The following is a 70,447-nucleotide window of genomic DNA, read 5'->3' as shown; positions in this document are numbered from 1 at the left end:
TCAGAGGTTGAATGCATCCTGCTAAGGACCTGAGTTTGGTTCCCAGCACCCACCTCAGGTAACTCCCAGCTGTCTGACTCCAGTACCAGGGGACCTGAAGCACATAAGCTCATACAGACACAAGTTAATAAATATTCTTTTAAAAGCAGAAAAGAAAATCTTGTTTTTCTAAATTATGCATATGTACCAGCCCAGAGGAAGGTCAAGACTGCCATACTCCATTACATCACCACTGACTCTGGAAAAGAGGATTGTGGGTAATAGGTACTTGTCCTTCATTTTTTTCTGTTGAAGTTTTTTCAATAAACAAAAAATGTCATAATTTTTAAAATTATTTGCTTTTAAGTTCTACTTCTGTTGTGCTTTTTATCTAAATAAATCTGCATCTCTAACATTCCTCTATGGTTTGCCGCAAGCCTCTGAACTGTTGCCCGGCACTTTCTAGTGTCCTGAATCAAGAGTGATCCCAGCCCCTTCCTGCTCAGTTACATCAGAGGCCTCCTTTTAAGTCCAATCTCCCAGCAGCCTCTCTGCTAAGCTTGACTTCATGGATGCTTCTTCCGTGAACAGTGTTTTCATGCTCCCAGCCCCAGTCTCCTGCCTTAAATTTCCCTCGGCCTGCTGCTCATAGCCCAGGCGAAAATACCAAGAGGACCCAATCATAGTTCAGACTGAAAGCAAATGACCCTGGGTCATACATCACAACCCCATCTGGATCTTTCTCCAGATGAGGTAAGAAAAAGTCAGCACAGATTTCTCCAAAGTGTTCATGTTGTTTTAAAAATATATAATCCTAACAGTTCACATTGAAAAAGATTCTGAGAGAGGACTCTACTCTGGGGAGGAAGGATTTCTCTGACTGTAATCATACAGCATCAGAAAGGATTTCTCTTTTTATTGTGTGGTCAAAGGAGGAAAAGGATTTTAGAGGTTACATAGAAACCCCATCACACATTAGTATCTGTGATTCCCAAATAACAGATAACAAAAGGATGTAGGACTGCTATGTAAAAATCCACCCAGAGAGATAAAGGAAGTGTAGGTTTCTGAATAACACTCCAGACAATCTGGAGGAAGTTTTAGTATCTATTTCTTTTAAATTTCTCTAAATAACTCAGATGTTCTGCCAAGGTTAGAAACCCCTGACCTAACCTTGATCAATCAGCCATTACTCCTCCTTAACAAACAACCATAAAATTTCAGCATCCTGAGACAAGAATCTTTCCTCCTAAGTCTTAGAGGAGTTGGGCTAGGATCTGGGGCAGGCCTGGCTGGCTGGCTCTGCTTCAGCTGCAAATCCAGCAGGGCTGGAATGGAGCAGAGTACTTCTCAGAGTCAAAGATTGTGCAAGCAGTTCCCTCCTGCTGCTTGACCACATCTGATAACATCCCACCAGCTAAAGCCACTCCCAGACAGAAATCCAAAATCTAGATGACAGTGGATAAAAAGCACTTGCAGTATAAGCATGAGGACCTGGCTTCAGACACACACACACACAAATGAGTGTGGTAGTGTGTCCTTGTAGCCCCGGGGCTGGGGGTGGGTGGAGGCAGGAGGATCCCCAAGGCTGGCAGCCTGAAGGGCAAGCTCTAGGTTCAAAGAAAGACCCTGTCTCATAACTAAGGTGGAAGGCTGAGGAGGTGGCTCAGTGGGGAAGAGTTCTTGCTGGACAGGCGTGATGAGGACCTAAATTCAGATCCCCAGCACCAGATAAAAGCCAGGAGTGGTGATAGGTGTCTGTAACACCAGTGTTAAGGGCAGAGACAGGTACATTTCTGTAATCCCAGGCCAACCAGACTTGCCATGTAGTGGTTCAGTGAGAGATCCTGTCTCAAGGAAATAAGGCACAGAGTGACAGAGCTGGACTTACATCCTCTACCCTCCATGGGCACATGCCACAGACACACACACACACACACACACACACACACACACACACACCACTACCACCACCACCCACAAAACAATAATGATACTTACATCCTCTACCTTCTATGGGCACATGCCACAGACACACACACACACACACACACACACACACACACACACACACCACTACCACCACCACCCACAAAACAATAATGATACATCTTAATTTAAAAATAAAATAATAAGGGGGCTGGAGAGATGGCTCAGTGGTTAAGATCACTGGCTGCTCTTCCAGAGGACCCAGGTTCAAGTCCCAGCACCCACATGGCAGCTCCCAACTGTCTATAACTCCAGTTCCAGGGGATCTGATAGCTTCACACAAATGCACACACATACACACACACACACACACAAGTACGCAAAAGAAAGAAGTACAGAAGTGAGCCCAGATAAATGTGGAGTGGATATTTTTGAACCAATACCTATCAGGAATCCTATGATTGAATATCATTGTTATGTGTTTTAAACGAATGTTTTTAGCTCCACATAATAAACTCTAACTTAAAAAGATTGGGGGTGGGGGCTCAGGGTTTTTGTTTGTTGTTGTTGTTCAAGCCAGAGGCAGTGTCTTCTCCCTGGGTTGGTTTTTGTCCTCAGTAATGAGGCTTGACTCATGGAGAGCAGTCATTTCTTTAGGAAACCTTTGTAAGCACTCCTTGCAGGCTAGGCACCACAGCAGCCTCTGGGGGCAAGAGATAATCCTCCCTGCCCTTGCTGTGTGGGGGCGGGGAAACGTCTGAAAATTAACAGTTACAACACAATGTGATAAATACCAAATATGAACATGGTCAGGGTGAGGACGGAGAAAACGGCAAATCCTATTCCAGACGCCCAGCCCTGCCAAAATCCTGGCTTTGCTGGACCTCCTGCTGGCTGGTCTAGCTGTATAATGAAGTCCTGATAAACGTAATGAGACACCTTGGGGCTGACTAATTGGCCCTGGAAGGAGACAGCCACAATGCTTGAGCCAGAAACGGGGAAGGGTTATTTATGGAGGAGCATGGGAACAGCCTGAGATTGGCATCTAACCCAATTTGAGAGTCTAGACCCCACTTCCTAGAGAAAGGGGGGGGGGTATTTTAAAATGTGGAAAGAGAAAAAAATATTCATTTAGCAAATCAAGACCGAAAGTCTCCCAGTCCCTGGGAATCCATTGTCCCTGTCCTTAGGAAGTTTAGGGTCAAATATTGACCACACAGTTAATATAAAATATAAAAATAAAATTTCAGCATTACTAACAAATGCTATGAAGAAAGGAGAGTGGAGCAGCCAGCTGAAGAGGAAGGCTCCAGTTAAACAAAGGGTCTGTTAGAACATCAGCCAGTGTTGAGTAGACCTGAGCGAATAACTTCCTTGACTCAGGTATTTCCTGAGCACTGACTATGGTTTAGGCACTGCTCTGGGTGCAGAGAAACAGAGGTGAAAATCCAATCACTGCTTTTAGGGGCCCTTATAGTCACGTGGGAAACACCAGATACTAATAAAAATAGAAGACGAAACTGTTGGCTGAAGAAATGGTGGTAACTACAGCTCACTGAAGTGGACGCTACACCCCAGATAACGTCAGGCACCGTGTACCTTGTCACTGACCCTCCTACCACCTTGTCAGGGTTATGTTCATTTCATAGACAAGGAAGCAAAGTCCTAACGAGGTTAAGTACCTGAGACTACAACAGTAAGTCAGAGTCATCTCATTCCTTCTACCCCAAAGCCCCACCAGACTACTCACTGGGAGGAGGAGAGCATCATTGTCTGATACAAGATGGAGTAAAGATCGGCACTTTCAAGATGTCAACCAGACTCCTCACAATAACTAAGAGATGTGATCAACTTAGGTGCCCATCAGATGAACGGCTAAAGAAAACATACGTGTTCAAAACATGTATGTGTTGTTGTTACTATCAATATAATGGATATAATAATAGTATAGCCTTAAAAACAAACGGAATCCTTTACTTGCAACAAACAGTCGGAACTGGAAGACAGAATGGTAAGTGAAATAAGCCAGACACAGGAAAAGTGTCTCATGTGTTCTCCCATATTTGCATACTTAAACACATGAATCTATAAGTAGAATAGTGATAGAGATGGAGGAGGAAACAAGGGTCAGGGGAGGGTCAAAGAGGGTGATTGGCTATGACTAATACACTCTGTATTCTTGGAAATAGTAAATGAAGCTCCATTGATATGTAAAATTAATATAATTTTTTTAAAATAAGACTGCAGCTAGGAGCTGAATATGTAGCTCAGTGGTAGAGCACATGCCTAACATGCTCAAGGCCCTGAGCTGGAGGCCCAGAATCAATCTATTTTTAAATTTTAAACGATAGCCAGCAAAGGGTATGCACAAGCCCTCCTTGGCACACTACAAGTATGTTGAAAGATTTTGTTAGGATTCTTTGATTGCATGATGCCGAGAAACTTTTGAATACCCTGGTACGGACTCCAATGGAAAGTGCTATTATTGTTACCCACATCCCTCTAACGATCCTCAATTATGTAGATGGAGAACGGGAGCCAAGGAGGCATTTGCAGACACCTAGTCTAGCTCCACCTGAAGGAGATCAGCCTCCCCACTGTAACCCTGCTAGTCTGAAAGCCTTGTCGCCCAAACAGTCCCCATGTGTGGATAGAGGGAGGAGACATCCAGGTCTTCCCACAGGCCTTCTTGTCATTCAGTTGTTTAGTACCTCTCTAAATACAGAATTGAGGGTTTGTTTGTTTGTTTGTTTGTTTGTTTTTTATTTCTAGATCTTTCAGCAAACAAAATTTCAGGTGTGATTCAAACAGTTCTCCAATGGTTTCAGCTTATGAAGAACTTTGCCAAAAAAAATGATCTTTCTAGAAAAGACAATCATCAGTGGAAGTAGGAGTCTTAATGTGGTGATTAAGATTGTACACTGTGGATCCAAGCCATCTGAGTTTGTTCTTAGCTCTGCCAGTCCTCTACCCTGGGAAGGCTTAGCTAGCTGTTCCGAGGCAGTTCCATTCCTATCTACTTCATGGGGCTGTGCTAAGGATAAAATGAGTTGATATGTGCAAAGTGCCTAGAACCATGCTTTGTGCATCACACAGACTCAACAAATAATTGCTAGAAATGGAGTGGTATAGTAACTGCCTGATGCATGTTGGTAACTGTTAGTGGCAGTTACCATTAGCTGTTACCACTTAAGCTAAGAGCTCTGTGTGCATTACTTTATGTAGTACTACACAAAACCCAAGCAAGGCCCTGGTATCCTCCAGGCTATAGATGAGAAAACTGGGTTGGAAAGGGTAAATAATTCACCCGAGTTTACACAGTACAAAGCAGGGTGAGGACCTGGTCTGTCCTACCCTATAGCCGACACTCTGAATCAAACCCCAAAGAGTTAACAGTCAAGAGAGCTCTTCTGGGCTGGTCGCCTACTAGAGAAACGTGAGAGGGCAGTCTGGTGACCAGCAGAGGCAGCCAAGCTGTTAGGAGATGACAAATAGCCAGGTGGGTCAGAGAGAATGACAAGAGCTGGGTGGTGTGGGACACACGTCTAAGACCCAGTGACTGAGAGACAAAAGCTGGAGGAGAGAATTCCAAGCCAGCCTGGGCTACTTAGTGAATTCAAGGTCAACCCAGGATACATAGCATGACTACACACACACACACACACACACACACACACACACACACACACACACGAGAAGGGGGGTTAGGGAGGGAAGGAAAAAGACAGATACACAGAGTTTAATTTCTATCCAAAGTCTAGGAACAAATGGGAAGAGCATCCACTGAGCTCAGAATCTTGAAAGAGACATCAAGGAGCTTGGAACCAGAGTGAATCAAAGGCACCTAAATAACTGTTTTGCCACTGAATGTGTTTAAGTATGTCAGCTTGCCTCTGTATGTATACTTACGTATTGAGCATATGTCATTTGCCTGTGTGCATACATATGTAAGAAGTATATCAGCTTGCTTCTGTACATATGCATAAGTGCCAAGCATATGCCATTTTACTCTGTATGTACATATGTAAGGATTGAGTATATATAGGGCCGCCTCTGAGAAGAGTATGCATGCGTACTTGAGTGCCACAGTTGAGCTCCGTGCTCATACATGTACACGTGCACTTGTGCATCCATAAACATATAAACCTCATCTTGTACTGCACATGTGAGAGTGAATGCACTCAGGAGATTTAAAATTCTACTTAGCTCCTAGTTGAAAATTACTGCCTAAAATCTAATGGCCTAGGGAGTTGGCCGCAAGGTCAATGCAGTTGGACTTAACAGCCTGGATTCCCAATTAAGAGAGATGCAAGGGTGAAAAAGCAAGGAAACACTCTGGACTATTCCTCTCAGCACAGAAAACAGTGATAGGACATAGAGCGACTGTGGCAGTGACTTCAGCAATGATGAGAGCAGGATCAGGGCAGGGAGCATGGCGACAGTAGCTGCATTCATCATTAGAGCTGGCCCATTACATGTCAGGCAGGAAGACACCGAGAGGCAGACAAGACAGACACAGTCCCTGTCCTGTAGCCTGGAAGAGAGACGGACACAGTCCCTGTCCTGTAGCCTGGAAGAGAGACAGACACAGTCCCCGTCCTGTAGCCTGGAAGAGAGATGGACACAGTCCTCATCCTGTAGTCTAGAAGAGAGATGGACACAGTCCTCATCCTGTAGCCTGGAAGAGAGATGGACACAGTCCTCATCCTGTAGCCTGGAAGAGAGACAGACACAGTCCCCGTCCTGTGTAGTCTAGAAGAAAGATGGACACAGTCCCCATCCTGTGTAGTCTAGAAGAGAGATGGACACTGTCCTTGTCCTGTAGCCTGGGAGAGTCATCAAGCTTTAAATAGTCACAGGTGCAAAGGACTGAGAAACAAACCATCCGACCCCTTAGTTACCAGAGCTGGAGGCATGATGGAAACCTTCCCTAAAGTGACATTTCAACTGAGACTGAGAGACTAATGGAGAAATAGAGGGAGGGAGAGAAGAGAGATTATCCTATGAAGAAAATCCAAAACGTGGAAATTAAGTCTAGACTAAGGCAAATTCAAGAGACAGAGGGAAACAAATGTATTATCTCACCCACATGTTAAGTCAGAAAATGTTGAGCTCATAGAAATAGCAAGAAGAATGCTCATTATAGAGACTGGGGTGACTTGGGAGTGGGGCGTGCCGCTTGAGGATATACAATTATGGTTAGATAGGAAGAATAAACTCAAGAGGTCTGTCATATACTATGGTCACTATAGTTAATGATTCTCTCTGAGTCTCTATGTGTGTCTGTCCCCTTCTTTCTATCTGTGTCTTTGTCTCTGTCTCTTTGAGTGTCTGTCCTCATCTCTCTATCTCTGTCTCTGTCTGTCTCTGTCTTTGTCCTCTGTGTGTGTGTGTGAGTGTGTGCACGTGTGTGTGTGTGTGTGTGTGTGTGTGTGTGTGTTGTCTGTGTCTGTGTCCTCTACATGTGTGTGGTGCTAGGGATTGAACACTGGGCAGTGCCTCAGGTGTATCACTGTATTGTATTCTTGAAAAAAAAAAAACAGAAAGCATGCTAAATGTGCTTGTCCCTCAATGGCAATTTTATGCTAGTACATTTATTAATTAGCTAGATTTGACCAGTTCACAACACATGTTCTGTGAAACACGTTTTCAAACATCATAGCATACACAATAAACTCATGACTTTATCTGACCATTTAAAAGAAGGAACAAAAGGCAGATGCACTCCAAAGTCTAGAGGGTGAATGGCACAGAATGAAGCTGGAGACTCCAAAAAGAAGTGGCAGACCCTACAGGCCTTCTAAGTCAGTATAAGCATTTAGGCTTGATTTTAAGATTCTAAGCAAGCATCTGGGACTGATGGCTTATGCCTGTAATTCCAATATATGGGTGAATGAGAATGAGACAGGAGGACCATTGACGCCATCTTGGGCTATACAGTGATTAGGGCAGCTTGGATTTCATAGTGAAACCTTAACACAGACACGAGGGAGAGAGAGAGAGGAGAGAAAGAGAGAGAGAATCACCTGCTCACATTCATGTTTGGGAAAGATCACTTGGCTAAAGGAGTAAACTGTAAGCTGTGTGAATACCAGTGGAGGAGGAAAGGAACACAGCGGTGGGGTGCTTTCCTGGCACAGGTGAGGGCCTCCATTCAAGCGGCAGCATCTCATACATTTCAGCGACGCGATTAAAGCAATCCCTTGGTCTGCATGTGTGGAATGGATTAGGAAAAGAAATGCATGCAGAAAAACTGGAGGATGGCTCCTGCGCTGGCCCAGGCGAGTGGTGACAACAGCCTGGAGCAGGGAAGATGGGAGGAGTGAAAGAACTAAGCAGACATGGCAGATAAAAAGCAATAGAATTCGGTGACAGATTCTATGGAGGAGGAGCGGGAGGGGAACTGTCAAGTGATTGCTCAGTAGTATTTATAAAACAGCCAGCCCGGGAGGAGACGCAGGTTTGGAGAGGGGGTGGTGGGTTTAGCTCTAGGCATACATAGAATTTGAGGGACCAATGATGCAGAACTCAAGTAGCCATCAGACTTACAGGTCTTCAGGCACGAGAGATTTGCATTGGCCATGTGCAAAGGAATCATGAAAATGGATATAATGACTTAATATAAATGAAGAGGATCTGTGCTACTACTGAGAAACTCAAGCGGAGGGAACTGTACAGGAACTCTCAGAAAATTCAGAGAAGAATTAGAACAGTGTCATGGTGACCAAGGAACAAATGTGTGTCAAGAAGTAGGATGTAGCCACCTGGTCAAATTCTGCTGAGAGGTCAAGCAAATATGAATACTGAATAGTTTCCAACTGGTACAATCACTTGAAGTCACCAGCGAGCACAGCAAGAACCACTTGTATGGGTAGAATCTAGATTAGAGTTCAATGTCACATGAATAAGAAGTAAGAAATGGAGACAGAACATTTAGACAGTTTGACTGTGACAGGGAAAAAAACAAGCATGAGATGGCCGTGGGCAGAGGAAGAACTGTAAAATATCCAAATGATGATGATAGGGATTCATCAAGAGGAGAAGAGCAGGCATCCAGCAAAGCCAAAGGGATAATCAACTGTGTAAGATCCTTAGGAGGAAAGTGGAATTCAAGGTACATACGGACGCTTTCTTCTTTTTAACAAGTTGGAAGGTGGATAGAATGGGGGCTGACACGGTCTGTCTTATAGACAGGGTGTTTAGATGCCAGGGATATTTCTGACTTCTGTGCTTTCCTACAAGAAAGGGGACTAGGGCACAGTAGGGATAAAGGCTGCAGGCGAGAGGAGTGGTAGGTAACATAGCTTGAATCCCACGGTAATCTCCATCCACTCTCAGCCGCCATATCTCAGTCTTCATCAGTGTCTTCAGTGTGAGCAATTGAATTTCTCCATCTTATATAAAAATGTTACTTTTAAAAAACTCATCTATAACATGCATTTTATGTAACAGCTACCACTTCAAGACAAATATCCTGGCACCTCCCTTCCCACCAGATTGCTGCCCCACTCTCTGCTGCACAGAAATTCTGAGTCAGATTTGAAGAATGAGAAAACAGTGCAGTGGTCATTGCTGATAATGGGTGAGAACGCATATAACTTCCCGCAGCAGCATTCAGGGACCATCAGTAATGTCCAGAGAAGCAGCCTAGAGCAAGGAGATGGTGATTGGGAGTCTTCTTCTCTCAGGTGGGCATTTCTTAGCATAGTGTGGGGCAGAGGGAATCTACCCCTGTACTCCTCACCTTCAGCAAAGAAACATGAAGCAAACCAGGCATGGCAGCACGTGCCTGCAATCCCAGCACTTGGGAGATAAAGGCAGGAAATCAGGAGTTCAAGTCATTTTTCAGTTACATAGTGAATTTGAGTCCAGCTTGATCTACATGAGTCTCGACCATTAAAAAACAGGGGAATGAAGAAGAGAGAGAGAGAGAGAGAGAGAGAGAGAGAGAGAGAGAGAGAGAGAGAGAGAGAGAGAATAAGAGAGGTAGATCTTTTGTTTTCTGTATAGTCAATGGTACTAGGTCCCTTAATTTAGATTTTTATCAAATCCAGTACAGCTGTATTCTACATGAACGCTGAAAAATGATCAGGGTTGATTCAATGATCATTTTTTAATCCTCAGTGAAATAACTGCTTTGGGTAAGATATTTGTGAAAACATGCACAGGACTTGCAAAAGCCCAAGCAAGATAAAACCCCAGCATGGAGTTGTGGAGGCAGGTACATATCCCATACCTAGCTGAGGAGCTATTTGATAGTGTCTGTGAGAGGGAAAGTCAGTTTTCCCCAGTGAACCCCCCTCAAGAAGGTCGACCACACTCCAGGGCAGGTCCCTCTCAAGAGTAGTTGGCTCACATAAACAGAACTCAGTGGAAAGATAAAAGAAAAAGAAAACTCACAGCTGAGCAGTGGGAAGATGAGGGTAGATATGGAAAGAGTTTGGGAAAGGGGGTGGATTTGATAAAAATTCGCTGTATGAAACTCTCAAAGAATTGATAAAATATTATTTCAAAAGAGAACCTTCAAGAAGCTAAACCATTAGTCAAAAGGTTATGAGGAGAAAGGCTATTCAGAGTCTTAAAGTATCATCCAACAGGTAACATTAACCATGAGTTAATAGAATTCTACAATTGGTCTGGCAGACACCACCTTCACAGGGTGATCAAATTTAGTTACCAATGGTGGGACCATCTGCCAATGCACCTCTTGCAACGGTGCAGTGAGAAGGGCATGGCATTTATCTGTGTGGTCCTCTTGCCAAAGAATGTTGACCCAAATCTAATAAGGAGGATGTAATCAAGTAGACCCAGAATGTGGAGTGCTTTACAAAACCTGGACTGGAAAAGAAAACCATGTCATTAAAACGAAGAGAAAGAGAAAGGTTTGTTCCAGATTATAGAAAATAAAGAGGGTGATGATCAAAGGCACTCAGCCTTGATTGGACCAGAGGAAATAAACAGCAGCATAAAGCATTAGGATAGCTGGAGAAATTTGAATGTAAGTTACATATTAACTGATTTATCGATTTAATGTTAATCTTTCAAGGTGTGATAATGGGATTGTAGTCATGTGGGATAATGTTTTGTTTTGTTTTTCCCCCGAGACAGAGTTTCTCTGTGTAATAGCCCTAGGAGTCCTGGAACTCACTCTGTAGACCAGGCTGGCCTTGAACCCACAGAGATCCACCTGCCTCTGCCTCCCAAGAGCTAGGATTAAAGGCGTGCGCCACCACAGCCCAGCAGTACATGCTGAGTAGGTATTGCTGACATACTTTTGGGTAGTGTCATAGTGTCCAAAACACTCTAGCTACAGAGAATAGGAGAAGGAAGAGCGGGGGAGAGAAACAATTAAAAAGCAGTCTATTTCTTAATTACTCCACCAAAGATTTTCTTTTGGCTCTGACTTTGGATAGCTTTATGCTTATGAAGCATAAACCCCATAGCTTAGTGTGCTAAATTAGATTGAAATCTCCAAAGGCATCATGGCAAGAAAGCTACTCTGCAAAGTTTTTTAGACATAAAATGTCGTCGTTGAATTTGTATAGGACTGCACGTAAAGATTTGGTAAAGTGGGTAAATGAGCCACAAAAATAAGTAAATAGATAGATAGATAGATAGATAGATAGACAGATAGATAGATAGATAAATAAATAAATAAATACATAAATACATAAATAAATGCATAAATACATAAATACATAAATACATAAACACATAAATACATAAATAAATACATAAATAAATAAATAAATAAATAAATAAATAAATAAATAAATAAATAAATAAATAAATAAAAGACTGTTTCTTGGAATCGGAAAACTTTGGGGTCCAACACACTGAGATTGGAGATGTCCGTTTGCTCATCTGTCAAGTACACAGAGGCTATGAAAAGCCCTTCGAAACTGGGGTCGTGCAGCACGTGAAATGGTGGAGTCAGCACAGCACGGGGATGGCCTGTTAGCGGCAGTTCTCAAACATTACCTCAACAACATGAAAGCTTGTTAAACTTCTTGATTCTTCAGAGACCCTGATTCTGCAGACCTGGGGTGGAGCCCACATCTTGATTTTTTGAAGCCCCCCGCCCCCCGCCCCCAGATTCTAGAGTAGTGTGAGTGGTCTGAAACCCACGTGGAGAGCTAGCTTACAGGAAGTTACTCGTGCCTAAGTCCTTGCTACTCAGCCGTTGGTCCATTGTCCAGCATCATCACCTGGGAGTTTATTAGGAATGCAAAATCTGAGTCGCTCAATCAAAACACGCTTTTATAATAAGATGTCCAGGGGTTTCTCATGCACATTAATGCATAGAAAACACAGATCTATAGGCGAAGCTAATTGGCCACTTTTCTGACTTGGTCACTGTCCTTAGCTTGCCACCTTTGCTGCTGCTGACACCTTTCACCTCACTTGACTCTTTGCTCCTCTGTGCTTCTGACTCCTGTGTCATGGCAGATCTTTTAAAGGCAGGTTAATAAACAGAGCTAAGTAGTTGTAGTGCTTTTCCCCATACCATACACACAGCACACAAAGCATTCCGGCTTGAGCTGTATATCTAGTTGAGCTCTTCACTAGGTATGTGATTTTTTTTCCTTCTTTTCTTTTCTCTCTTTATTTCTATTTTCTTTCTTTTTTTTTTTAATTGTACTGAAGCATGATATTTGCCTTATGTTTATAGTTCAGCAACACAAAGTATAGTTCATTCACACCCATCAGCACTACCCATCACCAGAGCTTTTAATACATGACTTTGGACAAACCAGTCACTCTCTCCAAGCTTCATCTTCTTCTTTTTTTTTTTTTTTTTTTTTTTTGTGGTTTTTCGAGACAGGGTTTCTCTGTGTAGCTTTGCGCCTTTCCTGGAACTCGCTTTGGAGACCAGGCTGGCCTTGAACTCACAGAGATCCGCCTGGCTCTGCCTCCCGAGTGCTGGGATTAAAGGCCTGCGCCACCACAGCCCGGCCTTCTTTTTTTTTAAAATAACTTATTTAACTTTATTTTATGTGCATTGGTGTGAAGGTGTTAGATCCCCTGGAACTGGAGTTACAGACAGTTGTGAGCTGCCATATGGGTGCTGGGAATTGAACCCAGGTCCTCTGGAAGAGCAGCCAGTGCTCCTAGGCCCTGAGCCATCTCTCCAGCCCCCTTTATCTTCTTATCTACAAAATATGGATGAAATTATATATTCCAGCAGGGTATTGGAGGCATAAATGAAATCATATAGAACATGTCCATCACCTACAAAATGTGTTCCATAAATGCTAACATTCTTCTTTCTTTCCTATTTTATAGTAAATGTCATCTACCAAAGTCAACTAGTGGGAACTGTGTGTGAATATGTGTTTGTGTTTGCACATGTAGTGTGTGCATATGTGTATGTGTGTGCATATGTGTATGGTGTATTCATTCATGCATGTGCTTGTGTGTGTGTTTGCATGTGTGTATATACATATACCTTAGTTAGCTTTCTCTTACTGTGATAAAACACTATGACCAAAAGCAATTTAGAGTTGGGCGGTGGTGGCACACGCCTTTAATCCCAACACTCAGGAGGCAGAGGCAGGCAGATCTTTGTGAGTTCGAGGACAGCCTGGGCTACAGAGTGAGTTCCAGGAAAGGTGCAAAGCTACACAAAGAAACCCTGTCTCAAAAACAAACAAACAAACAAACCAAAAAGCAACTTAGAGAGGAAAGGGTTTATTTAGCTTCCATGTTGCAACTACGGTTCATCATGAACGAAAGTTGATGCAGGAACCCAAGGCAGAAACCTGGATACAGAAACTGAAGCAGGGGCTAAGGATGAATGCTGCTTCCTGGCCTGTTCCTCCTGGCTGGCTCACCTGGTCTCCTTTGCAACCCAAGACCACCTGCCCATCAACCATTAATTAAGAAAACGCCCCACAGGCTTGCCCACAGGCCCGCTGGTGGGGGTATTTCCTCAACTGAGGATACCCCTTCCCAGATGACCCTAGCTTTGGTTGACAAAAACTAAGTGGCACAGCAAGCGGGAGGGGTGCACATGCCCATGTGAGCAAGCATGTATGGAGGCAAGACGCTGACCCTGGGGGCATTCCTCTATTACATTCCACCTTGTTTAAAAGGGGTGTGTGTGTGTGTGTGTGTGTGTGTGTGTGTGTGTGTGTGTGTCAGAGAGTCTCACTGAACCTGGCATATACCAATTCAGCTAGACTGACTGATCAGTGAGCTCCAGGAACCTGCCCCCACCACTTTAGCACTGGTGAGGTAGTTTAAATGAGAAATGCAGCCCTCTCCCCGACAGCCCTGGCCATTTGAATGCTTGGTCACTAGTTAGTGGTGCTGTTTGGGGAGGTTGAGGGGGTGTGGCTTTATTGAAGGAAGTGTGTCTCTAGAGGCAGACTTTGAGAGCTTAAAGACATATACCATTTCTAGTTTGCTCTCTCTGCTTCCTGCTTGTGGTTCAAGATGTGAGACCTCAGTTTCTGCTCTAGCTACCATGCCTACTGCCTGCTGCCTCTACTCTGCCGTCATGGACTCTGACCCTCTGGAACTATAAGCCCAAATTAACTCTTCTATAAGTTGCCTTGTTCATGGTGTTTTATCACGGTAATAGAAAAATAATACAAGTGGGGTTACAAGTGTGTGCTGCCACACCCAGCTTTTTGGTGTGGATTCTAGAGATATACACTCAGTTCCTCATGCTTTTGTCGCAAACACTTTACCCAATGAATCATCTTCCTAGCCCTCAAGAATTGTTTTTAAATATACAACAATCTAAAATTCTTGGTCTATCATTGCCTAAGAACAAAATTTATAAATAGAAGAACTCTAAAAGTCTATAGAAGTAGGCCTTTAAAACAAATGTAGTTATTCAGATTTCATTGAGAAAATTACATTTGGTGAACTAACTTCTTTGTTCCTATTATACAGAAATATATTATGGAAAATAATATTTGTTTAACTATGTAAAGATGTGTTGCATTTATTTATTCTGCATTTGTTTAACTATGTAACATCTTTGGCACCCAATTGGTCTAATAAAAAGCTGAACAGCCAATAGCTAGTCAGAGGAGGGAGGGATAGGCAGGCTGGCAGGCAGAGAGAAAAGGGGAGCCAGGCAACCAGCTGGGGACCAGCCCACCATGGGCCAGCCAGCTGAGGACTAGCCAGCCAGACACAGAGGAAGCAGCAAAGCAGGATAGACAGTATGTAGATGAGGTAAATGAGCCTCGGGCAGTATGTAGATTAATAGAAATGGGTTAAGTTTAAAAAAAAAAAAAACTAACTAGAAACAAGCCTAAACTAAGACTGAGCATTAATAATTAATAAGTCATTGTGTCATGATTTGGGGGCTGGAGGTCCAAGAAAGCTTGCTACAGTAATACTTATACTGAATATTTAGATTGTGCTATAAGCAGTTTAAGAACAATCATTATCCTAATATAAGTAACATTCGCAAATAGTGCTTTCAGCCTTGGGACTGAGTCACTTGGACACAATATTTGAATTCCATTTGTGTATACATTGTCTTTTAAGGAGAATGCTAAATTGAAATTTTGGGTTGTATACACTAAATTGAAAAGATTAGTTTAATTTCAGAATTAAGCTAATCAGAGCATAGGGATGAGAGTCGGACATCCTCTTCTCTGATACTCTTATTTTACCAACAAGGACCTTGGTAAGAGGAAAGAGACTCTTTCCTGCTCACAGTCACAAGATGAGCTGCCAGCAAAGGTGAGACCAGAGCCCAGGTTCCAGGGGTGTGTCCTAGTGTTCAGGTGACCTTGAAGAACTGGTAACCTTTCAGCAGCATAGGTGATAGGGGTGCAGAGAGGCTGGGAGCACTCTAGGGAGAGGGGTCAAACAGGAGTGATGTCACAGAGCCAGGCTGTGAAACAGAATGATAATTATGTTCAGTGTGTGTCCCTGGGCGAGGAGGCTGGAAAGAAAAAGATGAGATGTCATTGTGGGTGATGATAAGCCTAATGTCTCTTGGAACACAAACGATCAAAACTGAAGTATGGGGGTTTTTGTCTTGCTTTTAGTTTTGATTTTACAATCTGCGGGGCTGTTCCATACAAGTATCTTCTATAACACTATGGCAATCATGAGTAGGAATTTATAGCTGATTACCTAATACCCAGGAGTTAAATGCTCTTTGCAAAGCTAGAGATTTGAACTGATGCCTAAAATAGGAATTCTGTGTATTAGGATTCTTAAAAGTGTGAGGTCTAGAGTCAGAACCCTTGAGTTCAAATCTTTGAATCTTCAAGTAGAAACCATACAGCCTGGGAAACATATACTAAAGTTTATAGTTTATTATGTGACAGGTACTTTTCTAATATATAGACAACGCATGACTCAATACTTCAACTCATTTTCTTCTCATTTATTTTTAAAATTATGTCTATGTGTATTCGTCTGTCTGTGTGTGGGTATGTGAATGGGAGTCAAAGTACCTGAGGAGGTCAGAAGAGGGTAGAGTTACAGGCGGTGGTAAGCCACCTGACATGGGTCCTGAGAACTGATGTAGGATCAGTCCATGCTCTTAACCATTGAGCTATTTCTCTAGTCTCCAACTACCACTGTTTTTACTCTGTCATGGTGGAAAAGTGACTACCATTCTATACAAACTGTACTTCAGATTTTGACTTTTGATCTTTTCCTAAGCTAGCAATGTTGGACAGTAACACTGAGCCCATAGCACTTTGAACTTGTGATAGTTTCTACTTCCCATAAGTCTTTCTGGATATAATCCCATTTTCAGTAGAGAGATCTGTATCAGACACTTAAACCAACAATCCAATGAAATACATTGTATTGTTGTTACAATTTCCAGTCCCCTCACCCTAAAAAATTGAGAAGATAGAAGAGAGAGGTGTTTCAGTAGAAAGGGTGGGAAATGCAGTTTCCAACTAGATTTTCTGTTCTTTGGTTTATAACACAATCCCAACTCCCTGGTATCTAGCTAGCTTCCCTTTCTGCTGTAATACTATGATATATTGAATTATTGTTCAAAAATATTCACCTTCTGAGGAGGAATCTCCTTCCTCCTCTTGACCTTGGGCTCAGCCATGTCAATTGCATAGACCAAGGACAGCAGAACTAACAAACAGAAAACATGGACTGTTCTGCAGCTGGGCATAGCTTCTTGGGAATAACATCCCCTGGATAGCTCCAACCCCTTTAGCCTGAGATTCAGGAGCACAGGACAGCAAATCCGCTTCTCCCTAAGTTACTCTCCCTAAGAGTAACTGACCCCCCAATCCTACAGAACTTCTAATACCTCCACATTCCAATACTTGGAGACTTGTAGCTAAGAACCTAAATCCAGGGGCTGGAGAGATGGTTCAATGGTTAAGAACACTGCTGCTTTCCCAGAGAACCCAGGTTCAAGTCCTAGCACCCACACAGCAGCTCACAACTGTCTATAACTCCAGTTCCAGGGGATCTGACACCTTTATATAGACATGAATGCAGGCAAAACACCAATGCACATGAAATAAAAACAAATAATATAGATCCAGAGACTGAGGGTGTGGCTTAATGGTAGAGTGCATGTTTAATATATGCAAGGAAGGCACAGAATTCCGGCTTTGTACCCTCCCAGAAAATCTAGGTTCCTCTTGGCCTCCCCAGCAGCGCACCAGCCCGTTTCCAAATGAGAAGAGGAACCTCAGACCAGAACTTAGTATCTTAGCAAACATTTAAAAGTGTAGTCAAGGATTATGTCTGAAGAGCTCGTACCACTCCCTTGGTGAATATACATGGTTGCCCCCACCCAAACTGTGGTGTTTCAGACATTTTGCCAGCAGAACTAGAGGTCTGGATCACATGCAATAGGATACCTATCATGTCCATTCAGAGGGATGCTGACATTTCACTCAGTGGCTGGACGTTTGGATAGTGTGAGCATACACATTTCCATGTAGAGCGAGGGTGTGGCTCAGTGGTAGAGTACCTGCCTAGCATGTGTGAGGCTCCAGGCTCCCTCCGGTGCCACACAAACATTTCCTACCTAATGACAACAGACTACACTGTTAGGTAATAACCAGATTGTAAGCCTGTAATTGTATTGAGTAATGGAGAGTCAACAGCTGTGTTCTTTAAAAATATGCATAAATCACATTTCTATAAATTGAATCTCACTCTAAATGCACCAGAGGACTATTTAAAGAAATGCAATCTTGAAATTTTTCATAAGAAAATAATCACGGGGCTGCGGATGTAACTCAGTTGGTAGAGTACTTGTAAATTAGGTAAGGAGGCTTGAATTCTCTCCTTAGTACTGCCTAAACTGGGTGTGGTGGCACAAACCTGTACCCTGGCACCCTGGCTTCCACTATAGGGCAGCCTAGCTTCTCCACAGTAGCGCATCCATGACACCAGTATGTCAAATGCTTGGTATCAGTCTTTATTTCAAAAGTGCTTTACCAACACATACTAATCTTCACAACATCCAAGGGAGGTAGATAAGTATTACATCACTTTCACAGATGGAGAAACTGAGGCAGAGATTAGTAAACTGTGTTGAAGAGCATAATATATGGCACACTTGGGAAAGCATCTGTTGCTGTCACAGGTTCCTGGTCACCTTTCCCAAGACTTTGGAGTCCCACGAACACAAAGGTAGCAACTGCAGCATGGAAGCACGTCACGGAAGCGTGGACTGAGGCTACCTCAGGCGCTGAACGAGCCGTCCTGTGAGCATATCCAGCACCAGCATCCTCAGACTTTCCACCTCCAGCGTGGCAGAGTGGAGGTTGTGGTGAGGGCAGAAGGGGGGTGGAGAAACGGGGCTGGGGGAGGGGAGGGGAGACAAGAGAAAATACAGATAAGGAAGCAAGGGTGGGGAGGAGCAGGAGGACCACCTGGGAAACAGCCCAGCAGGAAGGAAGGCACTGCAGAAATGAAGCGCCCTCCCTCCGTCCATCCGAAAAGCTCAAGCATCCAGAAGGGCTTCTGAAAGGGTCACTCTTAGCAATGGCACCACGGAACCACTCCTCATAGCTTTGCCAACTACAATGACCAGGTCCTTGCGGCATTCCCAGGAGGCACAATCATTCCTTTCCTCTAGTCTAGACCAAGTGCTGTTGTCATTGACTTGACCCTGCAGAGACCATTGACACCTCCAATGTATTCTCCTACCACGCCATCTCTGCCTCCTAGTCTCCTCTGAAGTGGATCAAAAGGAAAATGCATTTAAAGATTATCCCAGCAAAACCCTTGGACCATTCCTAAATCGTGCACCCACTGGGTAGGATCCCGTCTTTGATTTTTTTTTTTTTTTAAAGGGGCTGTGATATGCAGACATGGAGGTCACCAACCTTTTTCAGCCAGGACTTCTCTACTCAACATGAGACATAAAACCAAACAAACAAACAAGCAAAAAACTCCTCGAATTGGTGGGTACCAACTATCTAGAGAAAAACTGGAGGCTACCCCCCCCCCAAAAAAAAATCCAAAACAACCACAAAAAAAACCCCTCCTCTGCTCATCTTAGAGCAACCCAACGTAAGAGATATCCAGTGTGCCTCTGGTGGCCATGGGGATGTTGGTGACAGAGGCAGTGCCAAGTGAGTCACGTGACTAAGGCCCTGGCAGGGCTAGTTCAAGCGAACAGGTGAAGAGGAGTGTCTCACTGCAGAGACATGACAACCCAAGAGCCGAGAACAAGCACCAGTGTTCGTCCCCAGGCTCCTCCAGGGCAGGTCGTGTGTCCCGGAGGACATCTGCATCGTCCCTTCGGTTCAGTCATCAGTATTATTCTCTCAGGAGTCTAGCTCTGAACGCCGTCCACTCCACTCCAACAAAACCATCACCAAGTCTGAGTCGGCCCTTCACACCGGTCTCCTCACTACCTCCTCCTGGTCCTGACCCCTCACCTAACCAAAGCCAAACCCTCCTACTTGTAATCCCCAATTCCAGCCTCCTCTCCTCTCAGTTCCATCTTCTGATTTTCCTCCTGCTGCACAGTTCTGATCCAATTTGAAAATTCCCCTCTACCTCACTTTTCTCTCTCCCATCTACGTGTTATCTAGTGATGTGCTCTGCTTTCCAAGTCCTCACCTGCCAAAACGTCAGCTCTAAAGACTCAATTCAAATACCACCCCTCTATGATTCCTTTCCTTGTTTTTTCTTAGTTTTCTATCAACTAGAAAAGCATTTGACGATGTGTTAAATCCACAGTCCGCTGTGTAGAAACCCTCCCCCCTCCTGGGCAACGTCTATGATGTTGAACCATGTCTTAATATTTTTAATTATGTATCTTAATATGTACCTACCCCACAATTCCTTTCAAGAAATGGTTATTGCATTTCTACCTCAGGTAGTAGAAGGCTTGAAAATAAAATGAATGGGGATGTGCTGTGTTTGTTCATGAATGAAGGTGCTTCAGCAAGCACTCTGTAACATTATCCAGGTCTCAGCATAATACAAACTCTTGCTACGGCCGCAAGAGAAAGGGGAAAGGCAGCAGGTGGGACAGTGTGTTCCAGAACCAAGAGACCCTGCCTGCAGTTCTCCTTTGCTATTTACGAGCAACAGGCCGCGAGCCAGATGGGTTCTTCTCTGAGCATCAATTCCTTACTTCTTCATGGCTGTGTGGACTTAAGAATCAATAGAAACACACTCATGAACTCTGCACAAAGTGGTTCTCAATCTCAATTAGTCATAATTACCTATAAAGGTTCCAAAAATACTGAATATCAGGCCCCACCCCAAGTCAACTGACTCAGAACCCTCTGGAAGTGAGACTCAGCGGGACTAATTATTTATAAAATATTATTTCTAACACATAGTCAAATATTGCAAACCACTATTGTAAACTCATAAATACCATTAGCGGTACAGCAAGAGGTTTTCGGCTCTGGCTTAATTATCCTGTATTTGTTCAGTCAGGAATTAGTTCAGTACTTTTATAGTCCAATTAAAATGCACTACGGTGTGGGGAATTTTTTGTTATTCTATGTTGCTGTTTGTGAGTTTAAGTCATAATTTCTTAGAAAAGCATAACCAGCACATCACTGTATACAAAAGATGCAAAACTTCCTAAGGTCCCTTTAAGTCCTGTCATTCTGAGGTGTGTTGAGCAGACTATCAGATCAGGCAAAACCTGGGATTGCAAGAAAAGCAGAAAGAATCTCACACCTTTCTCTGGGATGTGCATATTAATAAGATGTTTGGATAGATCAGTAGGTGAAGCAAAGGCAACCCTCTTCATCTTACGTTTGTGTTTAGACCTTTCCATCCCTGTCCTGATCCTGAAGGGGGCGCAGGGAGTCCATTTTCCACATGCCATCTGAACTGGAAACTTTCCATCCCTGTCCTGATCCTGAAGGGGGCACAGGGAGTCCATTTCTATCTTCCACATACCATCTGAACTGGAAACTTTAAAACCCTCCATTCTCTGAAGGATCCATTGAATAAAAACTAAGAACAGAAATCCTCATGAGAGGATCCTACTACTAGTCTCTCATTGTGGGATATATCTAAAATAATGGACTAATTCCTCTAAAATATTTAAAATAGATTCAATGTACAAAATTGATACCTGCTTACGTTCTATGCAGTGCACAAATTGTGAGTCTGTGAGAACCTTACAAAACCTTACAGGCCCCAGGACCCAAATTCCAAAGCTTGGCCACTTTGGTCTACACTGGAGACAACCCTGTGTAGACCCATGGCCTCCCGGCTGCCATGACGTCAGCAGTATGCACACAGGGTGGTACACGCCACACCACGGTTAAAGAGCTGAACAGGCCCCAAACATTACATAGCTCAACTGCCTTGTTCTGTGGACAGGAAGCGCCAGGTCAAGGTTTTAAGGAGTTAGCCAGAGTCACACAGCATCTCTAGGCAGAGCCACACTAGCACACCAGCCCTGACCGCTCCCCTCCTCCCCCGCCCCGCACAGAACCTCATTCTCAGAAACTGCTCATCGGCCTGGGCACTTAACTGTCACTCTGCCGCTTCCAGCTGCTACTGCCCCCAACTCTAAATGATCTAAAGGACCATTTTTTTTTTAAACATTAGGCTACAGCAGAAGCCTCAGAGCTCAATCAAAACACCCATTTATCCATCCATAGCTCCACATATGTTAGTAACAGACCCTTAGAAAGCCTGATCCTGACTGACAGTGCAACACCAGCAATACAGCATTACCATCAGCTAATACCTTGACGAGCACAGCGAGAGCAAGGCCTTTCCTAAGGAGGCTAGAGACTAAATAAAGTCAGGGCAACCACTCACTCAGTAGTAAAAAGTTGGGAGGGATCTGGGCTGGGATGGCAGCACCTTCAAAAACATACACAGTGTAACTATAACATTTTAAGACGTTTTTAATAAAACAAACAGGATGTAGGAACCTAAATGAACATTAAACCCTCAAAGTTGTTATATCCCTATTTCTACTAAAACCACCATTGTGGGAGACACTACTTAGAAAGCCTCTTTGGGGAAAGCCTTGAAAGGCAGTTTGTGAGCCCTGTTAGGAAATACCCTTCCAAAGGCTGGGCTTTCCAAACATCCATCCATACTCAGAGAACGACACCAAAAAAATGGAGACACAGCCACACAGGGCAGCCGCTACAGTGGGAGGGCTTTACATCTGGGTGCAAAAGCTCCACTGCCCGCTGGAAAAAAACAAACCACCACCAAAAAATAAAGTAGAAACCACCAGCCACACTCCGTTATCATCACACTTGCATTTCGGTAAAATAAAATAAAAAATACAACACTCACACATGGTTCTTCTATGAATTCTAATTAAGAAACATTACATTCAGAATGATAGCACGCATAGTGGTGGTCTTCAGAGACTGGAACAGCTTCGTGGCCATGTTAGGGATACACGGGGTGCAGCTGTTTACCTGAATGTATTCTTAAATAAGTGACTGCTACCACTCTAATTCACCTAGTCGTAGGTCTGTCACAGGCTACTGACCGCAGAGGTCACATCCCAAACTTGCCAACACAGATTCACTACAAGGGCGCCATCCCCAAGTCTTAGGGTGAATTGGGAAAGGGCCGGTTAAATGAGGAAACAGGCCACTCCTTGGTAAAAGTTTGTAGTTTTCTTTCCCAGTACATCTTCTTCTTATTGAGGACTTCCATTTTGATCCTGTGTTCTTCCTCGGCCATCTCACACTCCCGCTCGATCTGCTGGATTTTGGCCACGTGCACCTCATTCATTTGGATCAGCTGCAGCTGTAAGATGGACATTTGCTGATGGTGCTCTTCCTCGTGCATCTTTTTTAAAGCACCTTCCTGAGGGGTTTTGCTCCTGTAGTTTTTGTTGGCTGTCATTCTGACGGCTGAACACGAAGGTTCAGGTTGTGAGGTCCCCTCACCTACTGGGAAATGGACGAACTCTTTCTCATCATCGCACAGTTCTCTATTGGAAACAGCAAAGGATTCTGGAAACAATAACAGCAAAAATAGGAGCAGAAAACACGTTAAAAGACTTTTATAGGCAGAAGAAAAATGTCAGTCCAGTTCCAAACAACAGCGCCTCACTGCAGGATGACTATAAACCAGTGTCTGCATTTAGCCCTCATGTCCAGGTCCTCTGACCTCACTTGACTTTGATAAAGTGTTTCACTTTGTCACTGGGACATCTCTGGGACATGGTCAGAGATCCTGAGAGAGTAATGCAAATTCCAAACTGAAACGGGCCTGACTCTGAGAAGCGTGAGGTCGTAGGATGGGGGTGACAATGTAAGTCATCATGTTAAGTTCCCTGTCCGTCTGATCACCTTGGACAGTTTCTCCATCAGCCACGAGCCTTTTGTCCTATCTCAAGAGTACCATGGGGCTTCCTGCCATTGGAGTCAGCCCTTACATCTGCTCCTCCTTGGGGAGGAGTCTACACTCTGGTCTAGCTCCCTGCATGTCTCTTTACTCGCCTCCATCAGGCTGTTAGTGTGCCAGCACCGTGGACAGGAGGCCGTGTTCAGCTCCCTTCCCCTCTCCCCAGCCCTTGACAAACCTTGAACTCTCCTTCCTCAGTTAGCTCCTGACCTTCCCTCTCCTAAGTGTTTTCATAGCCACCTTCCTCTGACTGCCTCTCTCAAGTCTCCTTGGAGTACTGGGGTTCCATTCACCCGTTTCCTTTTCATTATTCCCTTGAGGTCCCCATCTCTGGCTCTATTCTCAATCTTTATAATCAGCTCCCAACCTTGTCTCTTCCTTGTTTTACTGTTTTGCTCTTCAAAATATCCTGTGCACTGGGGTCCTACCCAAACACTCATTCTCTGAGGTCATGCTGCTGTTCACAACCCTGGTCTCACTATTCCCACAGCTTGGAGTTAGGCTCAGTACTTTCCCCACCCACCCTCAACACCCACCCCCTCACTCACCAGTTTCTCTTTTTCAACCTCCTCTGTGATCCCTGCTGGTTCAGGGCCAACACAGCTTGTTCTGAAACCTCAGCCCTCTCCTTCCTAAGTGCTCTCCTTAACAACACTCAGTACACAGTGTTCTATTTGGGCACCAGGCCTTGATCATTTCATTTATCCTTGGATACTAATTACTTTCCTTGGTACCTAGTGGATGGCTAGTAATACTTACTGGCCCGAAGACACAAAGAAAAGAGCACATGGATATAAAAAGGTTCCTTTTGGTAGGTGCCGTGTGTACACTGGTATTTTTATCGGGCAATATTAGTATTAGAGAATGTCAATAAGAAAACCACTAACTCCAAGCTTGTGGAGTCTTTTTGTTTGTTTGCTTGTTTGTGACAGGGCCTCTGTCCCCGGCTGTCCTCCAACTTAACTGTGCTGCTGAGGATAACCTTTAACTTTTCATCCTTCTGCTTCCACTCTCCACCCCATTGCCTACAATGGGATTACAGGTATGTGAACCACCACATGTGGTTTTATATGAAGCTAGGAACTGAACCAGGGCTTTCTCATGGTAGACAAGCACTCTTTATACCTCCAGCACCCCCAGAGACTTCTAGCTGTGATTCCAAGACCTTCTTGAGAAGCTCTACATTCTCAATAAAGAGAATCTTCTCCTTGGAGAAAAGAAATTCTAATTTATTAACAAAATTGATTACATTATATGTCTATTACATTATTCTGGAAGATGGGATGCTGGGAATGTTAATAGCTGCTGGGGGAAATCTAATTCATAATGCTCTGCTAATGAAAGGAGAATGGCTACTTTCTCGATGATTCCACTCCGAGGGGTAAGGAAACAACTATAAGTAGTCTCTAATTAAGGCTAAAGGAAAATACAGAAATCTGGAATACTGAAACTTTGGCAGAGAAGGAAAAACAAACAACTTTTGTATCATCTAGATAATGAAAATGTCTCTCTAGTACTCCTTCCAAGTGCAACGGCTCTCACCTGGACTCGGTGTCCTTCCTACAAATTCTTTCTGTCTTCCTGGCACTAGTTTAAGCAGGTATTACACATGTCTGTCTCCTAGCACTTAGAAGACTGAGGTGGGAGGTTCACCTGTGTGATGTCAGCTTATGCCACATAGCAGACTTCTGTCTCAAAAATAATATCTGGGGCTGGAGAGACGGCTCAGCTGCTGAGAACACTTGAGGCTCTTCTGGAGCACCAAGGTTTGATTCCCAGCACCCTGATTTCAGGGGAATCTGATGCCCTCTTCTGGCCTCTGTGGGCACTGTAGGCATGTAGTACAAAAAAATGTGCAGGCAAAATACTTATATACACATGAATAAAAATAAATATTTAAAAATAAATATCTAAACCCCCCCCCACAAAAAAAAAAGAAAGGAGGAAAAGCCTCTGGTTGGTTCCTCCCCTCAAGTCTCCAACTCTTTGGCGATAGAAAGTGCCTCTCACTTCACTCTCATGTAGAGCCCAGCACAGAGCCTGGGATAGCAGTAAGCACTGAATAAATGCACATGGGTCACATCTCTCCCTACCTGACATAACTGAGGGACTGACTGGAGACGGGAATGGGAAGGGGTACCGCTGAGGACAGAGGCCCTCGGATGTGAGGATCCACCCCAGTATCTCACCCCCAGTACCTCACGTTTCCTTTCTGATCTTAGATCTGAAAATGGTTTTGTTTTGGAAACAGACACTTTTGTTGACACCTCCACCCTCACAGCTCAATCACGTGCCTAGGAGTCTTTAAAGTTCATCCATTCACAAGGTAAAACTTTCTCCCAATTCTCAACTACTCCCCTTTGTCTCAACAATTCTAGGCTTCATGGACGTGGGGGTGACAGTGACATCAGCTGCTGTTCAAGTGTACCACAACAGGTACCGGCGATTTACAATCCCTCATTCAGTGTCTACAACCCTTTGAGGACAGTATGACTCCAGAAAAAACCAATCTAGTATCCAAGGCCATTTGGCTACATGAAAATCCAGGATTCTGATCCAGGCCTGTATAACAAAAAAAAAAAAATCATAGCATCTTAATGTCTGTAAGGAAAGAAACGATTCCCTTTAAACCATCTTTTTTAAGATGTGTGCTGACATACACATTCCAAAGAAAAACAGCCAGACCTCTTAAAAAGTCTGGCAGAAGACAAGACTTAAAGCCAGACAGACTAACGAGTGAAGTAACTTCCAAACAAATATTAGCACCAATACACAGAACTGGTGGCTAGTACTCAGATAGGCTGGGCGACCCCTTAATTGGAAAAAGACTAGCCTGGGAATAGCAGCCTGCTGCAAATGCATACCCTACCATCTCTCTCGCAGGTGAAACAATGCCACCCGAAATAGAAGACAACCCAACTGTATGCAAAAAGAGTAGGAAGGCTTTTCTGGGACTGAGAACACAGCCAAGAGGGTGTTCTGTCACTTGGGTAATTTGAGTAAATTTAGCATCCGCAGGAGAAGCCTACTACAGCAACAGAAAGATGAGAAGAAAACTGTGCGGGACCATCTCCGGTTATTCTCAAGACGCAGGAAAGAGATAACTGAGGAAACGAGAAGGATGCGGTGGGTGCGTACTAAAGAGCTTACATCTTCACGAAAGGGAAAAGGCTGGGTTTACACACGGCACTGGAACTGCATCTTAAACATGCTATCCCAGGCGAGGAGAGCAAAAGGAAGAGCTAGCTGTAACACAGGTTCTAACCTATGTGCGTTCTAACCTATGTGTGTGAGGGAATACGAAAGCATGGCAGACCCATGAGCATGTGACACAAGAGAATGAGAGTGGGAACGAGAACCAAAAGGGACACACACACACACACACACACACACACACACACACACACACACACGACTGACACACAAGAGGAGCTTTGCACAGACCAAGGATGCAAGTGTGCCCTGACTGGAAATACATCGCAGTCCTCTGTACCTGAGTTCACACCCTAAAAGAACAGGACTGGGCTCAACAGTGCTAAGGGGACTTAGAATGAAATGTTCACACTTCATAATAGCGATACAATGCACATGACATTAAATATAACTTCTCCTAAAATATGAGGCTGCTTCTGAAAACACCTAGTCCTCATAAATGTATTTAAGGCACTAGTGAGATGGCTCCATGGGTAACCCTGATGGCCTGAGGTGGATCCCCAGGATCCATGTGGTAAAGGTTAGAGCCCAGCCCCCTCCATTGTCTCCTGACATCACATACATGCTGTGGCATGCACACACACACAATTAAATAAACAATCTTAATGTATTTAAACTGTCATCCTACCTACCAGCCCCCACACACACACACCTGTTCCTCAAAAAGGATAATTAAATTAGCACAGATCACAAAGTCTGCACACTGGAAACTGTTTTAACTGCATTTACATGACAAACACTGGTTTTCTTACAAATACGTCCTAAGTACATTCCTTCAATGGTAAGACCACTGTGTTCAAACACTGCTGAACATGTTAAAGTCTTTGACAAAGCCATGAATATCCAGAGGTTAGTAACACAGTGATGCCATCTCCCATAAAAAAATGTAGCTAGAGGGAGGCCTCTAGTGGAATCTGTAAAACTCCATCCTGCTGAACATTTAATAATAAATTCTAGCACATCTCTAGGAAGCCAGCCCTGATCAGCAGAGTAGACTATAAAGTGCATGAGTAATTCTGAATGCTTACACCCACATTACAAAAGCTACACTGATTTTGAGATAAATTTTAATCCAGTATATTTAAAAACTTAAACATGTAATTAACATAAAATTATTGATGAGATTCTTTTGTGGTGTGTGTGATTACAGAACACCTCAGCTTTGTCTGCTCGTATTTCACTGCTTCTGAGCCTCCTGTCACTGTGTATCAGACACCACAGTGTTGCAAATACAAAAGCAACACACACACACACACACACACACACACACACACACACACACAGAGTCACGTGTCAAAAACACACAAGATGTTCAAACTTTCTACCTTTCCCCCCACCGATTTCCAGAAACGATCATCAGGAATCCTAGCCTTCCGCCATATCTTTTGTTTGTTTAATTTTATTACTACTTGCGTGTGGGAGAGAGACAGAGACAGCGAGGGAGGGAGTTGGGGGGATGAGCACGTGCACCTCTCTTCTAGGCCAGAGGAAGACACCAGATGCCCTGCTCCATCACTCTGCCTTATTTTCTCGAGACAGGGTGTCTCCCTGAACCTGGAGCTGGGTTGGTGACTCCAGAAATCCTCCTGTCCCCACGCCCACAGAACCGGGGTTACAGCGGGCTTTTTATGTGGTGCTGGACTCTGAACAGCAAGCACTTTACCCGCTGAGCCATCTCTGCAGGCCCTTCTCCCCGCCTTCTTGACAGTCAACTGAAACATAAAACAGTAAACTGAATTGCAGAGTTCTAGTGCCTCAACTAGGAGTGTTAACATCATTTGGGCACACTTCTAAACTGACTGAGCACCGAGGCTCACTTCTCTCAGGTCTGTCACGGAAACAGGAGCTTTGGCTGTGTTTTAATAAACACCAGCAAAAAGGGAAGCCTGTGTACCTGTGTACAAATATCCAAGTTAAAATAATGTGCAGAGAGGGCTCAGTAATAAGAGCACTCGCTGCTCTTGCAAAGCACTGGAGTTTGGTCCCCAGAACCCACATCAGGCAGCTCACAACTGCCTGTAACTCCAATGCCAGGGGATCTGACACCCGCTCTGGCCTCCATGGGTACCCTGCATGCATGTGGTGCATATATATGCATAGACACACTAAGTCACATATATATGTGTAAAATCAAATAAACCTTAATACATTTCTTTTTTTTTTCTTTTTTTTTTGGTTTTTCGAGACAGGGTTTCTCTGTGTAGCTTTGCGCCTTTCCTGGGACTCACTTGGTAGCCCAGGCTGGCCTCGAACTCACAGAGATCCACCTGGCTCTGCCTCCCGAGTGCTGGGATTAAAGGCGTGCGCCACCACCGCCCGGCTCCTTAATACATTTCTTACAAATGAGTCTCTAGCAAATGCCACTACAGAAAGAGCATCAAGAATCCATATTTTGGCCAGGTATAGTGTGCATACTTTTAGTTCCAGTATTTGGGGGCAGATAGACCTCTATTAGCTCAATACTAGCCTGCTCTATAGAAAGAGTTCCAGACCAGCCCAGGTTACATGAGACTAAATCTGAAAGAAAGAGGGGGAGAAAGGGAGGGACGGAGGGATGGAGGGGAAAAAAGCATATTTTATTTCCTTCTTGCTAGGAGTTTCTAATTGAGTAAATGAATTGCAGTTTTTGAAAGAAGAGACAAAAAGTCACGAGATGAAATCTCTAGATACTACTTCAGATTTAAACAGTGTGTGTGTGTGTGTGTGGCGGGGATGTGTTTTGTTCCCCAAATATAACCCTGTAAGGGCTGATGAGATGGCTCACGGATAAAGCTATCTGTCACCGAGCCTGACACCTGAGTGCAATCCCCAGGATTCACACGATAGGAAAAGTAAAAAAATAAAAAGACTAGCTGCAAAACAGACACATAACAATTTGTGTCTCAATCATACGTTTGCTAAATAAATGGCATTCACACGAGTATCTTCCCCAGCCCAGCCCAGGACCCCAGGACAGTCTGCCACATGAAAAACAGGATTGCTAACTCATTCCCTCCACTCCCAGAACCACTCTGAGTGCACTGAGGGGATGCTCTGCAGCCAACGAGAGAGAAGAGTGACGGAAGGTCAGCAAAGGAAGTGTGTGCCCACAGGAGCAGCACGGAGGAACGAGAAAGCTGGCAGTGCCCACGCACACTGTATCTGCCAAGAGTTGGCTTGTCGTGGAAATCCGAGAATCAAGACCGAGACATGAGTCTCCTACATCAGGAAAGGATACACAAGGTCCATGACAACTGACCACGGTGGTCACCCAGCCTACTAGCCTGGACTTAATCAACTGATTAGCAAGCAAAGTTTGTGCCATAATTTAGCTTCCTAGAATGATCTGCCCACAGGGGGAAAAAGTGTTAATCAAAAGCATGTATTTGGCTCACATGGTAATTACCTTTCTCACTCTACACAGCATTCTTGGTTTCAAACAGTTTCTTGTGACTTTTAATTAACAGGAGCCAGGCCCTTGGAGCTCTGTCTACTCTGGGGACAGTGAATTCAATGTTCTGCAAGCTCAGAACCAGATTTCCCAGGCAAGTGATTGCTGGGTCCCTGGAGCACCTCTGTGCAGCCCTGTAGCAACCCCACCAACCTCCCTCTGCTTCAGGGTGTGCCTTCTGCAGCCTGCAATGAACTTTTACATAAAGGGGCCACTCCTGTCTTAAAAGATGTGGGAATTGTTGGAAATATATCTATATACATTTCCACTCTCTGCCTGCCTAGAGACATGAGGCACTCCTTGATGCTCACCTTTTGAAGCTACAAGTAACCATACGTCTTTCATTATAGATAGTCTCTTCCTTCCCTAAGAATTATGTGTGGCATGTTTTGCTCTTTCAACAGGAGTATGCTAAAATTTAACTTTTGTCCCTAGAATTTCTCTAAACCCCTAGAATGCCACAAAAACTCTGGTTCACAATTATTACAGTGAGTAAAACTGTTGGTATGAATCTAAGTGGATGCTAAAAGGGTGTTTTGCTTTATTTGGTCTCTGTACTTTTGATGCATTACTTTTTTAAGATTTATATTTCTAGCCAGGCATAGTGGCACATGCATGTCTTTAATCCCAGCACTCAGGAGGCAGAGGCAGGTGGATCTCTGTGAGTTCAAGGCCAGCCTGGTCTACAGAGAGAGTTCCAGGACAGCCAAGGCTACACACAGAGAAACCCTGTCTCAAAAAAAAAAAAAAAGTTATATTTCTTTTTCTCTCTGTGTGTGACTCTATGTGGCTATGCATGAGCATGAGGGTGCCTGCACAAACCAGAATAGGGTACTGATTCCCAGAGGCTGGAGTTACACTGCCCATTGTGGGTGCTGGGAACTGAACTCTGGTCCTCTGCAAGAGTAGCAAGTGCTCTGAACCACTGAGCCATCTCTCCAGCCACTAACCTCTGTACTTTTGTCTTTAAATGGGAAATAGTTTACTCATTCAGCATGGCCTTTTGAGTGACTTAAACTAGTACCTAACACAGTAGGCCCTCGAAAATAACACTTTAAAAGACTGAGTGAACGAAATCGCCATCAAATTTCCTTTAATAAAATGGAAATAGTTTGAGCTAAGGAACCCCGAGTACTTCATTAAGGAGCTTGATACACATGTGATCTTTATGGTTAGGCAATAATCATCTCTAAGAGAGACTACATAAAAAATGGAACTTCTGTATGCCCTGTGTATTTAGTTTCCTAAAAATGAAGCATTTTACAATTCTAATAATAAGCTGTTCCAGCCAGCATAGCCCCACTGCATGGGGGAGGGGTACCTTACCTTGGGCAGCTGCATCAGGGTGGTATTCAGGCTCCTCCTCGGGTGGGCTCTGCAGGAAGTACAGCTGCTCAGGCAGCATGTTGCCGATCTTCTCCTTGCCCAGGACGTGGTTACTCAGCAGTGGGCTCCCGCTGCGCTTCACTTTCTCCCTTCTCTCATGGGCCATAATTTTTTTGGTCCGAGCCTTGATGTTCTCCCAGCACTTCTTCAGCTGTTTGAAATCCCGCAGCGACACGCTGGGCTGAGAGTTGTATTCGTGGGCCAGTGCCTGCCAGGTGCGCTGCTTGAGGGCAATAGTTCGCGCATCGCTTTTCTTACACTCCAACACATACTTGTACTTTTCTACCAAAGCAAGCAAGATGCTCTTCTCCAGTTCTGAGAAGTATTTGGCCGGTTTAATAATTTCGTTGTTTTGCATTTTCCACTCTTATTTCTCCTGGTCGTTAGCTAGCCTGCAAAAGGAAGTTTGAAGCAAGAATTACCAATCCCAGCAATAGAAGTGTCACAAATCACTGAGGCCGAATCCCTAAGCCGGTTCCCTTCTTTAAAAGGGGGCAAGTAACTTCTTTTTCATTACTGCTGAGCCAGGAACACAGCCAGAACTTCACTGAAAATGGGATTTCACATTCTCCAAGTTGATTTCCCAGGAGTCTTTGTGACACCTACATATCACTCTAATTTCCTAATTTATCTCTGCTTAATATAAGGAGCTGGTTTGTCTCCCAATGTTTGGCAGCATTGGAAATAAACAGCTTACTCCTTTTTTTTTTTTTTCACAGATGAAGGTAGTCTAATCAAATAGATCAAGTTATATAAAAGCACTACCAAGATTTTAGATTCATACAGAAATTGCTCCTGGATATCTGATATTTTTGTTTTAATTGTTTTTTAGAGTTATTTATGTACATGTTTTGCCTGTACATATGTCTATGTACCACTCACACGCCAGGGAGGTCACAAGAGGGCGCTGGATCTCCTGGAACTAGAATTCCAGACAACTGTGAGCTGGGAATAGAACGCAGTTCCTTTGCAAGAACAAGTGCTCCTAACCATTGAGCCATCTCTCCATCCCTGATATCTGTTGCTTGTGGTTTTGTATCCTTGACCTAGGTGACGCACCTGGGGCAACCTCAGGTCCTTCTTCCAAACGAGAGGGGAGCCCTGCATGGCAGCTGATACCTGCGACCTCACTACCACTGCAGAGGCTGAGACAAGGGACTGCTGTGAGCTGGAGCCCAGAGCAAGTTCTAGGCCAGCCTAGGCTAGTGTGAGGTCACGTCCCAAAAAGGAAAGAAATAAATAAAAAATGAGAGGTGAAGTCTACAACCCATCAGGTCTGAAGGCCATTTATTATTCCTTCATTCCTTCCTTCCTTCCTTCATTTATTTATTTTGGTTTTTCCAGACAGGGTTTCTCTGTGTAGCCCTGGATGATCTGGAATTCCCTATGTAGACCAAGCTGGTCTTGAAGTCAGAGATCTGCCTGTCTCTGCCTCCCGTGCCCCACCACCGCCTGACAACTGAGAGCCATGTTTAAGATAGGACAGTGTTACGCAAACAATTTCTGTAATTTCAGAATGGAATCTGCATCCTTAGAAGACAGAGTGCAGTGCTCCTCACCACAACTGAGGGAACCAAGGGCCAAAAAGCTGAAGTGAATTGCCCAGGGCACAGAGATAGTGACACACAGGTGTCTTTTTGTCCCTGAAGACTAGTGTTCTTGGTGTCATTCTATAACTGTTCCTTGGACTTTGGGCAGTTTCAAATCATTCAACCCCGCCCTCCTCTACGGTGCTGAGTTCTTCATAAATGCTGTACTGCTCTGATGTGTACGAAACATCCTTTTCCCCACATCTTCTGCTCACAGGAAGTTTCCTATGAGATGAATCCCTCACGTAAGTGGTGGCAAACACGGCTGAGCCACAGCAGCTGCAGGAACTAAGTGAGCACTGGTATATCATCCCCTGCTGGAAAGGACCAACACAGCCCTGGACCCGTTTATGTTCTCTAAGCCTCTGATCTTTCAGAGTCAGTGGACAAGCATCAAGACACTGATGGTGTGGGCCATACAAAAGCGCCCACTTCTTATCAGAAGGACCGGGAATGAACTTGAAAGGAGTCCTGAGAGCTAGAGTGAGGTCATCCGAACACCGAGAGTGGCAGATACACCAAGTTCACTACACTGTTTTCTCAGTTATTTTGTGTGTTTGAGATTTTCCATAACAAAAATAGAGGGGAACGGCTGTGGCTTTTTTAAAATCTTCTTTTCTTTCTTCTTTTCTGATACAGGATCTCATGTAGCCTATGACTTTTTTTTAAAAAAAATCACATTATGGGGGCTTGAGAAATGACTATTTTAGAGTGCCTGGTGACCTTCCAGAGGCCCAGAGTTCAGTTCTCAGCACTCAGCAGAGTTCAGTTATGGAGCAGCTCACAATCAACTGTAATTTGAGCTTTAGGTGATCCCTCCTCTGGCCTCTCCAGGTGCATGCGCATGCACACACACACACACACACACACACACACACACACTTTTTTTTTTTTTAATCTTATAACCATCCTATAAAAATCAAACTTGAAGCCAGTTACTCTCACCCACGATACCTGCTGAGAGGTATCCTGTTGTGTCAAAATGAGCCGGAGCAGACCAGGCCAGCAGAAAGTCTGGAAACTGGGCCTTTAAATGAGGGTAACAGAGTCTGATGAGGGCCTTCACAATGCTCTACACCTCATCCCAAGGCAGGCTTAGAATGAATACTACCAGGGAGGGCTAGGCCCTCTACCACCAGACTTCTCTCTTCACCGTCACACTAGGCACACCTAGTAGCACAGTTACAAAGACAACCAAACACGTGCCAGAGGCAGGTGTGCCTCAGACCCTGCAAAGCTAAATAAGGGGCCATTTTTCTTCAAGGACATGACTCTGGCTCCTTTAAACTTTCAAACCTGTGCTTTGATTATATGACTCTCATAGTCCCACAGTGGCACTCAGTTGGGGCTCCTTTTTCCCCACAGGTCAAAATTAATTCTTCGCCTTCATTAATATGTCTATTCACTATAATCCCATGTTTCCCAAACTAAAATTTGTGAACACAGGTCCTGCACAGCTTCCCTTTTCTAGATCATCTCTATCTCACAACCCACCACGTCCAACCTTCTTTGGCTTTTACTATCGAGTCAGTGGGTACAGTGGGTGTCCTTAAAAAACAGATAGCTCCCAGAGCCTACTCTGACTCCCCCACACCAACACCTCTGCCTCAGCAGACATGATACGTCTACTCTACCCGTGTGTCCCCCATTCTCTTAAGAATGGCTTCTCTAAACACTCAGACTTCTAATTGACAAATGAAAAGGGTTTCACTCTATTTTTTTCTGTTAGGTGTAAAGCTATTTTATATGTAGCATATATTTGTATATGCTTACTTTCTAAATAAATATCTCTTACTTGACTATTGCTTCAAAAAAAATAAACCTCTAGAAGAGGAATTGTTGCCTCAAAAGATGAAAGCACTCAAACTGTCTTTGTAAACTGTGTAGCTGACTTACATCCCACCTACAGCACGCTAGTCTATCTGTCCATCACTTCCTCTGCTCTTGTTGCTAACATTCTAATTCCACCCAACCGTGGAGGTGAAAGACGTCCTTTCATTGCTTAATGTTCTATGATCTTGGCTCTCAGGCAAACAAACCACACTCTGAGGTTCGGTCTCTGTGACACTTGGTAGAGCTGAAACTGCCAAGTAGTTTAAGACTTCTTCCTTGCTGGGTGTGTGCAGTACCGCTGGCTGCCAGCAGGTGGTGATGGAAAGGGCTGGGCTGGGGGTGGGAGTGTCTACATTTCAGAGTTCTGCCTTAAGTGTGGCCAGGTTGAGCCCCAGTAAGAGCAGATAAGTTTTACCGAGTTCTTATTGTGAGTTAGACTGTATACCAAATGCTTTAGGTGCAGTATATCATTTCACCTTCCCCTAAATCACTCTTGAGAGCATCATCCATTACACTTTAATTTTTCTGTTAAGGAAAAATCTAAGTACCAGAAGAAATTATACAACTGCTCTCAAAAGCAAATACCCAGAATTACCAACACCTGGGGACCATTAACAGCCTATTAACTAAACTGTTATTTAATCACTAGCTAAGTACAACCAGAGTTGCTAATTTACTTTGCTTAATTTTGTAGAACACCAGGCCTCTCTGGGCCATGTGGTTGCGTTCAACAGGAAGTTAAAAGGGACTCCAGTGTACGCCCAAGCTTTTGTGCCCCTAAGTTTCCTTATGGATTACCAACAGTCTTGTGAGGTAGGCTGCTTAACTCTACAAACTCACTATTATTTCTATTTCCAATATAAGAAAGCTGAGGCCCAGGAACCTGCCGTGATGACAGAGACAGTGAGTGGCAGAAACCAGAGTCACAGCCAGCACATGTCTGCCAGGCCCGTATCCTCTCCTCTGCCCACACTCCTCTCCTCTGCCTAGCTCTCTCGGTCCAGCTCTAGTGATGGTCTCTACTTCCTGCTAAAATGGTCTCAGTTACTTAGAAATCCAGGGAGCTGCTGGCAAAGGTCCAACGACAGGGCAGCTCGGGGGACTGTGTCTGCTCTGCCCACCTCCACTTGTTGGCTCTGCCCTCTTTCCTCCCCACCCCCTTGCCTCCATTACCTCCTCGCTCCCTTTTAAACCGAGGGCCCACATCTCCCCCAGGAATGCACCCCTCACCCCGTCTAATCAGAGCTCTGAAATAATTTCCCCAGCCGATCTGATACAAACCGGAAGTAACTACAAAGATGATGCAGAACTTTAAAGTGGTCCACACCCCAGGGGTAGGCAGCAATCCCACTACAATCCCACGGGAGCACCTGACTGACAGTTCTCATCAAACAAACAACTTCCCAAGTAAGAGATCTCTCCAGCAAAGCTCATCACTGGAAATACCACGGCCAAAAAGCATAATCTAGCTTAAAACTAATCCACAATGTCCGTAATAGGTTACAGATGGCAACGCAGCAAGCCTTCCCTGTTGGGTGAGCTGCTGCTAGAGCTGGGCTGCCTTCCCCGCCCCTACTCTGCTCAGCAGCAGCTCCTCCGTATGGATGCTGTTCTGTTCGTATACTCCCTGCTAGTATATTACATGGTTGTAATCCAACAGCAGCCTAGTGACCCTCACAATGGGCCCCGGTAGACAGCGAATGCATATGTACATTTAATACAGGTTTAAAACTACCAGCCACACGCAGAATATTATAAGACAAGGAGTGTGTTAAAGTGTACTAAAAGCTGCATTAAAGTAAAAATGGTCAATAAAACAGCAAAATCCAAACGCAGTCAAAGTTCCCCTGGGGCTTGGCAAAGATCTGAAGACAGGTCTAAATAAAAGAGCACAATAATTCTAATATCGTAAAAGAACAAAGGGGAAGCGATTAGCACAATTCCCAAAGCACTAACATTGATTAGACCACCAGAAGTGGATGACCAGGTACTAGTTCATTTAATGTTCACCTTAAAGGAGAAGCCAGCTGTTTGTGAACTGAACGACTGTATGTTACCAACTTCCATTGCCACACGGTTAATCTCCATGGGCTGTGCCTGGGGTCAGACATTTAAAGAAGTAATTAAGATTAAACGAGACCCTAAGTATGAGCCTTTGGTCCAACAGGAATAGTGCCCTAACAAAGAGACATCGGAGACCTTGCACACTCTTCCTCCTCCTCTGGACAGAGGGGGAGGGGCAGATGAGCATGCTATGAAGTGGCAAGGACCGACATGCCAGGACAAGAGCCTCACAATGAAACCTTTCTTGCCAACCCCTCGGTCTAGGACTTCTCGGCCACTGAAACGACAAGGGAGAAACTTCTGTGCTCAAGCCATTCAGTCTGCAGTATTTTGCTAGGGCAGGCAAAGAAGGGCTGATATGACAGTCTGTGATTTGTAAGTCCACCAAGGGTGAAACTAAGTCTTAAGGCTTGAGCAAAGCCTAGAGAAATGGCGAAGACTTTGTTTCTATTGCCTTTTGTAGGGGGAACAAATCACACTTTGAAGTTAATCCTGGTGCCTGAAGAGCTAGGATGGAGAACTCAGGCAGGGGTCAGGACAGTAATAAGCCTGGCTCCCATGGTGAGGTGAAATGAAGCAAGACAGGCGTACCCAGAACCTGTGCTCATATCCTAACATGGGAGCTGTGCGCCTCTGTGCATCACCTGTGAGATGGATTAGTAACCCTGAATGCGCACGAAGCCCAGCAGTGTAAGAGGCAAGATCAGAGCGTCCGTGCACTGTGCTTCTTTCTGTTTGTTCCCATTTCAAACTGTTTCCAAAGTAGCATGACCTGTATAATGCATACCCAAACGCATACTGACCAGCCTTTTATTTCATATACATAAAATTTAACCAGTACAGAACACACTCCTACAGACAGCTAAGCACCGCTCTAAAGTATATGGGGGACACAAAGATAAACCCCACATCTTGGGAAGACTACTGACACGAGCTGATGCCTGAAAGGAATGGCGTTCAGGAACAGACACCCTAACAAAGGACCACGTGCCCTGGCTGCTCAGGGGAGGGAAGAGGGGGTCTGCCCTCTTGTGAACAAGAGATCATGAGTTAGACTTCTAAAGGATGTGAACAGGAAGAGCCAAAGGAGATAATTCAGATTTTTTTAAAAAGGGAGGGGGTGGGATAAGAAAGGCTCTGCACCCGGAGTGGACAATGTTCACAGGGAGAAAGAAGTGTGTTAAAGGACGTCATGCCCAGGACGTGTCTGTGCACACACAAGGGTAAGGGAGTCAGAGCATGCAGAGATGCTGCACTGAGATGCACGTGGCCTGAACGAGCGACGGTCCTGGCTGGCATCAAGGCGAACGGTGCTCCCTAAGGTGGAGAGACCGCAGTCCCACAAAACTGAAACAGCACAGAGATCTGTAGTACAGAGAGGTGATAAGGCAGTGTGAGGAAGAGCAGCAGAGATGTGCCCAGGACTTTGTTCCAGGACAGAGCTATTCCTAAGAATATGAACCTGAATAGGCAAATTAGCAATAGAACAAAACAGGATTACAACCTGGGAGACATAAAGGACTAACATATTATATATGGACTTCGTGGGTGGGCCAAGCGACCTGTCACACACCTCCCATGGAGGCCTGCCGACAGGCTATAGTCTGTCCTAAAAAACCAAAGGCTATTTCCTATTTTCTGTTACCATTCTGTATCCTGATTCAACATCTTGAAAATAATCATTCTTTGCCGGGTGGTGGTGGTGCACGCCTTTAATCCCAGCACTCGGGAGGCAGAGCCAGGCGGATCTCTGTGAGTTCGAGGCCAGCCTGGTCTCCAAAGCGAGTTCCAGGAAAGGCGCAAAGCTACACAGAGAAACCCTGTCTCGAAAAACAAAAAAAAAAAAAAAAATCATTCTTTGAAATAACCTAAACCCTAGCATATTAAAACTTAAAAAAAAAAAAAAAAATAGAAAAAAAAAAAAAAGACCTCACCCAACCTCTCCTTCTTCACAAATGAGAAATCTAAGGCTTGGCACAAATAAGCGCTTCCTGGGGACCTGGTACCAGGGAGGGGACAGCCTGCTGCTGAAAGTTCATGGTTTATTTCCAAGCTCTTTCCCCACATCTTCACATTAAGGTGCCCTTTTCTGTGAGGTATTTTCAAGCCATCCTCCCTGCCCCCCCACCATCCCATCTGCTGTGATTTGGATATAAGGCCCCTTGTGTGAGAGCCTGGTGCCCAGCTTGACATTCTCAGGAAGAACTGGAACTGTCAGATGTGGATCTAGTGAGGTGACTTCAGGACACGAACTAAGCACCTAAAGGAGAGAGTAGAATTCCAGCACTCCTTCCTCATCTTCTCTTGGCTCCCTGGTAAGCAATTTTTCTCTGCCATGTACTCCCACCATGCCACACTGCCCTGCCACAGGCCCAAATCAACAGGGCCAACTGAATGAATGAAGACCTCAAAAAGTATGAGCCTAGCCAGATGTATGGCACACACCTTTAATCCCAGCCCTTGAGGCAGAGGCAGATGGATCTTTAGGAGTTCAAAGCTAGCTTCATCTAAATAGCGAGTCCCAGGCCAGCCAGGCTACATAGATCCTGTCTCAAACAATCAAAAAGTATGGGCCCTTAGCCGGGCGGTGGTGGTGCACGCCTTTAATCCCAGCACTCGGGAGGCAGAGCCAGGCGGATCTCTGTGAGTTCGAGGCCAGCCTGGGCTACCAAGTGAGTCCCAGGAAAGGCGCAAAGCTACACAGAGAAACCCTGTCTCGGGGGGGAAAAAAAAAAAAAAAAAAAAGTATGGGCCCAGATAGCCTTTACCACCCAATTCCCAAATGCAGTGTTAGGGACCAAGCCAAAGCTTCATGATGCTGGGCAAGTGTCTGCTACTCAGCGACACCCCCAACCCAGGCCTTTTCTTTTTATAAACCGATTAGCTCAGAGTTTAGGCCCAGTGACAGGAAGCTGGCTGACACGTCATCTGAAAACTTAAGGGCACTCTGTCACTTAGTCTGTGCCATGCAGCAAGCCTTCCTTCCTCCCTGTCAGTTCTTCATCTCTACATTACCACTAAAGCAGGTGTTCTCCAAGGCCCTTCCAGGCCGGGCAGTGTTTTTCTGCAACCTAATTTCCACCACCAAACATGGATGGCATTTTCTGATTATTCACGAAGCTAGTAGGGGTTTGGACCAATGAAATAAAACACTGTACAAAACAATGAGATGTTTTCCTGGCACTTCAAATAGCCCTTCTTGCTTTAAGGCCATATGTAGGTTTAACTTTATAAATGAAGAAACCCCGGGTAATGCAGCTAAGGCCAGTGATCAGTTCTCCAGGGTCCTGAAGGCTGTCCACCATGCAGCAGGCACTGGATACATATTTGCTGAATGCATGTTGACACACACCTGCTTGCCATTTGTATGTTTTTACTAATTACAGCTACACGTTCTACTATTCAAAGTATCTCTTTGGATAAGGAATAGATAGGGGAATTATAGTTTTCTGGTTTCCTGAAAAATACCATGAAGAGCCTAAAGGAAGTAGCAATGGCAGTTGTTCAGAGCCTCATGCTAACTAACTATGGCTATCATTTTCTGTACACATGCTCAGACCTACCTGCCCAGGACGGGCGCTCACCAAGCCCCTTTCCTCCCCTCCACCTTCTTTCTTTGAGAGGCTTTGCATCAGCAGTGGCCTTTTGCTCTGTGTTAGCCCCCTTCCCCACTCTCTTCAAGTAGCCATAGAATGTGGAAGTGTTTATTTTTGCCATCTGTATCTGAGCGTGACTGAGACCGGATCCAGCCTTGTGTTTAAGGCAAGCCCCCACTCCTCACCCTCCTCTTCTCTGTCCTCCCACTTACAGAAACCCTTCTTTAAACTAGATGAGAGTTCTTAAAAGTCTTGACCCCCTCCCTTCATCTCCTCCACAGCTCCATTCTAAACCAGCCCCCGCCCGGCTCCCCTGAAATGCCTTTAGATTCATTATTAAAGCCTCCCCTGCAGGAAGCATTTCTGACACGCAGAAGGTGCCCTTCTGGGGGTGTTCCACGCCATCCTGCTTCTTGTCTTAGCCAGGACACTCTCCTCCACTCCCACACTTCAGAAGACTGAGTCTCAGATCTGCTCTAGCCCAGGGCTATCAAGTACTCAGCTCTTACCACAGCATCTCTTACAACAATTTCTCCACACTACTATCCATCTGCTCTGTCAAGGGGGAACTGCACTGTGTGCGCATCTTTCACACGGTAGACGATCATTGCTTGTTCAGACATATTGCCATCTCTCTACCAACTTCCTCTCTCACTGTCCCATATGGGCACCTCAGAAATTACTAATTCTCCAGAGAGCTAAAGCCATACTAATTATTCCCCCACCATCTACAAGTCTCATGACATCTGGTGATTTCAGCCCTACCCATGGGGCTTCCAAAGCAAAAAAAAAAAAAAAAAAAAAAAAAAAAAAAAAAACCTCAGCATGTTCTCCAACCTGAGCAACCAGTTAACAAAACTCATCCTATGATTTACTTCACTATCTACTGCTATCTCCCCTACTCTCACTGCTCATCTCTTCTGTCAGACCTCAATCTGCAACTGCTCTCCCGAATGCCCAAAGCATCTTCCATACAACCACAGGACAGGGTATCCTGCTTGTGCCCTGTGACATCTCTTCCACTTCTTAAGTAATAAAACAAGTCCAAACTCCTCACAAGACACTCAGGGCTTTTCTAGATCCTTCTTGAATATCAGCACCTCCTCCATCTGCCCCACCTCATGTATCTTTCAACCTAATCAGACCAAACTCACCCTCAGGCCCTTAAATTTGCTATCTTCTCATGGCTCAGTTTATGTTGGACTTCCTCTGCCTGTAATCTTTGCTTCAAGGTCCATTCAGTACCCATTTCTATCCTAACAGACCCAGCTCCCATGTAATTGTTCTAAAGCCTGCCTAAACTAATGCCCACAGGCCTGCTTATAAGTAACGGCTTTCCTTCCAAAATGAGTTTAAGCAGTGTAAGGTACACTATATTGGTTAACTGTCCTCTGCTCTTACTTGGTGAAAGCTGACGCTGGGAGTGGGGAGGCCCTGCACTGTCTGGGGAAGGCTGGCTCCTTAGCCCTCTAACTAGGAAAAGAGCAAGCCACAGTAGGTATTAGGAACACTGTCCTTGAGAACAGATTAGGAGATAAACTATTTGCAACCAACTTAACTGAACACGAAGCTAGAAGTTCATCCATAGAAAGCTCATCCACGGACAGGCTGGAGAGGCTGGAGAGAACCCTCTTGCCTAGGATTCTCTCAGTTAGGAACTCCAGCTGACTGCCTCAGTTTCCACAGTTTGTTTCTGCTGGTTGTAAACTCCCAATTCAATGATGTTCTTGGTCTGCTGGTGTTTGTCCTTTACCTGAGAAGATGATCCCATCTTTTTGGAGTTTCCATCTCTTGACTGGAAACTCCAGCTGGCTGCCTCAATGGGGCTTCTCCAGTAGATTTCTGCTGCATATTTGTAAGCCCTAGATTTGATCTAGTCTTGTGGTGGCTCTCTCAATTGGTCTACATCCAGTCTGTTGGATGTTGTGATCACCCAGTTTGATATTTTGCCATCCAGCTATGGCCTTCCTCTATCTGCTACTCACTACTTAAGTTTTTTTTTTTTTTTTTTTTTTTTGGTTTTTCGAGACAGGGTTTCTCTGTGTAGCTTTGCGCCTTTCCTGGAACTCACTTGGTAGTCCAGGCTGGCCTCGAACTCACAGAGATCCGCCTGGCTCTGCCTCCCGAGTGCTGGGATTAAAGGCGTGCGCCACCACCGCCCGGCTACTACTTAAGTTTTTTATTTTTGCTAGCTATCTATTAAATAAATCACTCATTCAACACTGAAAGCGTGACTGTTGTAGAACATGCTCCAGACTCTACCGAACCAGACAGCTTACACGCTATACATACAATGCAACTGCATTTTTAAGACAGGGAATGTCACAGCTGAGACTCAACAGCATGAATGAGATAAAAGGAGGTGGTCATAGAACATTCAGAATGTCTGCCCTAGGGCTCAAACTCAGTGTGAAGCGCACTGGCCCTGAGTCTCTAGCAAATGAGGTGACCAGCTCTTCTATAAGCCCACAGTCAATCATAAATGTCAACCAGTAGCACATCCCACATTTTTTATAATTTGCTCTTTGTGTCCATCTCCCTCTCTGGAATGGGAAACTCCTGAGGAAATATATAATTTCTGACTCATCTCTGCATCTCCACATGTAGCCTATGACTCAGCAAAGGACTGGCACTCAGGAAACATTTATTTTGAATGAATTTCCTAATGGCCAGGAAATATAGTAAAATGCTGCTGAGTTTCCTGCCAACTACTTGAAAAAAGAAAATCTCTCTCTCTCTCTCTCTCTCTCTCTCTCTCTCTCTCTCTCTCTCTCTCTCACACACACACACACACACACACACACACACACACACACACCCCATAATCACAAAGGTAAGAGATAGCAGGGAAATGGCTGAGCCCCCAAGTTGTCGATCTCTCCCAAAGCACTTGCTCTTTCCACTCTGCATAATATTTGTTGCCCTTACCATCACTGTGGACCCCAAACCCTCTTCCAAGTCCTAGTTTAAAACAAAACACCTTTATCCCAGAAATCTGTCCTGCTCACTCATGGGGAAGGTGACACTGGGTAAGAAATCCAGAGAGCGCAGAGTGCCTCCCTGGTGCCTTCCCGCCGTGTCCTGAAGTGGCCAGCTCCACTGCTCTTCGTCCTACTGCAGACCCGGGCACCTTTCCTGTCTTCCTCCTTTTCTTTCCTCACAGTTCTCCCCATTCCAAACGGAAACTCAAAAGTTTCTTCAGTCCCACTGTGTCACTGAAGCAAGTGAAGAGAGGTCCCAACTCCCCTTCTTCACATCAGTTAGGCTTTTAAGCATCTTACAACTAGGAACCAAGCCCTGCATCCTAAGAGGCGCAATGCTTTGCCAGGCCTAATGTTAGTGCCTGCATTTCATCGGAACACTTCCGCCCAGCTGCAGGAGTGAGGAGAGACAACTTCTGATCTTCCTTCGGGACTCCTCCTACTCCCCCACCCCACCCCCCAGGACAGACCTGTCTCAAGATGCAGCTGTGGGGAAAGGAAACGGATAACCTCATCTTTCTCCAGGTTTTAGAATTCTTTTTCCCCATTCCTTATCGCCCTCTCTGGCCTCAAACTCTCACAGCTGTCCTCAATCCTAACTCAGGAACTATTTTATTAACAGTCAACAATTTCTTGAGTAACCACACACCCGTGGCCTCTTCTGACATGTTAAAACCCCTACACAACTCAGGCCCTAATATCCCAGCTCCCGTTTTAAATGTGTGAAAAGATGTGTCTTCACCCTGGATCCATTCTCCTAAGTAGCGCAAAACATTTGTACTGTTAAATGTTATCACAGCGATAAAACATCCATTCTCTATCATCAGAACAGGCAGACTAAATTCGTGTTTCCTACTCCAACAGAACAATTATCCCTGCAATTTACAGAGCTACCTCAGTGCCAGTGCGATGATTTAATAATTCATGCCAACTGTTTAGGACCTGGGCCCTGGGACATGAAGTACTTAAATTTAGCTATCAGCAGATACACATTATCTCTCACAATAGTACCTGGGGGTGGGTATTACATCACACCCTACTCCCCCATTATAGAAACATCAACCCAGCAGCGTCGGAGCAAAGGAGCTTCCCCAAGGTCAGTCGGGCAGGGATGTGATGCGCTGTTTCCTCCTAAGATCCTCTGAAGGAGGGACCCAGCCCATTATCCTCAGGACCGGACCGAAGGCGGGGGGGGGGGGGGGGGGGGGGGGGGGTCTCAATGGAGACAAGTACGGAAAAGCGGCGAGCGCAGTTCCCTGCACACAGTGGGAATGTGAGGACCGCGGCACCGCGGGCTCTGCTGGATTTTTTCCCCCCAGCGCCTCCCGGGGCCCCGGGCTCGGAGTTCCCCCTCCCGGGAGCTCCAGCGCGTCTGCGAGGCCCGCGCGCCGGCGCTTTGTACGCGGCAGGCCGGCCGGGTTCCCGGGGCACCGCGGCGCGCGCAGGCGGCCGGCGGCCTGCGGGGAGGAGGGCGCGGCGGCTCGGCCCCAAAGCCCGCCGGACCCCCGCGCTCCCGCTCCGCCCGCCTCCCCGGCCCGCCGCGGCCCTCCCGGCCTCAACCTCCTACCTGCAGCGGCGGCGCGGCGGCCGCGGGTCCCGGGGAGGGGCGCGGAGGCGCGAGCGCGGCGGCCTGGGCTGCTCTGGCGGGCTGAGCGGCCGGCAGGGCCGCGGGCTCCAGGCGCCGGGCGGCCGCGCGCCCCCGGCCGGCCAGGCCCCGCCGCGCGCGCCGCGGCCACAAAGCCCCGCGCCGCCGCCCCCTCGCGGGCCGCCGCCGCCTCCTACCGCTCGGTGGGCGCCGCGGAGGTGCGGGAGCGCGGCCCCGCGCAGTCCCCACCTCCCCGAGCCGCGGTCCCACTGCGCTGCCCACCTTGGCCCGGGAGCTGCGGAAGGGGACTGTCTCCGCCAACAACAAAAGAATGCATTTTCCTACACTGGGGGATGTGGCAGTCACCCGCACGAGTTAGCGCAAGCCTCCTGACTGACGTGGGCCCTTTTCTTTGCAGACTCCAGGAGGCTAGGAACGGCACCCCCTCCTACTCTGAGTTCATCGCCAACTTTTGTGGTTTTTTTAATCGGCCGGATGTGTCTCCTAAGAGGGTGTGCGCTCTCCCTCCCCCAAAAACCCCGGCAGTGCCCACAGACCTCAGGACCCGCCCTGGGTGCCGACCCGGTGGGACCCAGCGCACGCGGCTTAAACAACTGTGCTGCAAAGGACCCTTCTTGGGACAAGGCCTCTACCCCTCCCCCAAGGATGAAGACTCTTTCTTTTGCCCTGGATCGGTAAAGAAGATTCCAAACCCAGAGAAGGGCAGAAGAGGGTGGTTAAACTTTTACTTTTTCCGCGAGATGAAACTCAACAAAGCATAAAGATAACCATTTAAAAATTTACAATCCAGTGGCATTTATTACACTTAAAAGAGTCAGCAATGACCCCCTCCTAATTCTGAACGGTTCCATCAGAAGGAAACCCCCACACAAATTAATCAGTCGCTCCACTGCCTACTCCTCTGAAAAACCATTAATCCATTTTCTTTCTCTACAGATTTACCTTTTCTGTATATTTCATATAAATGGAGTCATGTGCCTTTTGGGCATTTTGTGTGGCATTCTGTGTGTGTGTGTGTGTGTGTGTGTGTGTGTGTGTGTGTGTGTGTGTCCTAAGCTTCCCAGGTTGACCTCGAACTCACTCTAGCTAAGGCAGTCTTTGAACCTACAAACGTCCTGCCTAAGCCTCCTGGAGCAGGCCTGGTCTTGTCTGGCTAGGTCAAAGAATCCAGACAAGGTTATTCCAGGTTGTAGCATGCATCACACACTTCATTGCTTTTTATGGCTACATAGGATGGCATTGCATGTATAAACTATGGTTTGCTTTTCTGTTCTTACATCTGTTGGTGGATGTAAGGGTTATTTCCACCCTTTGGCTAACATGAACTGGTTCTCTGAACATACCTAAATATGTTGTCTAAATAACCTGTTTCTAATTCTTTGGGATACATACTTAGGAGTAGAATTTCTGGGCCTTATATGATAATATAGTTATATGTGTAACTTTTTTGTCGCTTTTTGAGACAGGGTCTCCTGTTAGCCCAGGCTGGCCTCAAACTTGTAGCAGAGGATGTCGGATCCTCCTGCCTCCACCTCTGGAATGCTGGGATTACAGGTGAGTCACACATCCAGTCACCCACAATCTTTAAACAGGTGATCATCCAGGATTTTGACTGCAGTAAAAAATAGAGAGACACCCAAACATTCCCTGGTGTGGGGGCAGAAGCACCTATAGAATACTCTTGACTAAGAATTATAGCTGCTTTTTGTTCCTTATTTTAACAATGACTTGTGTGGTATCCCAGGAACTTTGAAATTGCCCAGAGAGCCAGGGAACAGACTTGATGGTGGGATGAGGAGGTGGGGTGGGGGGTGGTGAGGTGGGGTGGGGGGAGTGGGGGGTGTTGCATTCTATTGGAAACAAACTTTATGACACACCATTCCAGAAGCCAAAGCTACTCACCATTTACACGTAAGCTTTCCATGTAATTCTGTGCTAGAAGTCCTTAAAGATAGTATTCTTAAATGAGGATGCAATCAAAGGAAAACTGCTGGGCTATGAAATGAGAAGATCAATTCAGATCAGAAATTTTGAATGATAGGCAATAAAGTGTGGGGAAAGCAGGAGGTGTATGTAGCAAGGGGGCCTGGCCTGTACTACTTATTTCCACATGAAGTATTTTATCTACCTTGAATCTGTTTTCTCATTGCTTAAGAGAGAGCTAACGCTGCCTACCTGATAGGGTAGGTAAAAGCTACCAGCCTCGCTGGGCGTGGTGGCACACACCTTTAATCCCAGCACTCCGGCACAAAAGCAGGTGGATCTCTCTCTGAGTTTGAGGCCAGCCTGGGCTACAAAGCAAGTTCCAGGACAGTCAGAGCAACACAAAGAAACCCTGTCTGGAAAAAACAAACAGAAAACAAGAACTTCCAGCCTCAACCTCAGTAAATGACCAGTGCTTTTGATTTAAAATGCTGAAGATTGGCATGCGCCCCATGAAGACAAGCTGCTATGAACACAGTTGACAATGTGTTTCTCCTCAAATCAAGAAAGCAGGCTAACTTTAAAACGATTAAGGCCAGGGTAACAAGTCAGATCCCTAACACAATTTCTGCATCTCGTCTTACTCTGTTTCCTGACTCAGGAAGGCAAATTACCCTGGTCAGGTTTTTTAACATGGCTCAATCTTATCTGTCAAGTGGAGTAACACCTACTTAATAGGATTTGACGAGACAGTGCATACAGAGGGCTTAGCTCAGAGCTGCCAAATAAAAATACTATTATATGTATCAATAACAAAGCTATTAAAAATTCTCCAAGGAAAGTATTAGCTGAAGAGCAAGATCAACAGAAAGGTGAGTAAATCAAGCTATAGGGGAAAACCGGTCCGTTGGACAATTGCTCCATTCCCACGATGGCTATGAGCACTGCACTGTACTCCGACAGTTTGTTGAGAATAGCTTAAGCACAGCTTTTTTGCTCTGGCCCAGGCTTATGGAGCAGTCTTGACAGAGCAGCGGGTTTCCACAAAAGCTCTCTGAAGGAAAGAATACGAACTGGGCATCTAACCTGAATGCTGCAGCATTCTGAAAAATCACGATGTTCTTTGCAAATGGGCATTTCATTTATCTCTCTGCCTGTTACTATTTTGAGTGGACAGTGTCCCTGAAATCTAACTGAGAAGGGATATTAGAAAGTACTTTAAGCTGCCTTTTCTAGCAAGTAACAGAGTCTCATCCAAACTTGCCAGAGGAGGATGTTTATTTAATCTGAGGCGAATCAGAACTGCAGAACCAGCCTGAGCAGGACGTGCAGCTAATTAAAAGCCACTAGGGACCAATCTCCATCTATTTCGCTTCAGGCTACTAATCCTTCCTTCTCTCTCTTTTTGTTTGACAGTCTTGCTATGTAGTCCAGACTGGCTTCCAACTCTCCTGCCTCGGCCTCCTGTATGCCGAGATTACAGGAAGGCGCCATCATAACCAGTTTCTCAGTGTGTCTTCCCATGTCTCTCTTTCTTTATTTTCTCTGTGTCTTCTCTTTCTTTCTCTTGTAGATGAGCTCCATTCTCCTCCAACTCCCAGCCTGCTTCCTCTGCTTGACTATCTTGCACTCAGCCGTAATGGACATCACTACCACCATCACGCCAGCCTATGGTAAGTGTGGAAATGTCCTCTCTCTGGGTTCCTGTTTACCCAGACAAAAAGCAAACAAACAGGCTGAGCCCATTGCTTCAAGCAAGCACACGCTAACAACATGTGTGCTGACTGCTTTTGGATTAGAAATCCACTTCTGATCTAATAGGTGGTTCTGGCATAGAGGATGGGACACCAGTTGAGAAATAGCCACCCCAAGCAAAGGGGCTACAAGTGGAAGAATTCACCAAAAGTTAGCACAGGAAGAGAGATACTCTGAAATCCTTGCATTAATAGGACTGTATTGTTGGAACAGCAACAAAGAAAATTTGGGATAGAGTCACATGGCACGGAGATACAGATAAGTGTAACCCCACCTTCTTCTTCTTTTTTTTTTTTAAGTCGTCTTTTTGTAACAAACACCATCACAGAAAACCACAGCTGGTTAAAAGGTAAAGAAGAAGGCATGATGGGGTACAAGTGATCAAGCCCCAGTGGATACATCTATAACACAGCTGCACCTGAGGCTCAGGAAATATGATAGACAAGGGAGCAGAGAGAGTGTGAAAATCAGAGGACCCGGAAATGACAGGGAACCTCCACCCATGGCGCCTCAATAAATATGGCAAATAAGGCCTGAACAAGGACAGCACCAATAGACTTGCCAATGAAGAAAGGAGAAATCCCAGAGGACCCCACTCCTAGACAAAGAACTATAGGAAACTCAGGCGTGCTGAGATTGGGAGAATTAGTTCTTTCCAAGGATGACCACCTCCCAATTGGTTATCCAATATCAAGTGGTCAGCCTGAGATCGTACATAGAAGCAACACTAAATGGACATATCAGGTTGGTTTTTTATATTTATACACACACACTCACACACAACAATAACAAAGAAAATGAGACCATGAATTTGAGAGGGAAGGAGATGGGAATATGGGAAAAAATAAGAGAGAGAAAGGAATCGGGGAGATGACAATTATATTTTGAGTTAAAAAATACATTTTAAATTAGGATTAGTACTATAGAAGATGTTGGTGATATACTCTCTGGTGGTAGAGACAGTCTAGGAGATGTAGTTCAAATGCTAAAATATTAGAAAATCTGAAGTTATTGATGGATATTGACAATAATGAAGCAAAATTTCTGAAACTCAAATATTCCTGGAAAATCTTACTGACTACAGTGTATCATAGTATAAAGCAGAATACCCACATCATGAAAATGTGACAACATTGTATGATTTTTATATATGTAAACCAATTAAAAGTTTCTACATACTAGGGGTGGAGGGATGACTCAGCAGTTAAAAGCACTGGCTGCTCTTCCAGAGGTCATGAGTTCAATTCCCAGCAACCACATGGTAGCTCAGAACCATCTATAATGAGGTCTGATGCCCTCTTCTGGCATGCAGGCATACATGCAGATAGAGCACTCATACACAGAATACATACATAAATAAAAAAAATTGTTTAAAGTTTCTGCATAAATACTAGCTATGGAGGATAAGATAGTTGTTGATCTGTTGCAAGTACCTACATATGCTGTACATTTGCATTGTATTCAAAGGCTGTAGGGATGGTAAGATAATCAAGAAGGTCATGCAGAACAGTGATTCTCAAGAGATGACTCTAGATCAGCTGTCTTACCTCCCATTTGTTGAAAACAAAGATTAAATCCATAAGTCTGACCCAAACAGAACCTTGGAGGCTGGGCACCATCAACCTTCCAGGTAGATCACTTTGCATACTAAATTTGAGAGCTAGTTGAATTAGTAGTAGCTGGCATACATCAACCAAAATACCAAAGGCTTTTTTATGGACTTGGGCTAGACGATCCTAATATTTGTTTGAAAAAAAAAAAAAGTGATCAAGAAGAGCAAAGAACATTTTTCAAAAGACTCAAGATGGCATTTACCCTACCAGATAGTAAAAAACTCTATAAATTTATAGAAATTCAATCTACATAATACAATAAAATAAAGCCCACAACAGATTTCTGAACGTGTTGGAACATTTAAACCGTAAAACAACGGCTCTCAACCTTCCTATCACTGCCACCCTTTAATACAGTTTCTCATGTTGTAGTGACTCCCATTCATAAAATTATTTTTGTTGCCACTTCATAACTATAATTTGTTACCATTATGAATCATAATGTAAATTTCTATATTTTCCAATGGTCTTAGGTGACCCCTGTGAAAGGGTTGTTGGACACCCACAAAGGGGTCACGACTCACAGCTTGAGAACCACTGCAAAGGAAAGAGTTGTTAAGTCCACAAATGAGATTAGTCATCCATTAATAAAGAATTAACATTTCTCCTCTGCATCATGTAAAGTGAATGATTCCATCTGGGGTTTAAAGCCACATATAAAAGACATACAAGTAGTGAACTAAAAATAGAACATGTTTAAGCGATCAAGGACATCATTGCTTTCTAACGTACAATGTACAAAGCAGGGCTGGTAGTGTAGTGCAATGGTAGAGCACTCGACTAGCATGTGTGAAGTCTTAAGTTCAACTCACAGCATTGCCCCCTTACACAAAGAAAGATACATAAAGTAAAGCCACATAGGACAAGATTGGAATTTTAACTATGTAAAAATTGACTTCACATGAATAGCACCAATATCTTCATTTCTAATAAAAGGATCCATTGAAGAAATGGCTGCTTCTGGGACTAGTATAGAAAACATGGAGTAATTTATAGCACAAGAAAGTAAGCAATAACATAAAACACAAACACCAACCAAATATAATAATCAAAAAAGACCAGCAAACAAAACGAGGTTCTAGTTAAGACAGCAGATTCAGCAAAAACTCAAGCTGATTGAGAAAATGGGTTCTCTTACTTTCTGGAAGAAGTGTGAGTCGGTCCGGCTGTTCTGGGGGACTATAGCTACGGGGATTTTAGAGTTCACAGTCCTGTTTAGCTACAGAAATTCTCTTGGACAGAAGTTAAAAAGGAACATGAGAAGCTAGAAAGATGGCTCAGTGAGGAAGCATACATGCTCTACAAGCGTAAGGACTTGACTTTGACTCTCTAGGACCCATGGAGAAAGCTGTGCATGGCTAGGCTTGCCTGTAAGATCAGGATTTGGGGTGCAGAGACAGGCAGATAGCTCACTAGCCTACTCGGCGAGCTTCCTCTTCAGGAAGAGACCCTGTCTCAAGGCAATAAGGCAGATAGTGACCCAGGAAGGCTCCCAACGTCCAGCTCCTGCCTGTGCATGCATGGGCATAGGGACACTCAAGTGTATATACCACACACACACACACACACACACACACACACACACACACACACAGAGCATGGAGCATGACCAAGATTTTAACCAAAGCATATTTTAAATGCACACACAAATCAAAATACCTGCCAAGAAAAAGAAATGATGAAGTGAGCTAAGGGCTAGTCACAGTGTAGAACAACATGTTACATCATCTGCAGGGGTGTCAGCAACTACAGACATCATCATCATTTTGTGTATCATTAAGAAAGAAAATGTGTCTAATTAAACTATGGCACAAAACTTTTGTGCCCATTTGTAATTTTTTATTTCATACTTCTTGGGAAAGTTAATTGAGACTTAAGATGCAGATTTAGAATTGTGCACCATCCCTTTGCATGAGTCAAAAAGGAAAATGTTCATAAAATGAATTGATTAGGACATACCTAAATTCTCTTCTTGGATCAGTGAAATGGCTCAAGAGGTAAAGACGCTGGCTGCTAAAATCACCTCAGTTGAATCCCCAGGACCCACAAGGTGAAGGGAGAGAATTAACTCCCACAAGTTGTCCTCTGGTCTCCGCACATGTGTTATGGTATATGCAAACATGAGTGTGTGTGTGTGTGTGTGTGTGTGTGTGTGTGTGCATGTGTGTGTGTACAAACACATAAAAAGTGCTATAAAAATTAAATTTAAAATTTAAATCCTCATCTCCAAATCAGACTCTCCTAAAGGGCACACAGACTCAGAACCATCAGTAGTCCGGGCTGCTAACCTCCATTCTGTGAGTTTTGATGCATACCCAGCAGTGGATGACAATGGCATCTCTTCTGTTGCCTCACTGGCAGCAACTGTAAGAGGCATACCAATTTTCCAGGCTGTAAAGTGTGAATGAGGAAGTGTGCCTTAGAATAATAAAGAGCATATGTAGTAGCTAAAGGAACCAAGGGCATTCACAGACGCCACCGCTGGATGCTTCAGTTCATATTGCTAAGAAAAAGCAACACTTTGTAAAAGCAAATATGCAGTACAATATTATTCAGGGAAAAAGCAAACAAACCTTGGGATTTCTATGGCAGACACTGGAAAATCGGGCAGCCATAGACTGCAGCTTTCCTTTACCATGCGGTGTTAGACTTCACACAGCTGACTGCTAGTTTTCCCGGGCTCTGTGCTGAGACATGATGTGATCAAGTTTAGGAGAGAGAACTGTAAGCAGACAATCCCCTGGGTTTCCTTTCGTGAATGAAAACAGCTTCGCAAGCAGATGATGTTTGGCCTTTGCTGCCCAGTACATGGACACAGCTTCTAGAGAGGCTGCAATCATCTCCAGATCAAACAAGGGCAAGAGCGGTACATGGTCAACTCAAAGGTTGAAAGAGCCTGGGATCTTGGTGACGGCACTGAGCCTCAGCACTGAGCCTCACAGCCTGAGGGTGTGCAGCCTGTCTCTGGGTAAAGTGTACATCCACGAACAGTTCAGTAGCATGACACACAGCCACACTGTGCAACAACTATTATCAATATCCATTAAGACATTTTCGTCATTCTGAGCTCTGTTCCCATTTAAAGCCAGCTCTGTGTTCAGCCCCACCCCTCACCTCTGGCAGCCATTCTACTTTCTGTCTTCATGTTTTGACAAGTTCAAGGAGCTCGTATAAGTATAATCATAAGTTCTTTTGTGCCTGGCTTTTTAAAAGATTTATTCTTTTTAATTATGTCAGTCTGTGTATCTGCATGAGGCTATGTGCGCCCGAGTGTAGGTGTCTGTGGGAGGCAAAGGTGTACGATTCCCCTAGAGCTGGAGTTACAGGCAGCTGTAAGCCACCTGATGTGGTTACTGGGACCTGAATTTGGGCGGGTCTTCTGGAAGAACAGCAGGTGTTCTTAATCACTGAGCCATCCCTCTGCCCCATCTGCCTTTTAAGTTTTTCACTGTGTACGTGTCACACAAGCATAGTTCCCCCCATACCTTTGTTCTACCCTTTTCCGACCTCCCCCACTAATAATCTCCTTTGCTTCTACTTTCATATCATACATACATGATTTTATATATCCTCATAAGATCTAAGAACCACAAATGAAAGAAAGCATACAGCAGTTGTCTTTCTGACTAGTTCAATATGATTATCTCCAGTTATGCTCATTTTTCAAACTTCGTTCCTCAGGAATGAAAAAAAAAATCCATTGTGTACATGTGCTAGTTAGTTAGTTAGTTTGTCTTTGTCAACCTGACAAGCTAGAGTCGTCTGACCTCAGTGGAGAAAATGTCTCTATTAGATTGCCTATGAACAAGTCTGTGACGTATTTTCTTAATTAATAATTGATGGAGAAGGGCCCAGCGTATTATGGGTAATGCCACCCTGGGCAGGTGGTCCTAGATAGTATAAGAAAGCAAACTGAGCAAGTCATGGGGAGCAAGCCAGCAAGCAGTGTTCATAAGTTCCAGTTTCCAGGTTTCTGCCTTGAGTTCTGCACCAACTCCCGTTCACAGTGGACTATAGGCTGTAAACTGAAATAAACCCTTTCCTCCCCAAGTTGCTTTTAGTCATGGTGTTTTATCACAGTAACAGAAAGCTAACTAGGACATTAAGTAATTCTGCATTTTCAGTCTTCCTTCCTCTACTGTTAAACACATCCATTTATTCCATAACTTAGCTATTGTGGACAGTACTATGGTAAACATTAATGGGCAAGTGCCTCTATGATATGGTGACTTGAGTCCTTTGGTAACAATGCACAGCTAGGTCATATGGTAGATCTAGCTGAGTTTTCGGAGAAACCTGTAGGGCCCTGGTCTCCTCCCATATTGAGTAAAGCCGTTGCCTGCTTGCCGACCTTGACCAGATGTCCTTCCTATGCTAATTCCCTGCCGGTATCCACCCTCCTGAGTGCTTTAGGGAAGTTCCTTGTTTGTGTATCCTGAATATTGGGCGTTAACGGCTTAGATGCAAGAATGTAGAACATTCAGTAGCAAACTTCTGCCCTCCAGGGATCCACCATTGTGCTGTAAGCCTGTATTTAAGGTTTCCTCCCTCTTTCAATAAACGGCATTTGGCATTTGGCATTCTGCTGAGGCAAATGACCCGCTGTCTCTTGTCCCTTATTTTTTAATCCACAGCCCCTCGCTCGGACATGGTGAACGGGTGACAGTAACGTGGGCGTTACTGTTACAAAACCTCCACACCAATTTTCCACGGTGTCAGGATTAGCTTGCACCCCCACCAGCAGTGAATAAGCGTTCCCCTTTTGCCCATATCCTCCACAGCATCAATTGTTGTTTCTTAATGACTTCCATTCTCACTGGGCTAAGACCAAATGGCAGTGTAGACTCGTCTCTCTGAAGGTTAGTGACTATGTATATATGTTTATTAGCCTTTTTTAGTTTTTTTGTATAGCCTAGATATTTATTCTGTCAAAGATGTTCCTCCCTTTCTATCGGTCATGTCTTTACTTGTTTCCATTGCTATTTTATAGTTTCATGAAATCCAATTTGTCATTTGTTCTGAAAGCCCTTGCCTATATCTTGAAATTATCCCTCCTTTTTCCTCTACCAATTTCAGAGTCTCAGGTCTTATATTAAGGTCTTTGATCCATCTAGGGTTGACTCTTGTGCAGGGTGAGAGGTAGAAATCTAGTTTTATTCTTCTACATATGGATACCCAATTTTCCCAGCACCATTTACTGAGGATGCTGTATTTTCCCCTATGTATATTTTTGTCATCTTTGTCAAAAAGAATCAAGTTCCTGGAGCTGTGTGGGCTTATATCTGAGGCTGTACTCTGTTCAGTTGACTACATGTCTGCTTTAGGGCCAGCACAACACGGTTTTTTGCTACTTTTGCTCTGTAAAATAACTTGAAATCAGGTATAGTGATACTTCTGGTTTTATTCTTTTTGATCAGGATTGCTTTGGCTATCCTTGGTCTTTTGTGTTTTGTTTTTAGCTTATTTAATTAGTATAATGTTGTCACTGAGCATCCATAGTGTAATATAAATAATAATTTCACTCTTTTAACAGCTGGATAAACTTCCACTGTCTGTATGTATATGTCGCATTTTATCTTTGATGCAGGGACACTTGAATTATTTCCCTGGGCTTCTTTTTGAATGAGACTAACAAACTGGCTTCCTTTCTTGGGTTTTCATTTCAGTTGAAGTTGAATAGATTCATAACTACCGCAAGGCATATGTGTAGAGATGTATGCATAAAAACATGGGGAAATGCCCTGGATAATTATACAAGTGGGAATAGGACATGGAGGATACCTTTCCTTCCATTTAAATCTGAACATTTCTAGTTTCATTCTCTCCCAGCAGAGGAAGTTAAACAATAGCCAGATCTTTGCATAATAGTGCAAAAAAAGTGGCTAGCAGAATTTGTGTAGGCTTGTGTATGTGCAATCTGGCTGATTCCAACATATGTGTATGTGGATTCCTCGTTGATAGCCAAAGCTAAACATTTTCCTTTAGATTTCAGCAAAAAGTTTATTCCTGCTAGGCTGTGAGGAACAAGAGGAACAAGGTACAGAGGAAACCATGCTGTTCCCATTGATGCCAACAATGGGGGTGCGGCACCAAAATCTTTCTCTATTTTCTTCAATGCTGGGACTCAGACTCAGGGCCTTGCACATTCTAAGCAAGTGCTCTACCATGGAAACATAGCCCCAGTGCCCCAAATAGATTTTAAACAAAGTATAAGTGGAAAAGGGTTTTTTGTGCCAACATTGTAGATGAGTATTATTCCAATGTTTAGGAGGCAGTTTAACTTCTAACCATCTGGCTAAACAATAAAAACAAGCTGTTACGTGACCTAAAGGTGACAAGAGTTGGCGTGACGATTAGCCTTGGAAACCCTAGGGCCCATACTACACAAAATACTGAAGTTATTTTACAGCTGTGTGATACAAGACTTAATAAATCGAGGGTGTGGAGAGGAATCAGGCTGGAATTCTCATGAGCCTCCAAGGGTGTAGAAAGCTGCAGCCAAATGCCAAAGCCACATCTGGGTTAGCCAGCACCCAGTAACGGAACTGGTGCATAGACAGGTGGGTGCATAGGCAGGTGAGTACATACATAGGCAGGTGGGTGCATAGGCAGGTGGGTGCATAGGCAGGTGGGTTATGCTTCGATATAGCCAGGTGTTGTCCTAGCAGCACTCTGCTCTGTCTTTAACAGAAGTCGCTGTTTGAGTGGCTTCTCAGCTTTGAGTAGAAGTTTCTCAGTTGGCGAAAAAGTTTCACATTGTAAGTGGCTAGTGGAAGGGTTGGGAGGAAAAGCTAGTTCAAGAGGTCAAAAGAGGCAGCCAGTAGCTTTTGCATTCTCTGGGAAGTGTTGCATTACAGTTTAGAGAATAAGTAAATGTTAGTCATTCTCCCTATTAGACCTCATAATGTATCTAAAACTCTGTGTAGCTCTATCAACTATGTTACTGGTAGCAGAAACAAATCCAAAACATTCATTGGTAGAATTTGCCAGTTGTAGTAGAATATTATTTTAAGGTGTGTTACTTTTTTGTTTATGTTGCATTTGTTTAACTCTGTGAAGCTGTGCTATTGTGCCTGTCTAAAAAACACCTGATTGTCTGATAAATAACTGGCCAATAGCAAGGCAGGAGAAAGGATAGGCAGGGCTGGCAGGCAGAGAGAATATATAGAGGGAGAAAGTAAGATTTACAGAAGAGAACTGGAAAAGCCCAGAGGCAAAAAGTAGATGGGATAAGTTAAGGAAAGCTGGCTGGAAACTAAGCCAAGCTAAGGCCAGGCAGGCATTCATAAGTAAGAATAAGCCTCTGTGTGTGATTTATTTGGAAGCTGGGTGGTGGGCCCCCCAAAAAGAGCAAAACCCCACAACAACAGCCATTGACTTAAATGGCTGATTTTTTTTTAATTAAATTAAAAGTACTGATTTTTTTAAAAAAGATTTACCTATTATGTATACAGCATTCTGCCTACATGCCAGAAGAGGGCACCAGATCTCATTACAGATGGTTGTGGGCCACCATGTGGTTGCTGGGAATTGAACTCAGGACCTCTGGAGGAGCAACCAGTGCTCTTAACCACTGAGCCATCTCTCCAGCCCCTAGTATTGATTTTTTTATAAGCAGGTTAAAAGATGTCATTGCCTTTAAGCCCATTTTGTAGTAAGTTTCAGAAGGAATATGGCTTTTCTTCTTTGTATCCAGCACACATGAGATGCATGTCTTTAATTTGCTGTAAGATATCCTTATTTTATGTCACTGGATATGTGGTTCAAGGGCTAGAACCCAGACTTTTGTGCACAGTAAGCAAACATTCCACCAACTGAACTACATACACCCCTATCTGAGTGTATACATTTGCCTATGAAGTGAGGGACTTGACCTGACTCGTTATTATAGGGGCTTCAGAACACACAACCCATATTTTTGGTGTCTTAATTGTAGATTGCAAGTGATTTTCCTTAAAAGCATATGATTCTCTTAGTTCTTACTGTGTGTTAACTACAGTACTCATGTAAGCCTTATTCATTAGTAAAAGGAGAGGCCCTGTATAGTGTTTTCATAATCTGAAATGGACTAAGCTGACTTAAACACATTAAGTGTAGTTAGTAAAGACTCACATACAGTGTCTTCAGTTTTGAATCTTGAGTTGATGTGGATATGGAAATGGAATAAAGAAATTCTTTTCTGTAATCAGAATCTTTGTGCCAGGAATTCTTGCCTGGACAGTATGCCTGTGTGATCACATAGTGATTCTATAAGTGGGCATTATTAGAGCATCCTGATGTTGATGTTGCATGTATGATGTTTTCCACCAGTGTGTGTGTGTGTGTGTGTGTGTGTGTGTGTGTGTGTGTTATAGTCAGCAGGGAGGGATGGGGTGAGTGGAATGAAGGCCATGACTGAGAAACCAAAATAGAAACAAGTCCCTATCAGTGGCTTTCCACTGTACAAACCTGATCCCAGAAGCACCCCAATAACGCTGCAAAAGAACATTGCTTCCTTTCGGGCCAAGTGCAGGAATGACCAACCAAATGGACCACCATCAGTGTGGCCCCTTGTACACCTGCCTCTGCCCTGTCACACAAAGAGCGATCAAGATTGCCCTCATTTACATGACAGTATCCCCATGGTAGGAACCCAAACTGGAAGGAGGTTAGCTCCCAAATGTAGACCATCAAGTTCTCTTCAGCTTTGCCTGCTACTCCTTTGCAATATGCTCAGTAAACTTCTTTTATCCACCCACCAATCCCCTGCAACAAGGGCATGTTCAGATAAAGCTTCACATAACATGCCAAGGGTAGCGGGGAGTTCCTATCCCAAGTTCTCACATGTGTCATATTTTTAAACTAACAAAATACAAACTCCAAACCAAATACGTCATTTAGCACATTCTGACCTTCAGACTTAAATCTCATTTACTTTGCATGATCCCTAATAGTTACTGGTTCCCAAGTACTGTCAGTAGAACAGCTGCCTACAAGAGACCCTGACACATCACCCACTCCCGACAAAGAAATGATAGTGATCGAAATAGAACCTGGCTTCTCCTGCAAAGTGGAGCGCGTTACACTGACAACTCTCATGTAATCGCTCCAGAGCCCTGTGGAATACAATTATTATCAATTCCATTTTACACAGGCAGAAGTGTGGACAGGTCACTTGCCCAAGACGTAGGCTCAGAACAAAAAGAACGTGAATCTGTCGCGCGGTAAAGCAGTTCCTCAGAACTAAACTGAACTAAAAAGTCAAAGGACAGAACAACGTGAGCTGTGAAAGGCACGCGGCGTGGAAACTCGGGCGAGTTCCTCGTGGGATCTCTGGAACCTCCAGACACCCAGAAATGGTCCAGTCAAAGAGGAACCCCAAAACACCACCACCTAAACTCGCCTAGGATCTTCGCTGTAACAACTTGCTACAAACTCCACAAGTCCCTCCCCTCTCTAACCACAGGCCCCGCCTGCGCAAGCGCACTAAGACCAGGAACTGGATTCCGAGACTCCACCGGACCGCGCTGAGGCGGAGGGGCCGTGGCCTATAGGACTGCGCGCGGCGGGCGGGGCCTTTGTGTGAGCCACGGAAAACAAAAACAAAAACAAACTTTTCACCTGGTAGATGTTCCAAGGAGCTTGAATTACCGGGGGTAGTAGCACTTCAGAGGCTGAGGCTAGAGGATTGCCACGAGTTTGAGTTCTCTTACTCTCTGCGGTCCTGCCCGTGATAAATACAACAAAACAAGCTGAGGCAGGGGGTCCATCCCTTGGAAGCCCACCCTCAACCCCAACTTCTCTACCTGAGACTGTAACGCAGCAGGAGGAAAACTGGGGCCTGTAGCAGGGTTCCTGTCTGCACTCAGCAGATAAATGACACCCACGTTGTCTCGAGGGACAGCATTCCATTCTTTGCTGACTCTCCAGGCACCTGTACCCAGCCCACCCACACTCATCTAGGGATTATGCAATCGCCTCTTTGGGTGTCCATGTCCTTCAGAGATTATGATCTAGGAGAGTGGGGCCTGGATCTTGCTATCACTGAATCTCCTGTGCCGATCTCAAAGCCTGTCGCCGAGTAAGAGCCACAGGAGCCAGGTAAACAAACGGGCGGCTAATCTGTACAGTGAGTGAGTGGCCTGTGTGGTGACTCATGTACAAAGATGAACGGGCTCAGACTGTCTAGAAGCTTCCAGGCTTGTTGTGCTGGGACACTCCACCACTGAAATGAAATGAGGAAAGGAGGCATTCAACAAAAGAGCAAATAGCAAGGGATATTCTGGTCTGAAAAAGACCACCATTGCTGTTTACACTGGTTCCCATGAGAAACCAAAAGAGAGAGGGACAATGGTGTTTTTAAATATACACATTAAGGCTGTCTGCAGACCCTCTCCTGTCTCTGTCACCCCGGACCCAATCCCCCAGTCTCATCCTCAGTGCTGCAACAGAACACCCATGGCAGCCTTCCCTGCCCCTGCTGCATCTACTGTGGATCCCACAGATCTTCCCCTTCTAATCTTCCTCCACCCACTTGTTGGCTTATTCCTTGCCCCCTACTCGATCAGGTACCCCCGGCTAACCCGAAGTCCACTCCTCCCAGAGCAACAAGTAGGCTGAAGGAGGACCCGCACCTCTCCTAGGCTCCTGAGATCCAATCCCCCCACTCTCATCCCCAGCTCTGTAGCAAGAAACCTGATGAGGTCTCCCTTTCCTCTCTGACCCCATCCCCAAAGGATCACAAAGACCTTCTCCTCCAACCTTCCTTTCCCCAACTCATCCAGTATCCCAGCCTCCAACCCCAACACACCAGTTGAGCAGGCCAGGAAAACAGTCAACACACAGCCATACTCTGAAAATCCAGAAAGGAAACAGAAACCAAGGAACAAAATGTTAACCCAACAAAGACAAATCCAGAAATCAGCACCTAAAACTTTAATCATGCCAAACACAGATGCCAAGACACCAGCAAAAAACCCAATCAACTTCAGCCAGGGTGATATGTCTCCATCAGAGCTTCGCTATCCTGCCACAGCAGGACCTAAACATTCCAACACAGGGTGATATGTCTCCATTAGAGCCTAGCTATCCTACCACAGCAGGACCTAAACATTCCAACACAGCTGAAGCACACAAAAAAGACCTTAAAACATTCTTTATGAATGTGATAGAGGTTCTTAAAGAGGAAATAAAGAAATCTCTTTAAGAAATCCAGGAAAGTGCAGGGCGGTGGTGGCGCATGCCTTTAATCCCAGCACTCGGGAGGCAGAGGCAGGCGGATCTTTGTGAGTTCGAGGCCAGCCTGGGCTACAGAGCGAAATCCAGGACAGACACAAAGCTACACAGAGAAACTCTGTCTCGAAGTCTCGAAAAACTAAAACAAAAACAAAAAAACAAACAAACAAACAAACAAAAAAGAAATCCAAGAAAGCACAAACAGTGGAAGGAAATGGATAAAACTGTTCAAGACCTGAAATTAGAAATACAATCAATAAGGAAAACCCAAACTGAGGGAATTCTGGAAACGAAAAATTTAGGAATTCGAACAAGAACTACAGAGGCAAGATTCAACGACAGAATACAAGAGATGAAAGACAGAATCTCAGGTGTTGGAACTACAATAAAAGAAATGGATACATCAGTCAAAGAAAATGTTAAATCTAAAAAACTCCTGCCACAAAACATCCAGGAAATCTGGAACACTATGAAAAGACCAAACCTGAAAATAATAAATATAGAGGAAGAAGAAGAAACCTAGCTCAAAGGTTCAGAAAGTGTTTTCAACAAAATCATAGGAGAAAAATTTCCTAACCTAAAGAAGGAGATGCCTATTAAGATATAAGAAGCATACAGCTGCTGCTGGGGTCTATGTTGATGTCCCTAGCCCATGTTGCCACCAGGGGCCATGTGGATGCCTGGGGTCTGTGCTACAGCCTACAATCATATTGGTGTCCAAGAGATGTGCCATCATAGGGGCCAGGCTGATTTGAATGGCCAGAGCTGTCAATTGGGGCCATGGTATCGTGCAGACCAGTGATGCAGTGAGGGTCATGTCTGAGTCCATGGCCCTGCTGTAGTCAGGGTCTGGGTTGATATCTGTGGCTCCTGAGACCATTTGAAGACTGTGCTAATGCCAGGGGTCTGGGCCATGTTGGTGCCCAAGGGCCACACTGCGGCGGGGTCATGCCAGTCTGGGTGGCCTGCACTGCCGCCTGGGACCATGGTGCCATCTGACCCTGGGCTGCTGCCTAGGACCATGTCTGAGTACGTAGTCCTATCACAGACAGGACATCTGTATTTATGTCTGTAGGCCATGCTGCCACCAAAGGCCACACAGATGCCCAGGGTCTGAGCCATGAGGGTGTCTGAGGGCTGTGCTGCCACCAGGGACATTCTGATCGGAGTGACCTGGGGCCATGGTGTCATCTGGGCTGCCAAGAGCCATGATTGGGTCTGTGGCCTTGTAGTGGCCAGGGTCTGGGGTGGTGTCTGTGGCTCCTGTTACCATCAAGGGCTCTATGGATTCCCAGAGACTAGTCAGCCATCTGGAGCCATGTTGGTGCACAGAGACCATGCTGCCGGCCGCTGGGGCTGTGGTGGTGTCCCAGCCCAAGCTGCTGCTGGGGGGCATGTCTGGGTCCACGGTTCGGCTGCAGCTTGGGTCTGTGGTGATGCCCATCGTCCCCATGGCTGTGCTGAGACAGCCCTGGCCGTCACTGGCCCTAGGATGGGTGGCTCTGCCCCTGGATGAATACGGCAGCAGGAGAACTGGCCCTACCCCCAGGTGAGAGCTACTCCTCCCCCACCCCCCACCCCCAACCTCCCACCCCCACCCCCGCACTAGGGAAAGATGGCCCTGTACTTCACCACAAGTGTGCACCTCACCTGGATAACACACTAGAGCTGACCCTGTGCTTGGGAAGGCAGGTGCTCTGACACTGAGGGTGTGAGAACAGAACTGACCCTGCCCCCCTCATCTGCCATGTGGTGGCATGGGTGAGAGAAAGATGCCCTCTCCCCTCACCCATTACCACCTGTGGCAGGTAAGCGAGCTGGCCCTGGGGTCACAAGAGTCAGAGCGCTAGCCCTGACCCTCACCGGCGGCTGCAGTGCACAAGAGAGTGGGCTGCTTCCCGTCTGAGCAGCACAGTAGAGCTGACCCTGCTGTGGGAACGCAGGTGAGCCAGCCCTGACCGTGTGAGAGCGGAGAGCTGCTCATCTGCCCCCTACAACAATCAAGAGAGAGGGTCCTACACCTTGCCTGGGCGAAACAGAAGAGCTGGCCTTGGTGATGTGAGTGTGGGGGACCAGGATCTGAGGACCTGAGAGCAGAAGAACTGGCCCTGCTCCTTGCCGTAGGCTGCCTTGGGTGAGCTAGCCCAGGCAGTGCTGGAGAGCTTACCTGGGTAGTGATGATGAGGGAAGGCTGGCAGCTGACCAACTCAGCTACCACCCAGGCCTCGATCCAGCGCCATGAGTTAGCCCGCTCCAACATCTGCCTCCTCCATGAACTGCTGGAGCAGGTGAAAGGGACAAACCTACAGATCCAAAACACAGGATCTCCATGACACAGGACAACAACAGGATATGCAAAAGGAGCCCCAGTGAGGGCCCGCAATCAGTGGTGTAGCAGGAGCCAGAGGCCTCGAGCCAGACCGATGACTCACGGCAATGAACACCTGCAAGTAAAGATGAATGGACTAAAGGGTAAACAGTGTGACTCAATGGATCACACTACAGCTTCCATGACAAGATGATTCTACTTCTGATTCTCCTCCTCCTCTTCTTCTTGTTTGTTTGTTTGGTTTGGTTTCTTTGTTTTGTTTATTTATTTATTTTTTGCTTTTAAATTTGGTTTTTATTGAGGGGGTTGCAAGAGCAGAGGAAAGATGTGAGGGGACAGGGCTTGGAATGCACAATGTGAAATCCACAAAGAATCAATAAAAAGTTAAAAAAAAAAAAAGTACACAGAACACCAAATAGATTGAACCAGAAGGGAAAATCCCTTTGCCACATAATAATCAAAACACTAAATATACAGAACAAAGAAAGAATATTAAAAGCTGCAAGGAAAAAGGAGCAAGTAACATATAAAGGCAGACCTATTAGAATTATACCCAACTTGTCAACAGAAACTCTAAAAGCCAGAAGGGCCTGGACAGATGTTCTGTGGACTGTAAAAAACCACAGATGCCAGCCCAGACTACTATACTAGCAAAATTTTCAATCACTATAAATGGAGAAAATAAGATATTCTTTGATAAAATCAAATTTAAACAATATATGTCTATGAATTCAGTCCTACAGAAGATGCTAGAAAGAAAACTCCAACCTAAGGTTAGCTAAACCATGAAAACACAGAAATAAATAATCTCACATGAGCAAAACTAAAAGAAGGGAAACACACACACACACACACACACACACACACACACGCGCGCGCACACACACACACACACACACACACACACACACACACACACACACGACCACCACAACCAACAACAAAATAACAGGAATCAACAATCATTGGTCATTGATATCTCTCATTATCAATGGTCTCTCTTCCCCAGTAAAAAGACACAGACTAAAAGAATGGATGCAAAAACAGGATCCATCCTTCAGCTGCATCCAAGAAACACACTTCACCATCAAGGATAGATATTATCTCAGGGTAAAGGTGTGGAAAAAGATATTCCAAGCAAAAAAAAAAAAAAAAAAAAAAAAGGGCTGGTGTAGCACCAAGTTGACATTTTAGCTCTGCCTCACATAAGGAATCACAAGGAACACTTTAAAAATGTGGACTACACCAAATTGGGAAATCTAAAAGAAATGGATAATTTTCTTGATAGGTACCACTTACCAAAGTTAAATCAAAATCAAATAAACAATTTAAATAGACCTATAATGCTTAGTGAAATAGAAGCAGCCATTAAAAGACCCAACACCAAAAACAACAACAACAACAACAATGACAACGACAAAAAACCAGGGCTAGATGGTTTTGGCACAGAATTCTATCAGACTTTAAAAGAAGAGTTAACACCAATACTTCTCAAATTATTTCACAAAATAAAAACAGAAGGAACAGCTGGGCAGCAGCAGTGGTGGTGGTGCACACCTTTAATCTCAGCACTCAGGAGGCAGAGGTAGGCGAATCTCTGTGAGTTGGAGACCAGCCTGATCTACAGAGTGAGATCCAGGGCAGGCACCAAACAACACAGAGAAACCCTGTCTCAAAAACAAAACAAACAAACAAACAAACAAACAAAAAAAGGAACATTGCCAAATTCATTTTATGAGGCAAGGCTACCCTGATACCCAAGCCAAATAAAGACTCAACAAAGAAAGAAAATCACAGAATAATTTCCCTTATGAACATAGATGCAAAAATTCTCAATAAAATACTTGCAAACTGAATCCAAGAACACATCAAAAAGATCATCCACCGTGATCAAGTAGGCTTCATCCCAGAGATACAGGGGTGGTTCAACAGATGTAAATCAATAAATATCATCCATCACATAAACAAACTGAAAGAGAAAAACTACACGATCATCTCATTAAATGCAGAAAAGGCCTGTGATAAAATCCAACACCGTTTCATGATAAAGGTTCTGGAGAGATTAGGGACACAGGGACATACCTCAGCATAATAAAGTCAGTCTACAGCAAGCCCATAGCCAGCATCAAGTTAAATGGATAGAAACTTAAAGCAATTCTGCTAAAATCAGGAGCAAGACAGGATTCTCCACTCTATCCATATCTATTCAATAGAGTATTTGAAGTTCTAGCTAGAGCAAGAAGACAACTGAAGGAGATCAAGGGGATACAAATTGGAAAGGAAGAAGTCCAAGTATCAGTGTTTGCAGATGATAAGACACGTGACCCTAAAAATCCACAAGAGAACTCCTAGAGTTGATAAACACTTTCAGCAAAGTGGCAGGACACAATATTAACTCCAAAAACTCAGTAGCCCTGCTATATACAAATGACAAATAGACTGAGAAAGAAATCAGAGAAACAGCACCTTTCACAATATCCTCCAATAATATAAAATACCTTGGGGTAACTACAACCAAGCAAGTTAAAGATTTGTATGATTAAAAACTTCAAGTCTTTGAAGAATGAAGCTGAGAAAGATATCTGAAGATGGAAAGATCCCCCATGCTCATGGATCAGAAGGATTAACATAGTAAAAATTGCCACCCTACCAAAAGCAATCTACAGATTCTTTGCAAACTCCATCAAAATTCCAACACAATTCTTTCTTTAAAAAAATAATTTATTTATTTTTATTTTATGTACATTGATGTTTTGTCTGCATGTATGTCTGTGTGAGAGAGTGTCAGGTCCCCTGGAAGTGGAGTTACAGACAATTGTGGGCTGCCATGTGGGTGCTGGGAATTGAACCCAGGTTCTCTGGAAGAGCAGTCAGTGTTCTTAACCACTTAGCCATCTCTCCAGCCCCATCCAGCACAATTCTTTGCAAACCTTGAAAGGACAATTCACAACTTCATATGAAAAAACAAAAAGCCCAAGATAGCTAAAACACTCATGAACAAAGAATGAACAGCTGGAGGTATCACCATCCCTGATTTCAAATTGTATTACAGAGCTATTGTAATAAAAACAACGTGGTATTGGCATAAAAACATGCTGTGGGCTGCAGGAACATATCATAAGAACTCAGCCGGTTATGACAAAGTCACTACCTGGAGGGGTCAAGGAATTCCTTCAGAGGAAGCCAAATTCCAAGGAGCTTTTGGTGTTATTTGGCTTGTTATGTATCAGCTGTATTCTGTTATGAAAATCATGTGTGCCTTCATAGTTTTCCCAATTGATTTTTCCCTAAGAAGGGCTACCAGTGTGGACTGATCACTCTCTGGATATACACATTCAAGGTATTTGGAGAACAGCCTCAGGAAAGGCTTCCTCTGGAATCAGATATCTCCCTTAGCCACTTTCAAGGACTAACAAAAATAGCTGTCCATGTACAAGTCTCCTGATTTAAGGTAAATTCCACAAGGATACACTGCCTAGGTCAGGTGGACGTTAAGTAATAGCTTTACACAATTTAGCTCAGACCCTCCTTTCTTACAGCCTTACTAACTTTATAGACCTCTTACTCCTTACCTAACCACTTCTAGGAATATTTAGATAACCTTCTGCACTGACAGCTATGCTCAGCCAGAACCCCAGTTCAAGCTTCCCTGTAATTATCATCATTGGCAGCATCCGGCCAGGTCTATCCCCAGATGGAGGAGAGTACTTTATCAGAGATACCTCTGTATTCTCTAAGAACAGACTTAACCATCCAGGCTACCTGTTTGAGAAGGCCTGGCAGATGTGCCAATTAAGCTTAACTTCCTCCTTTCCCAAATCTTACCTCTAGTTTCAGATCTCCCCTTAACTATCACCAGAGGCATCTAGCTGTACACAGGTTGCCTAGCGACTGAGCACACTTTCCCCCACCCTGCAGAAAAAACCGACAGATACCTTGGACAGATAGGAGCCACAGGAAAAAGAACCACAGGAAAAAGAAGGCAGTTTTATTTTCTTCCATTGACCTAGCAACTTATAGATTCTTAACATTTTCTACTAATCACATTTAAGACCATAGTTGAGCACATAAGATCCCTCTTCTTAGATATTACCCAAATTTAGCCTTTAGTTAATTCATTTCCCCATTGGTCACTTCCTTTGGGGTTGCAAACGATAATTAATGGTTATTGCCCCTCTTTGTGATTCTTATCACCCCTTCGTTTGACCCTGGAAGCCTGGCTTTGCACTGTCAAGGGATTACTGCTTGTAAGTGTATATATACCAGGACTCCCAGGACATGAGGGGATGGAGAAGAGAAAAGAGAATGGAAGAACTGGATGGGTAAGAACTTGAGAGGAACAAACTGAGACAGGGAAGAACTAGGTTAAAGGGCTAGAAGAGAGTACTAGAGGAATGAGGTGGAAGATGAGGAAGAGTCAGATGGGGAAGAACAAGATGAGAGAGAAGGAGATGGGAGAGGAACTGATATGGGAAAGAACTAGATGGATGAGAACCTAGAAGGGGCAGAACTAGATGAAGGAATTAAGATAGAACTTAGAGGGGAGAGCAGATAAATGTAAAGAGAAATTGGGCAAGAAAGGAGCTAAAAATGAGAGGAGAGTATAAGTTTGTAGAGAGAGAACTGACACAGAATAATAAAGTGTATGGACTAAGGAGTTTCATGTACATAGACTCATTTCTTTTCATCAAAGATTAATTATCAGCTGGTTGTAGATTCTTCCCAGACCCTGGGAGGGGACTATCGAGGGGCTGGACCCTCATAGTCCTCGATAAAAACAGAGGTGGATCAATGAAATCTAATTGAAGACCCAGACATAAATCCAGAAACATATAGACACCTGATTTTTTGATAAAGTCAAAAAGACACACTGGAAAAAAGACAACATCTTCAACAAATGGTGCTAGTCTAACTGGATGTCGGCATGTAGAAGAATGCAAATAGATCCATATTTCTCACCCTGCACAAAACTCAAGTCCAAGTGGATCAAATACCTCGATAGACAATCAGGTACACTGAAGCTGATAGACGAGAAGGTGGGGAGTAGCCTTGAACACATTGGCACAGGAGACGACTTCCTGAACAGAACACCCACAACACAAGCACTAAGATCAACAATTAATAAATGGGAGCTCATGAAACTGAAAAGCTTCTTCTGCAAGGCAAAGGAGTCAGCCTACAGGATGCAAAAAAAATTTTTTTTTACCAACTCTGCATTCAATAGGGGACTAAAATTGAAAATATAAAGAACTCAAGAAACTAAATATCCCAAAACCAAATAATCCAATTAAAAATGGGGCACAAGTCTAAACAGAGAATTCTCAATACAGGAATCTCAAATGGCTGAGAAACACTTAAAAGAAATATTCAACATCCTTAACCATCAGAGAAACGCAAATCAAAACAACTCTTAGTCAGAATGGCTAAGATCAAAACCACAAGTGACAGCTGATGCTGAGGAGGATGTGGAGCAAGGGGTTGTTTCACCTCACATTTTACAGTCCTTTATGAAGGGAATGCAGGGCAGGAACCTGAAGGTAGGAACTGAAGCAGAGATCATAAAGAAGGCTGCTTCCTGGCTTTCTTTCCATGGATTTCTCTCCTCCCTTTTTCATACAACCAAGGGCCACTTGCCCAGGGATGACACTGCACACAGTGACCTGGACCCTCACACATCAATCATTAATCAAGAAAATGCCCCACAGTTTTCCTACAGGACAAGCTGATGGAGGCCATTCCTCACCTGAGGTTCCCCCCAGATTTGTATAGGTTTGTGTAAAGTTGACACAAACTAACCAGCACAGAGGTAGAGGGCTTGCCTAGCCAGCTGGAAGCCCTGGGTTCAGTCCTCAGCACCATCTAAACTGTGTGTGATGATGCACATCTATAATCAAACGTGTGGGAAATGGAGGCAGGGGGATCAGAAGTTTAAGGCTGTTCCTATTGTCAGCTACATAATGAGTCATAGGCAGAGTGGGATACATGAGACTCTGTGGGGAAAAAAAAAAGAAAAAGTAATTTGCCATTGGACTTCTAACACTTATCAATGGGTTACCTTTGTTTTAAGGACAACCACAAAAACTCAAAGTAGGATATTCAATGTGCCTGTCAAATTCTTCAGTCTTATGCTGTGTTCCTACTCTTACCTTTACGTTTCACCCACTGGCCTTCCTGTAGTTCTTTAAATACTCCATCCCACTCAGAGACTTCGCACGGGCTCTTAC

At 44.6% G+C, this 70,447-nt stretch overlaps 1 protein-coding gene and 1 long non-coding RNA gene across 2 annotated transcripts; one reads left to right on the top strand and one right to left on the bottom strand.

Annotated features, from left to right (window-relative positions):
- Positions 1-22,571: 22,571 nt before the first annotated feature.
- Msantd3 (Myb/SANT DNA binding domain containing 3) lies at positions 22,572-45,841 on the bottom strand. The gene is made up of 3 exons (XM_059254339.1): positions 45,651-45,841; positions 31,661-32,112; positions 22,572-23,297 (listed from the first exon to the last, which is right to left on the bottom strand). Exons 2-3 carry the CDS (start codon positions 32,076-32,078, stop codon positions 22,888-22,890), a joined length of 828 nt encoding a protein of 275 aa, XP_059110322.1. The 5' UTR covers positions 32,079-32,112; positions 45,651-45,841; the 3' UTR covers positions 22,572-22,887.
- Positions 44,765-46,091, top strand: LOC131903639 (uncharacterized). The gene is made up of 2 exons (XR_009377556.1): positions 44,765-44,879; positions 45,787-46,091. It is a non-coding gene; the product is annotated as an uncharacterized LOC131903639 (long non-coding RNA).
- Positions 46,092-70,447: the final 24,356 nt, after the last annotated feature.

Source organism: Peromyscus eremicus, chromosome 2 (genome assembly GCF_949786415.1).
Source record: "Peromyscus eremicus chromosome 2, PerEre_H2_v1, whole genome shotgun sequence".
Lineage (NCBI taxonomy): Eukaryota > Metazoa > Chordata > Mammalia > Rodentia > Cricetidae > Peromyscus > Peromyscus eremicus.
The sequence above is the reverse complement of the archived record's forward strand: the minus strand, read 5'-3'. Positions and strand labels throughout refer to the sequence as shown.

Coding starts and splice junctions, on each gene's coding strand:
- Msantd3 (XM_059254339.1), bottom strand. CDS start 32,078: ATGCAAAACAACGAAATTATTAAACCGGCCAAATACTTCTCAGAACTG. Junction 23,298..31,660: donor CCCTGATGCAGCTGCCCAAG/GTAAGGTACCCC, acceptor TATTGTTTCCAG/AATCCTTTGCTGTTTCCAAT.